At 45.2% G+C, this 71,494-nt stretch overlaps 1 protein-coding gene and 1 long non-coding RNA gene across 4 annotated transcripts; both read left to right on the top strand.

Annotated features, from left to right (window-relative positions):
• Positions 1-13,828: 13,828 nt before the first annotated feature.
• On the top strand, positions 13,829-14,862 carry LOC143664532 (uncharacterized). The gene is made up of 3 exons (XR_013166464.1): positions 13,829-13,858; positions 14,610-14,700; positions 14,799-14,862. It is a non-coding gene; the product is annotated as an uncharacterized LOC143664532 (long non-coding RNA).
• A 16,789-nt stretch (positions 14,863-31,651) lies between these two features.
• On the top strand, positions 31,652-54,518 carry SPARC (secreted protein acidic and cysteine rich). 3 transcript variants are annotated; one of them, XM_077137452.1, is made up of 10 exons: positions 31,652-31,784; positions 41,585-41,654; positions 43,722-43,784; positions 44,424-44,511; positions 45,999-46,120; positions 47,963-48,083; positions 49,806-49,939; positions 50,636-50,784; positions 52,744-52,892; positions 53,362-54,518. In XM_077137452.1, exons 2-10 carry the CDS (start codon positions 41,598-41,600, stop codon positions 53,388-53,390), a joined length of 912 nt encoding a protein of 303 aa, XP_076993567.1. In that variant the 5' UTR covers positions 31,652-31,784; positions 41,585-41,597; the 3' UTR covers positions 53,391-54,518. The 3 variants fall into 3 exon arrangements, with proteins under 3 accessions (XP_076993567.1, XP_076993565.1, XP_076993566.1); XM_077137450.1 differs by having other exon boundaries at positions 43,719-43,784; XM_077137451.1 differs by having other exon boundaries at positions 31,670-31,784; positions 41,513-41,654; positions 43,719-43,784.
• The last annotated feature ends 16,976 nt before the right edge of the window (positions 54,519-71,494 follow it).

Raw genomic sequence — 71,494 nt, 5'->3', positions numbered from 1 at the left:
TCACAATGAGATAATCCAATCAGTTGAGGGCTTTTAAGGGAGAAAATAGACTCTTTCACTGCTTCTTTAGCCAGTGAGCCTCTCCTGTGAAGTTCGCCCAGACCCTTCATCAAAGCCACCACCTTCACAGCCTACCCTACAGATTTTGGGCTCTTCCACTCCCATGTTTGCATGAGATTCTTTTATAAGTCTCATATTTACAGATTTCTCCTATTGGCTCTGCTTTTCTAGAGAACACTGACTTTATACAGTTTAGTGCCAGGAGTGTTTTGTTTGTTTGTTTTTGCATTTTTGTTTGTTTGTTGATTTTTCTTTCAGGAGTGGTTCTTGAGAAACAGACTCTTAAAAATGGGTTTTGAAAATTGGTTTACTACTTTGACTAGACTCAGAGGCACTAATGTCTCTGTTTCCAATAATCAACATGGCACTGACAGTCCAAGGTGTAAATTGGCAAAAGAGATACTCAAAATACCACCATTAGAATCTGCTAATTGTATGCTTATATGAGGCAAGACTCTGGGTGATAATGTTTTTGATACCTTTATGGAGTTTTGCAGAATTAAGAGGCACAATGATGTTGGCTGGTTGTTACACACGCTGGATACAGTGATAAGGGGAAAGGATGAGCTGAAGGCTTCAAATTTGCAACTTAAATGCCGTATGAACAATGTAAAATTTCCATGTTTGCCCTGAAATAAAACCCTATTTCTTGTGATCACAGACTTGAGATCTCTGAAAACCAGACACAAATTCTCATTGTATGAGATTTACAAGATAAACTAAAATCTCAACCTTGCAGGGTGTCTGCTGTTAAAGTAAGGGCTTTGATTGGAAAAGAATGGGATCATGAGACATGGCATGGTGATATATGGCTCGATAATGGTGGCAATGGGGAGAGCCCTGGAATCAGCTGAGCCTTTGCTAGCTAGATCTGTAATGGACTGCCCTGAAGAAAGAGCTTCCCAAGCTCCAGCCTGCCTTGAGGAAACAAGGTAGCAGCCTCAGGCTCCTCAGAGGAGTCTCATCCAACCTCTACCTAACTAGATTAACCCTTCACTGCCTGCTAACCTGTTACCACCTCCCCTGGAGAAACAGCCCTTACTCCTCTGTCTGGAGCGATTAATCCTGTTCACCAGATGAAACTACAACAGAATGCCCTGAGGTGATTGGCTTGAAAGGCACTTCTATTTCTTTCCATGACCCACCCCCAACACCGCTCTTTCCTTCAAGACCTGGAACTAGACTAAGGTCCCAACAGGCCCCAAAAGGTGAGGTACAAAGTGTGGCCCATAGGAGGACTACAAAAGAACTGCATGAGTTTTCCAATCTACATAAACAGAAATCAGGGGGACATGTGTGGGAATAGATATGAAGGGTGTGGGATAATGGTGAAGGAAGATAAAGTTGAATCAAGCTGAATTTATTGATATGGGCCCACTAAGCAAAGATTGTGCACTCAGTCTTGTAGCTTGAGAGGTTAGAAAGGGCATTAATAGTTTGTGTGGATGTTTGACTGAAACAAGGATCCAAAGGTGGCCGACATTAACTGAGGTCGAAATGCCAGAACTGCCCTGGTATAATGTAGATGAAGGGATCCAGGAACATTAGAGTAGATTTTTCATGAAAGACTTACTCATACATCCCAGGAATGTCCAGAGGACATATCTTTCACCAGAAACTTGAGAAATTAATTTGTGAGACTAGCTCTATCATCCCTGAAGAGCTCTGTAGTTGCCCTTCTCTTTAGGTAAGATATTACTGTGGGAACTACTGTCATCGAGCTGGAATCCTTAAACACAATGGGGATGATCAGATCCCGAGTTGGCAGAAACCATGTGGCAACAGTTAATCACCATAGATAAACTGGGCATGGTCACCAATGGACAGCAGGCTCAAAGCAGCAGTCAAAATAATCTGATTTGCAGAGACTTGTGGCATTGGCTAGTAGGTCATGGGGTACTTAGAAGTAAAATAGATAGGCAACCTACTAAATTCTTGTTTGAACTGGATAAGCAGAAGAATTCTAGATCAAGTGAACAGAAGTCTAACTTGAATTACAAGTTACTATTATAGCCCCTTAATCAGTTCCCAGATTTGAGACAGTTTACAGACCTAGAGCCCCTCTAGGTGTCCTTAGGGAAGGACCATTTCGCACTGCCCAAAATTTACACTGCTAACCTTCCTCCAGCCTTCCCCAAGGAGATCTGTGGCCTTTTACCAGGGTGACTGTGCACTGGGGAAAAGGACATGATCAGATATTTCCAGGGATTATTAGACACTGGGTCAGAAGTGACACTAGTTCCAGGAGACCCAAAACGTCATTAGTCAGTGTAGGGTTTTATGGAGGCCAGAGGAAAATCCAACCAGGTGAAGGCTTTTAAGGAAGAAGAGAGACTCTTTCAGCACTTCTTCAGCCAGCGAGCCTCTCCTGTGGAGTTTGTCCAGACCCTTCATTGGAGCTGCCAGCTTCAAAGTCTGCTGAAAGGATTTTGTTCTCTTCCATTCCCGTGGTTGTGTGAGACACCTTTATAAATCTCATATTTACAGATCTCTCCTTTCTGTTTCTCTAGAGAACCCTGGCTAATACAGAAGGCAAATGGGAATGTACTCTCCAGACTGGTTTAGGGCTCAGACCAATGTCCCAGGACCAGCTTCTCTCTCTCTCTCTGGCTCTCTACTTTGCTCTCTTCCATGTTGGCACCATGTTCATGCATGCTTCCCCTAGTTATCTCACAAGGCTGCTGCTACTCTGGATCTTCCAATCTATCCTAGTCAAGCCCAGCAGGAAACAAGATTCCTTTGGAAGTTTTACATTCCCTCTCATGTCCATCCCTGAAAGAATGCCTGTGGCCATTGGAAACAGGAGGGCTTAGACCTAGTCACATGCAGTGTCTAAACTGGGGATGGAGCCCCATCTGAAGCATGGGGGCTAAAAGAGGAAAGAAATCAAGGCATGGTTCCCAAAGAAGGAGAAATGGATGCTGGGACCCCAAACAAAACCCAAGACAGCATACACAAACATCTACCACAGAATCTTAGGCATCATCATGTCCAGAGAATTCTTAAATCCCTGAAGGTGCCTCAGAGCATCCCTAAATACTAGATTAAAATGTCATATTTTAGTTCTCAAAGTGTGGTCTGGGGATCCTGGGAGTCCCTTACAGAGTCTGCAAATTCAAAGCAAATCTTATAATACACATTAAGATGTTCTTTGCCTTTTTTACTCTCATTCTCTCATAAACGTACGATGGAGTTTTCCAGAGGCTGTGTGCTTATGTACTCTTGAGTTTTAAAATCTTAGTTGATTTTCTAATACAGTGAATATTTGATAGATGTAACCCAACTAAATAAAAGTTCTTTGGGGTTCACAATAATTTTTAAGAATATAAAGGGCTCTTGTGACCAAACATGCGAGAATCACTATTTTAGATACTAGGTTTGCTTGAAAATCTTAAAGCAGGACCAACAGACACATTTGTCAATATTACACCCCCCAATCTTTTTTTTTTTTTTTTTTACATGGCCAGGCACTGGGAATCTCCGGCATGGCAGGCGAGAACTCTCCTGTGGCCTGCCCACCCCAAATTTTAACTCATTCAAGGCCATCACCAGTTTAGATTTTTCTATCAGTTGGGATTAGGTTTCAACAGTAAATTTCAGAAAACCAAAAGCAACAGTGTCTTGAACATATAGACCTTTGTTTTGAATTCATATAAGTAAAACTTGGAGGTAAGCTATTGAGGGCTAGGATTGTAGATTCTGATCATAACAGACCTGATTCATTCTGTTCTTCTGCCATACTCATGTTCCAAAAAGGCTACTCAAACTCCAACCATCCCAACTGCATTCTAGTTTAGCTGAACATTCCCCAGAAGTTTCATACAACATTCTGCTTATATTCTTTTGGGCAGACTTAGTTGCATGGCTACCTAATTGCAAAGTACACTAGGAAATGCATTAAAAAAAATTCTCTTGTTAAGTGGCCAGTTAACAATCAGGGTTTCTTTCTATTCCTGAAAAAGAAAAGTGTGTAAAATATTTGAGGTCATCTGCAGCGTCTGCCACTTTTGTGCTATCAGTTTAACTTATTTTGTGCACACTTTGAAATAAAACTTCTCCTTTATTCTTTATTTAATTGTAACTTTCCTATTGTCAAGGTGAGCTATATAAAAACCTCTTTCAATTTACAACTATCTATATCTGTAAGTTGGTATTTTTCTTTCATACTATAAAAAAAAATTATTGTGCAGTAAATTGGCTGCTGAGGCTGATTTAAGACAGCAATTGTCACCTAAACCCTTATTTCAAGTGTTTGTGATCACTGATGCTTATTTTTCCCATTGACTGGTTTTATGACATATTAGATAATATATTTAAAATCACAAAATAAATTTATATCCAATAAAACTACTTTTGTCTATTTTTATAAGGGGATTCTCTGAATGAGTCCGTCTGGAATTGGGGTTGCACTAGAGAGTGAAAGCAATAAGCTAAGGAAGGTCCCAGCTCAGCAGATAAGTGATATCAGGCTATCACTTTGTTTTTAAACATTTTAAATTTAAACGTCTTTAGACAGAGCACGTTCTTTCTCATTTCAGGTTCTGCTCCACCCTCCTGCTGGGCTGTTTCACCATATTTTGTTACCTGTCTGACCCCTGAAGGCATATGAAATTTCTTTCCATTTATACAGAGGGGAAAGGACTTACCTAAAAGCCAAAAAATATTTGTTGAATTTGGGAAAAAGCGAGAAGATAAGTGTCCTTACAGTGAACAATCACCAGTTAAAGTACGAATCAAGCATAGGTTGCGTTGGAAGATGAGATTAGAAATTGGGGGTGTCCTGGAAGCTGAGCTAGAGGTTCTGGACTTGACTATGAGAAAGATGGGAAACCATTGAATGTTGAATTTCAAAGGGTTTAGGATTGTTAGGGAGGTTCTAGAGATGCCCCATTAAAACCAGGGGTAAAATCATCTGTTCTGGAGATGAAGCTAGAAAAATTAGAGCAGACTGAAACAAGGCAGATGAGGATGTCTGCGGTTGGTATTATGGGAGAGAAGGGCTGGGTGTGTCTCTCAAGGGAACTTGGGAAAGTCTTGAGGAAAATTCCGTCCCCGTATCTGGGCTATTTTTTTATGGTCATTAGTATTCCAAAGAACACTCATGAAAAAGACTCTGATCGGTTTCTTGGGAGTTTGAAAAAAGCTGCTTGGGTCATTCAGCCCAAAGAATGATTCCTAGGCCAGATGCTGAAAGACCAGGGCGAAGAGTAGGTTTGTTGGGTCCTATGAAGAGGATGGAAGCAGGTGCCTCCGATAATCAAGAAGGAGAAGACCCTGGAAAAAGGGGTCACCCTCAGGGATGCCCAGTTGTATTTGCTTTCTTCCTAGAACTGGATTGAATGGACAAGAGGTGGTGAAACCATCCCACTTATGGAGTATTTTTGTTTGTTTCTTTGTTTGTTTGTTTTTGCATGGGCAGTCTCTGGGAATTGAACCTGGCCGGGCCTCCGGGGTGGCGGGTGAGAACTCTGCCACTGAGCCACCATTGCACTGCCCTGTGGAGCCTTTTTTTTTTTTTTCAAAAGTTATATCATTATTTAATCATCATCAAGAAACATGGCTACTGGAACACAGCTCTACATTTGCAGGCAGTTCCTTCCAGCCTCTCCACTACATCTTGAATAACAAGGTGATATCTACTTAATGCATAAGAATAACCTCCAGGATAACCTGTGGACTCTGTTTGGAATCTCTCAGCCTTTGACACTTTGTCTCATTTCACCCTTCCCCCTTTTGGTCAAGAAGGTTTTCTCAATCCCTTGATGCTAAGTCTTAGCTCATTCTAGGGTTTTTCTCAATCCCTTGATGCTGAGTCTCAGCTCATTCCAGGATTTCTGTCCCACATTACCAGGAAGGTCCACACCCCTGGGAGTCATGTCCCACGTAGACAGGGGGAGGGTGGTGAGTTTGCTTGTTGTGTTGGCTGGAGAGAGAGGCCACATCTGAGCAACAAAAGAGGCTCTCTTGGGGGTGACTCTTAGGCCTAAATTTTAAGTAGACTTGACCTATCCTTTGTGGGGTTGAGTTTCAAGGCTCGTTTTACAATACCAGAGTTCCTCCAGGTGGTGTGCATATTGTTTCTTGATCTGAAAATTATTTCAGCTTGAAATAACACCGAATCCACATAGTGAGTAAGTTATTTCCTTTTAAATTATTTTCCAAGCCTTTTGATCACATGAAGGAGAAAGTCTTAATTTGGTGCTAGCTAACACCTTTATAGTACTTGCTAATCTTTCCTTTTTTAAAAACAAGGGAGTAAACTTCAGGGTCAGAGGCTTTACAAGTTACAAAATTCATTTAATATTGTTAATTTCATTTAATATTATTATTTTAATGTTTTATGGAAATTTTAAAGTATACTCCTAAGCAAAGAGAACAATGTAATTATACCACCATTTACCTATCATCCAGCCTTAATTGCTATCAACATTTTATTAACCTTGTTTTATATACCCAACCCATCACACAACTTTTTTCCGGGAGCATTTCAAAACAAATGTCGTACATTAAATCATTATTCCCATAAATATTTCAGTATGTATATCTAACAGATAAAGACTATTTTTTAGTCTAGCAATAATTCCATTGCCTCACCAAATGAAATTAAACAGTAAGTCCCTAATATTTAATCTGTGTTCAAATTTTCCAGATTGTCTCAGAAATTTCAATTTATATATGATTGGCTTGAATCAGGACCCAAAGAAGCCCATGTCCTACCTTTTACTCTCATGTCTCTTTTTTTTTTGTATGCTGTATGGCAGGGTCACATTCCATTATTTTCTCCACGTGAGTATCCCGTTATTGTAACACCATTTGTTGAATTTTTAAATTTTTTGTTTAGTCTTTGTTTTGTTTTGCTTTTTTTTGTTTGTTTTTTTTTTTGGGGGGGGTGCGGGGGGTGCATGGACCGGGAATTGAACCCGGGTCTCCCACATTGCAGGTGAGTATTCTACCGCTGAGCTACCCTTGCATCCCCTCATGTCTCTTTTAATCTTCTGGAATTCTCCTCTCCACCTCATCTCCACCTTTTTAAATGCCATTTAGTTATTTATTGAAAAAAAAACCAGGTCATTTTACTGCAGAATTTTGCACATTCTGGATTTGACTGATTGGATTCTGTTTTTAGACATGTTCTTTTATTCGTTGCATTTTCTGTAAACTGGTAACTACATCTAGATTCAGGTTATTTTTATTTTTTTCCCACAATACTTCTTAGGTCACAATGTAAATGTCCTATGGCTTCACATCATGAAGCACATTTATCTATTTGTTCCACCCTTAATGATGCTAAGATCGTCAGATGGGTTCAGGTGCTGTTGAATCCATTCATTATATGGATTCAGTGTCCATCCATTATATAGTTCTCTACCAACCTTTCAATCATTGATGGTCATTGCCTGGATGCATTACTAAAGGCTGCAAAATAGTGATCTTCGATTTCTGACAGTGCTTCCTCATTTATTTAGGAGAAACTTTCGGGTGCACAGGAGGTTTAGTGGTAAAATGCTTGCCTGCCCCGGAGACCTGGGCTTAATTCCCTGTTCCTGCACCCAAGGTGAAAAAATAAGAAAGAAAAAGAGCGAGATTTCTCTCATTAACTATTTGGTAACCCTGAAATACAGATCTAACTGAAAAGGTAGGATAAATGGTTGATTCTTTTCCTTTGTATCAATTTTCATAAGGTAATTTTGATGGCCTTATAATGCAGCGCCCTGGCTAGGCTGAGCTACACTTCCCAGAATTCCCTTCGCCATAACTTTCCAGTTAGGGTGGGACCTGCAGACTCTGTAGATTATGCACATTGACTGTCACTTATCTGCTGGTTCACCTCCGTGGTATGAGAGAATAGCTGAGTCAGCTCTACGACTTCTAGGCCAGATGGTTGCTTAGCTCTGTGATGAAGGCCACCAGCTTCTCCTGCAGGCATCTTCCCCACCAAGGTCAGATCAGCGAGAACTCCCATGATTTTAGTACTACATTGCAGGTGCTTGTGGGTTGCTGTTTGTCCTTGCTCTCCTTCAGCTTCCTTATATCCATCTTCCCTTGAAGACTACCTACCCTGTGAACTTCAAGCTCCAGCATCAGGTGTGAAGACAATAGCCCTCCAGTGTCTGCTTAGAGTAAGCTCATTTTCCTAAAACAAATCCTTGAAACAAATACATGGACACCTCCTGGTGGTTCTCTTTGATTGAACTGTGACATAGAATTTGGTACTGAAAGTGGTTCCAGCAGAACAGAATCTTAAAGATGAGTTTTCTGAACTGGTTCTGGGTTTTCTGGAAATGGTTCTCTGGTCTGATCAGATTTCAAGGCATTAATGACCTTGCTTGGAGTAGTAAAGTGGATGCTGCTGGTCTTTGACCTGGAGTGTCCAAGCCAGTTACTCAAATTATTAGCCTTAGAGTCACATAACCAAGTACCTATAGAAGACAAGGCTCTCAGTGACTAAGTGTATGCTGCTATAGAACACAGTAGCAAAAATAATATGGATTTGGTTGGTCACGTCTAAGTGTGCTGGAAAAGGCGGAGAAAGAAAATTCTGAGCTGAGGACTTTAAATTTCTAGCTCAGGGCACACTGAGAGCATCTGGAGGCTACTATGACTGTCTTAAGAGAAACTCTCACCGTCTACAGCCCCAGGGCTGAGATTTCTAGACTCAGGGCCCATCAGGTCCCTAAGGGTGTGACACAAGTTGTGACTCACATGGAGGTGAGATACACCCCAAGGGAATTGTGTGATTTTGCCAATTTATATCAACAGAAATCTGGGGAATGGGTTGTAGGAGTTGGTTTTAAGGGTTTGGAAGCAGGGTGAAAGGAATATAAAGTTGAATCAGGTTGAATTTATTCATATGTGCTCATTAAGCCCATATGAATTATGGATTCAATGTGTTAGTTCAAGAGGCTGCAAATGGCTTTAACAGTTTGCTTGGTTGGTTGGCTGAAATATGGACCCAGAGGTGGCCCACACTAAGTGAAGTTGAAATGACAGAATGTCCTTGGTATACTGTACAGGAAGGTATCCAAAGACTTAGGGAGATTGGAGTGCTAGAGTGGATATACCAGGTAAGATCCTGGGAGAGTCCAGATAGCACATCTTTTACCACAACCATAAGAAATAAATTTGTGAGGGCAACCCCAGCATCCTTGAAGAGCTCTGTGGTTGTGCTTCTCTGTAGGCCAGGACTCACAGTGGGAGCTGCTGTCACTGAACTGGGGTCTCTGAATTCAGTGGGCACTTAATCACCCTTAAAGACAAGGCGGACATGGTTACCGTAATGGGCAGCTGAGCCAAAGCTGTGATCAGCATAGTCTGACTCAAGGAGAGCTATGCCTTTAGCTAGCTGATCATGATGTCTCTGGAACTGGAGTAGACAGGCAGTCTACTGGATTTGTATAAGCAGAAGTGCTTTAGGCCTCATGAGCTTCTAATTTGTATAACCAAAACCATCACAGCCCCTCAACCAGTTCCCAGACTTGGGCAATTTACAGATGCAGAGCCCCTTGAATGAAGTGGTGGCTAAATTCCCTTGATGAAGGGCCCTAAAAACTGCCAAAAACCTTGTTACTCTTCCTTGAATGGAACAATGGCTATTTACCACAGTGACTGCCTTGGGAAAATGAATAAAATCAGACTTTGGGGTAGGAGTGGGGGGTGAGGGGTGGTTTCTAGACACTAGCTCTGAACTGATCCTAACTCCTGGAGACCCAAAATGTCACTGTGATCCACCAGTCAACAGGGGCTTAAAAAGGTCAGGTGATCAATGGAGTTTTAGCTCAGGCCCATCTTATGGGTCTCAAAACCCATCCTGTGGTTAATTCCCCAGTTCTGGAATTATATAATTGGAATAGACATCCTCAGCAACTGGCAAAATCCCCGTGTTGGTTCCCTGGTTCATGCAGTAAGAACTTTTCGGAAAGGCCAAGTGGAAGCCACTAGGACTGCCTCTACCCACAAAAATGGTAAACCAAAAGCAATACCTCATTTCTGGAGGTAATACCTCATTTCTTGGTAATATCTCATTCCTTGGTAATACCAAGGTTGTTGTCACAATAAAAGACTTGAGATATGCTGCAGTGATGATTTCTACCACATCTGCATTCAACTATCTTTCTTGACCTGGGCAGAAGCCAAATGGATCTTGGACAATGACAATAGATTATCCTAAACTTAATTAGGTGGTGAGTCCAGATACAGTTTCGTTATTGAACAAATCAGCACATTTCCTGGCACCCGATAGGCACCTATTGATCTGGCAAATGTTTCTTTCCCTATATCTGTTGATAAAAGCCATCAGAAGCAGTTTGCTTTCAGCTGTTAGGATTGGCAACAAACCTTCATTGTTCTACCGTTCTGTGGACATCAGTCAGCCTCTTTCCCCAGCCACTTCTGTGATTGCCCAGTGGACTCATGCTTGGTAGCAGGAATAGAGCTTATGTTCTGGCTTAGTAACGTGGACTTCCACTCCCCAAGGCCAATCTGACTGCAGCCACTGCCGAGTGCTCAATCTGCCAATAGCAGAGACCAACAATATGAGGCCCCCAATATGATACCTTTCCCCGGGGAGATCAGCAATGGGCATATGTTCATGGACTTCACTGGTTTTACCGTGTTCCCTGAAAGCAGCTGGCTTCATAGAAAGGTGAAAAGACCTTTAAAAAATTTTTATTATTGTATGATTTTGTTTATATGAAATATTTATAATATGCAATATTTATGCAGATAGATAGATTACAGGTTACTAGTGACTGTGGCAGCAGGGAGGGGGATAGTGGATGTAGTGAAGGGGGAATTATTGTTTAATGGGTGCAGACGTTCTGTTTGAGGTGATGAAAATGTTGAGGTATGGATGCAAGTGATGGTAGCACAATGTTGTGAATAGAATTAACGCCACTGAATTGTATACTTAAAAGTAATTAAAAGGGGAAATTTTGAGTTGTATGTTTGTATTCTAATAAAAAGTATTTAAAAAATTAAAGTGAAAAAACAGTTCTATCTTCAGTTTTCCATCTCTCTTTCTAATGTGTGAGGGGGGAGGTCTAACTGAGAAATTAGGATTTAACAAATGACTGTGTCCACTGACTCATTGTATGGATATTTTTTTTCAGTGTCTGGTATTTTAGAATAGCTAGAAGGAAATACCTGAAGTTGGTTAATTGTAATCTAATAACCTTGATCTTTGATAATGATTGTATAACTATACTGCAAAACAAAAAATTCAGTTGCCTGTGTTTCTATGGATCTACTTCTAGATGTTTTGTTCTGTTCTACTGAATATAGATTTATATTCATATTTATATTTATATAGATATTGTCATATATATAATATTGACATATATATTTGACAATATTATACTATATTCGTTAACCTACCTCTATGGTAAGTCTTAAAATTGGGTAAAGTGCAATACTGGTGAGAAGGAAGGGTAAGGGGGATGTGATGTTGGGGTTTTCTTTTTATTTTTTTTCTGCAGTAATGCAAATGTTCTAAAAATGATCATGGTGTGGAGCACAGAATGGGGATGAGGGCTCGTAATTCTGTATGGCTTAAAGTAATACCCTGATACATCCCAGAATATGCTGAGCAGTCAATTAAAAAGTATTGGCAAAGTCCCTTGAGGGACAGGAGAAAAAATATGAAACTATTAAGCTTTACCACCAGGGAAAACCCTGATACTGTCTCAAATATTAGGGACTCCCAACTCAATAGGCCAAGCATTGATTTTTTAAAAATTACTTTAAAAATAAATTTTTATTGATAAATCTTCATACATACATTCCATACATGGTGTATAATCAGTGGCTTACAATATCATCACATAGTTGTATATTCATCACCATGATCATTTTTTTTAGAACATTAGCATTACTCCAGAAAAAGAAATAAAAAGAAGGAAAAAAAAACTCATACATGCCATACCACTTACCCCTCCCTTTCCATCAACCCAATTTATTTTACCTTTTGTCCCTCCTATTATTTATTTAATTTTTATCCATATTTTTTACTCCTCTGTCCATACCCTGGATAAAAGGAGCAACAGACACAAGGTTTTCACAATCCCACAGTCACATTGTAAAAACTGTATCTTTGAACAATCGTTTTCAAGAATCAAGACTACTGAAACACAGCTCAACACTTTCAGGTACCTCCCTCCAGCCACTCCAATACACCATAAACTAAAAAGAGATATCTGTATAATGCATAAGAATAACCTCCAGGATAACCGCTTGCCTCTGATATCTCTCAGCTACTGAAACTTTATTTTGTCTCATTTCTCTCTTCCCCCTTTTGTTCAAGAAGACTTTCTCAATCCCTTGGTGCTAGGTCTTGGCTCATCTCAGGAGTTCTGTCCCATGTTGCCAGGGAGAGTTACGCCCCTGGGAGCCATGAACCTCATGGGGGGGAGCAAGACTTGATCTTGAGGCTTGCTTTTGTGAAGTTTATTTCTGTAGCAGAGAACCTAAGTCTACCTATAGTTATGCTTAAGAGTTACTTCCAGAAGAGCTCTTTTTTAACTCAGATGTGGCCTCTCTCTCTTTAAGCCCAACTCTGCAGAGAAAAATCATTACCCTCTCCTCTACATGACATCCAGGGGTGAAAGTCTCTCTGGTAACGTGGGACATGACTCCCAGGCTCGAGCCTGGCCCTGGCACCATAGGATTGACAACATCTTCCTTACCAAAAGGGGGAAAAGAATCATAACAAAATAAGGTATCAGTGGTTGAGTAGTTCAAAGAGAGTCCAGAGGCTATTCTGGAGGTTACTCTTATGCGAGCTTTAACTAGATACTGCCAATTACCACAATTTGCCAACACCCCTAATCATCCTTGTTCGTGCTAAAGAACACTTAGAGCTGTGTATGAGATTCTACAAAAGTTTCATACTAAGATTACTTTCCAGAGCTGTGTATGAGATTCTACAAAAGTTTCATACTAAGATTACTTTCCAGAAACCCACAACCTCCAGATGGGTTCCTAGGCCAGATAAATCCTGAAACCCAGAGGAGCCAGCCTCTCCAGAACATCAGCTTATTCCATCCCCCATCCTATATTGTCAACACTCCTTTTCAACATGGAAAATTTAGAAAGGGCAGAGCCCAATTACCCCTAAAGATTGGGAGAAAAATAAAAGGAAGAGGAGTTATAACAGGAATGATAGGATTTACAAATTAGCATGACTGCTGAATCATAATATTGGTATATCTTTTAGTCTCCAGTGCCTTGAAACAGCTGGAAGGAAAACCCTAAAATTGTGGAATAGTAACCCATATAAACTCTGAAATCTGTTCTATAACTACTTGTTGCAATGTGCTTTGAAACATGCTTTTTTTTGTATATATGTTATTTTTCACAAAAGAAAAAGAGAAAAAAGTTTATTGTCATAACTGCACATTATATGGTTATGTTGTGAACCATTGATGGTACACTTTGGATGATTACATGGTATGTGAATATATAATATCAATCAATCAATCAATCAATATTATCTTGATGAATACACAACTATGTGATGTAATGTGAACCACTGATTATATACTTTGGATGGATTGTATGGTGTGTGAATATACCTCAATAAAATTACATTTATTTTAAAAAAGAGATAACTAATATTACCAGTTTCTTGAGCATCTTTGGAGAGAAACTGTAGGCTAAACAGGTCTCTGAATTTGTGTCCATTCCCCACAAAAATGGTAGCACATGCTACTGATAGAAGATAAGTCTTCGGAAGACTTCTTGAGTTAATATACTTTCTCTTCATCTTTATTGCAGTTATTGAATCCATCGTTGAAGAGTACAGGTCTGTTACTTTGTAGAATGTCACTCAATTTGTCTAGTGTTTCCTTATAATTAAATTAAGTATGCACACTTTTGGCAGTGATACCACATAAGGGATACTGTATCTCTTAGATGTTTCTGTATCAGGAGGCACCCAAAGTCAGTCTATATTAACTGTTGTTAAAGTTGAGCACTTGGTTAAGGTGGAGTCCATTAGATTTCTCCACTGAAAATTTTCCAATTTTCATTTTGTAATTAATAAGTAATCCGTGAATAGATTCTTTAAGACAATACATATTTTGTTCTTCATTAACCTTCACTTTGAGATTTTTTTCATACACAAATTATTTTTGCCTGAATCCATTATTACTGTGATCATTGTAAAGTAATATATATTAGTTTTATTTTCATTGTCGTCAAGCTCTGCTGAACTCTAGATCCAGGCTGGGTGATCTAGAGTTGAACCTGTCTCTTGGACCTGTCTCTGCCTCCTGACGTTTTGCTTAGCATTTTTAGAATGCTCACCTTGCAGTCTCAGAGGAAGAGTGCTTTCCCAGGAAAAATGAGAAAGATTTGGGGCCCGGGATATCAGATCCACTGAGCTTGTTTCTGTGTCCCCTCATTCTGACTCCAGAAAAATAGAACAATTGCTAGTGAGATTGGGGATATTTTGTGTAGTTTCTATGCCGTGAACTCTCTTATCTCAGAGTTCTTGTTCCGTGTCTTGCATTTGTTTTAAAATCTTACTAGGTTCTCTTTTTCTCTGGACACAGAATCAGGAACTTTGGTTTTAAAACAGAATTTGAACTCTTGACTCTGGAACACCAATTTCTTCAGGAGGTCCTTCTTTGTAATCAATCCCAGGTAAGGGGTGTTCTTAAATGCCTTGATGAGAGTGCATAATTGGGAAGAGGTATAGGAGGTATGGCACCATCTGACTTTTCTAACTGGAATCTCTGCAGGGGAATCTCGTCTGTGGGCTCAGTTTCTGTTCTCTGGAACGAGTGTCTAGCTCTTCAATTCTGAAACCAAATCTGGAGTCTAGACCCGTCAGTGCTAATTTCTAAAGCAAGTTTGTGTTGGTAGCATAATCTGATGTCATGGTCATGTTCATGTGTCACTTGGCCAGGTGGTGGTGCCCAGTTGCCTGTTGCTATGAGAACATTTCACGGACTTAAATTATGAGCACATTGGCAGCATCCACAGCAATCAGCTAAGGGGAGTGTCTTCTGCAATGATTGAAGCTTAATCTAATCACCAGAAGGCTTTTAAGGAAGATTCAGAAGAGACAATCATTCTACCTGCTTCAGCCAGCCAACCTCTCCTGAGAGTTCTTTGAGGACCTTCATTGGAGCTGCCAGCTCATGGCCTGCCCCACAGACCTTGTACTCTGTGTGGGACACTTCTATAAATTTATAAATTTTAAGTTTACAGATGTCTCCTACTGATTCTGTTTTCTAGAGAACCCTAGCTAATACACCTGGGTAAAGTTTTGTTGAAAATGTCAATGAGGATTTTCAACGGATCCACTGTAAATCTGGTACAACTGCACTTTTGATGTGTAACAACAATCTTGTTTGCCAAATTGTTCTGGGCCATATTGAAATAAATTCCTGGTGTTTCAAACATATGACTAGGAATCCGGAATGGCCTTTTAATAACTCTGTTACAGTGCCAGTTTTGTGACGACATCTTGACATGGATTTCCGTCCCTCCTTGTGAGTTCCAGCTTACATTTGAGGATCCCAGCTTGTCCTCACTCTCCTGCACTTTACAAAACTTTTCAAATGCCTGGCTGTCTTCAAGCTGTGGCATCAGTTGTGAAAGCCTTTAAAGTCTGCTGAACCAGCTCCACGAAGGTCAAATCTCTCCTGACACAGTGATCAATACATTTTTCTCCGTCTCTCCCCGCCACCACCACTTTTTTTTTTTTTTTGGCCTTTCTTGAGTATTTCTATAAACTCCTGGACTTTTATTTATTGTGAGTCAGTCCATAGCAGCCATTATTGGATTTTGATGTTCAAATTATTTCATCTTTGGCCAGTGGGAGTCCCTTCAGGTTGACTCCTGTATTCATTTTTTTTTTAACTTTTTTTATTGTGAAAAATAACATATATACAAGAAAGCAATAAATTTCCAAGTACCTTTTAACAAGTAGTATCCATCCTGTATTCTTTTGATGGGACCTCAGTAATATTTGATTTCCTTGTTCAATAAAGTTGTTCCAGGATCATCTCACAAATTTCCTGCCCCAGATCTGGAGTCAGTCATTTCTGATTGGAAATGGTATTTGGAAGCCACAGAATGCTAGGGGTTTCCTTTGCTATTGCCTTGTCTTTGCTTTTATGCCTCTCCGGTGGTCATTTTTAAAAATATATATTTTTAATCAAGAAGATACTGAATTTTTAAGCAATTCTTGCTAAGGAGGTACAAAATACATACAGTGAAGTACAAAAATCCTAAGTATTCCCTTAGTGATCTTTCACCTATGTGATTGCCACTCAGGTCTTATTTACCACATTGTCCGCATCCCGGAAGCCCCCACCCCCACCCCCACAGACCTCCCCTTGTCACAGCTTCCCTTCCCCTCCTTCCCAGAGGTAGGTCACTCTCTCAACTTCACCATAGATTAGCTAGTTAATTTTTCTGATGACTAATGATTTGATTGATAAAAATTCATTTTCTTTCCACATTTATATCTAATTCACCTGGCACATTTTATTGAACAGGAGATCCCTTCAAGATTAGACATTTTTAAATTTAACTTTTTCACTTAGAATTTTCTCTTTTCCTAGGCAATAATTCTTGACCATTAACTATTAATATAATTTGCTTTCTCATGTATAATAGTTTATTTGCTCTAACTTATTGTTTCAAAATACCAATAACAATAAGTAATTACATTAGTAACGTACTTTTTTCCTTGGGATATATCCCACTAATGGAGAGTGGTCAAAATCCTCTTAAATCCACTTGGAATAATGCATCTCATGATGGTTATACCACCAATCTGATATAAAATTAAGGTCATTTATTTCTTTTTTTTAATTTATAGAATTAAAAAATATATATTTAGCTGTATTTTTTCCTTCTTTTCTTGTACTCTAAACATTATTCTGTTTGTTGGTTTGCTTTTCACTTAATGATATATCCTGGAGAGCTTTCTATAGTATTTTAGAGAAATTCCTCTTCATTCCTTTTTTTACACTGATTTAGAATTTAATAACATAATTTTATTATCATTGTTATAATGACTTTCTATTTTGACAAGTGTATCAGTCAGGTTCTTGGCAGGAAACAGTCTCAAAATGGGGAGTCTGAGGATTTAGTGATGGTTCTAGATTTACAGAGGTGTAGGCTGTGTGCAGTGAGCTCACAAGGGATAGTGCAGTCCCCAGGGCCAGCCCTGCAGGGTGTCTGAGCTGTCAGGGCAGAACCTGAGAGGGGCAACCAGACAGGGGCTGGGGCCTCCGGCTGGGGAACAGCCCAGCTTCGGGGAATTCTCCACAGAGGGAGTGGACGAACTAACACCCCCCACTCTCCTTCCCAATCTCCTCCTAATGCTCCCCCCTGGCCTGGCCATAGGAGCCCATGGATGCAGGCCATCATGTCCCTTCCCTGAACCTGGAGAAGATGGGTGGGGAGGAGAGTGAATATGAGTGGCAAACAGGAGACATTGGGCACAGTGAGTGATCCTGTTTTTTCACTAAAGATCTAAGCTTTCCTCTAAATTAAATTTATTTAGGTTTTTAAAAAATAATCCAAAAGAAAGCAAGTTACACCCTTAGGTGTTATGAGGCTATGCCAAAAGTGGTGAAGGTGGCCCGGGAATGGCCAAAGTCTGGGATGACCTGCTCAGGATGTTCTGCTTCCTTGTGTTTTGGGTAACAGCCTGCTCTCCTGCTCTGGCTGCTTTTTCCCTGAGCCTCTGAGAAACACAGGAAATGATCTTTCCAAGTGGAAAGAGCAGGGGGTCCCTGAGTGAAGGGGTTTGAGAGCCCCTGAGATGGATATAGTGACCCAACGCACTCCCTCAGCACTCTTTCTCTCTCTCATTGATGATGAAAACCTTTATTCTGTGTAAAGGTCTCTGGAAGCAATGTTGAAGCATGTTATAGAGGAGAAATGATCCATACGTAGTTCAAACTCAGTTACAGAATTATTGCCTAGCTGTTATAAAATACTCCAAGTTATCAAGGCTTATTTGAAAGTAAGTTAATTTTCCATACTAAAAGGTTAGAGGTGAAATATGACAGATTTTAAATCAACAGATATAAATGCAGCACCTAAGTGTATTTTTTAAAAAATTAGTTATTGGAAAAATCAAATATAGAGGAAGAGCTCTGCCCTTAAATATATCTCACCTGAAATCCAACCATAGTAAGTCTTGTCCGTGATTTTTTTAGCAATTTTAATTCATTGTACGAAAACATATTATGCATGCAGATGCGTTCAGTGACAAAAAAGGGCACCTTGGGGCTAAAACTCCAAAATAAGCTGGTTTTCTGAAAACATATAGGAAAGCATTTCAAACCACTTTCAAAATGTCTAATCAGTGCACTGATCTTCAGAAAAAGTTACTTGGTCTGTAGAAACTTATCTTGAAATACAAATGAGACAAAATTAATTTTTATAAAAGTGTTACTACAACTGGGTTCAGGTCAGTATAACTTGGTGACTATGATTATCTCAGGAACCACAGCGACACAGAAACAATTCGGAGAGCACGGAGCCATGGAGGCCACCCCTACCCACGCAACCGCCCATGCCAGGTTTTGCCATTAGACAAGGGCCTCGGCAGACAAGGTTCAGTGTCAGAGGTTCAATGTTTTATCACTGTCTTTCAAATATCTTAGAAAAGTTGTTTCACCTTTCTCTACCTTATGATTTATTTTCAAACTGTTGCAGAGTATACAGAAACACTGCTTCATTGAATGTAGAATACTTAGGTCGTCTTTTACAGTTGTTGATTTTTTTTTATCATTGTTTAAAAATCTTCACAATAGCTTAGAAAGACCCATGACAGCGCCTGTCAAACAGAGATATAATCTGTTTTTGCCTCTGAAAACACTGCCACATCTTCTTTGGCTGCCCCCATGTGCTCTTCATAAAAATGAGCATTTATTTGGGGGCTTACTAGAAGAACAACTGGCTGAAGTGTATGGAAAACTAAGCATCCTGTCAAGACAAGCTGCAGCTTGCTTTATTTTGCCAGTTTGAAGTCCACAGGGGCTGCACCTCTAACTGTTTCACCGTCTTCAGATAGTGATGGTTGAAAAGAGGGCTCTTTCTTATTCAGCTGAGTAGATGAGCAGAGCTGGATGCTGCCTGCCCTTGGGACTGAAACCCTGGGTTAGCAATTGGAGAAGGACCTTAACGGGTGGAAGGGTCCCCTGCCTGAATGCAGCCCACACCTCACCAGCCCCTGGCTCACAAGCCAACTGCAGACGGAGGGGCTGCAGATGGCTTCAGGGAAGCTGACATTTCTCTCTGAGGACTGGGGAGGCAGAGAAGTCTGCAACTCGGGGTGGGGAGGGATGAAAGAGAGTTCTAAGAGGAGGCATTGGCCCTGCTTTTTCCTCGCCTTCCATCTCCAAATAAAGTCTCATTCACTCAAATGAATGATTAGATTTCTCCTCTGGGCTGGGCAACTGAGCAAGGTGCTAGGGACACAACGGAGGACAAGGGATTGTCTCTGCTCTTGTGAAACTCACAGTAGAGTGAGGAAATCAGATGAGCTAACAGACAGTTAGGGAGTATAGAATGGTGGTACCTAACCCAGACTCTGAGAGTCAGACAAGCTCTCCAAAGGAAGTGATTTTAGGCCGAGAATTGAAGGACGGTAGGAGTGAGCAGTGTAAGACCACAGGGAAACTTTTCCCAGGCAGAGAGAACAGTATATACACAAAAGCAGCAGGAGGTTCAAGAGACCCTGATCTGATAGAACAGTTACAAATGGAGCACTTTATTACAATGTGTTGGGGTGAGGTAAGAGATGAGAGATGAGGCTGGAGGGCTAGGCAGGGGCCAGGCTATGCAGAGACTTGTAAGGACGCCTTAAGGAGCTTGAACAGTATCCTGCAGGTAATGAAGTGTCTTGGCAGGGAAGTGAGATAATCAGTTTGCATTTAAGAGACTGTTCATGCTACACTAGAGGTAGATCTCAAAATTGTACCCACGTTTCTATCCTTACTGTCATTCACTGGACTCCTGCAATCTCAAGTTCTCCCTCCTGAATCCCCCAGCATGTTGTACATCTGCTCTTGGCTGCTCTGCTCTGGGCGAACTTTCCTTCCTTTTTTCTTTCTTTCTTTCCTTCCTTCCGTCCTTCTCTCTCTCCCTCCCTCCTCACCCCACCCCACCCCCCGCCCACTTCTCAACAGCTTTACTGCGATACAGTGCACATACCATACAAATCACCCATTTTAAGTGCACAGTTCAATGGTTTTTAGTATATTCATTGAGTTGTGCAGCCACCACCACAATCGATTTTAGAACTTTTCATCAACCCCTCCGAAAGCACTGGTGCCCATCAGCAGTCCTTTCTCATCCCCACCCCCAAGCCTCTCAGCCCTTGGCAACCACTTCTGTCTCCATGGGTTTGCCTGCTCTGGATACTTAATACAAATGGAGTCATACAATATGTGGCTTCTTTCACATTGTTTATTATTTTCAAGGTTCGGGTGAACACCTTTCTGTAGCGTCTTTTAGTGAATAATGCATGAGGCTTTCTCACCCACAGGCCATAACACAAGTTGCCCATGAACACAATCATGTGTGACTCATGCCTTATAGCCCATAGTACGTCCCCGGCATGTAGTGCATTCTTGATAAATGACTATTTATTCATTTAATAATATTTATTAATTTTTTTATTAGAGAACCTGTAGATTTACAGAAAAAACATGCAGAAAATACAGAGTACAGTGTTCCTATATTCTTCCCCCTATCCAATTATTAACACTTTGCATTAGTATGGTAACTTTACTATAATTGATGAAGGATTATTATTATAATTATAATATTAGTCATAGTCCATAGTTTATACTAGGGTTCACAGTTTGTGTTGTGCAGTCTTAAGGTGTTTTTTTTTTCAAAATTGTTATTCTCGTAACATATATACAACCTAAAATGTTCCCTTTTATTCATATTCTTGATAAATATTTTGACATATTGAAAACTTAGCACTGTCAAACGTATACCAGACACTGCACAAGACACAACCCTACTCTTGTAGCATTTATATTCCAAGGAGAGAGTGATAGAAAATGATCATTTTATTTAGTGATCAGCACTACAAAGACAATATCCCAGGAATGTATAGTAGAATGACTAGAGATGGGGTTTGGATGGTGACACTTTTTGAGATTGGGTGGTTAGCGAAAGCTCAGCTGAGGGGTGAGGGGAGCCACGTCTGGATGGCTGGGAAGTAGTTTATCTCTGAAGCCCCAGCGTGAGGGCATTCCACGGAAAGGGACAGCATGCACTAGGCCCGGGGGTAGGACGCAAGGGCCACGGTTGACAGACAGGAAGTCAGTGGGTAGAGCCCTGAGCAAGGAAGAGGGTTTAAGCTGAGCCTGAGAGGTGGGCCGAGGCCAGACCACACAGGGCTCTGAGGGCCGACAGAGGGAATTTGGATTTTATCCTAATGGGATAGGAAGCATTAGAGGGGGAATCAATTTGAACTAAGTCTGGCTTAATGATAATAGTGGTTTAAACTAAAGAGAAGTTATTTCTTCCTCAGGTGAAAGTCCAGGGCTGGTATGGCAGCTTCCTGGCCATCAGGTACTAGGCTCTTTCTATCCTCCTGCTCCATTGTTTTAACTAATCTTTCTTTCCCTAAGGTGACCCAGAAAGATGATCTGTTGGCGTTCTGACCATTACGTCTGAGTCTAGGCAGCAGAAAGAAGGAAAAGGGGGACGGGCAAAAAAGGTGGATTTCCCAGCTGAGCCAGTTTCCAGGAGCCTTCTCAGAAGCTTTGCACTAGAATTCTGCCGGTGGATTTTAAGTGGGGCAGGGCCTTAGTATGGTTTACATTTTAAAGAATCATTCTAGCTGCTATGTTAAAAATAGACTGTCCAGAGTGGGACTAATGTTAAAGTAGGAATCAGAGACTTGTTTTCTTGTCCTGATATTACAAAAATTAACCATATGACCTTGAACAAGTCTCTATCTCTCCCTGGGCCCGTATTACCTCATTCCTTAAATTTGGTTGAATTTAACAAGGGCTCAGCATCTTTCCAGCTCTGAGGCTGCACATATCAAGCAGAAGTGGTTGCCTGTGGGCCTGGTGGTTCTCAGGTGGGTTTAGAAGAGCTCGCTCTGGCTCCTAGAGCAGCCCTTTCCCCTATCCAAGGCACCTACTTGTCTTCTTAGTGCACAGAATATAAGGAAGATTTCAGGCATTGACATGCCTGGAAGGGAACCAACATCTCCAGTTTCCAAATTTCTTCTGAGTGGTTCTCCTTTTCTCTATCTCCTTGACTCTACATCTCTGAAAGGTACTAACCTACAGACCTGGGTGCCCAGATTCCAGAGGGAGAGAGAAGTCCCAGCCCAGACTCCTGCGTGCCCCTCCCCCTGCCTCTGACTGTGTTCACTCCTGCTTCTGTGTGTGCCTGCCTGCCTCTATCAGTCTCTGTTTGCCTCTTCTCTGTTTGCTTCCTCCGGCTTCCTTCTGTTTCCCAGGCAAACATCTGATAAGCACCACAGGCTCCAGGCTTGGCGAGTGCAAGGAGTTCAGACATGAACTATTCTCAGTCCCTGTTTCCAAAGGCCTTCCAGTGCAGTGGGAGAGACTAATAATGAAAATAATCAGTGCTAGCTTAACCTCCAGCCTGCTTTGTTCCTTCCATCAGAATCTTGCTTTCTCTGCTCTTACCATGTCTCTGGAAGTTTCTGCTTTTCTCACAGCTTCTCTTTGCCTTCCCCTCTTTGTATTATTCTCTAGTTTAAAAGAATAAATCAATACACAATCATATGCTCACAAACAAAATTCCATACAGAAGTACAAAGAAGTAAATGTTAGCTGCAGGAGCTGTCGGGAAAGGACCTAGCTGAATCAGACATGGCCTTGCTTCTCCGTCTGCATTTCTTTTCCGAATTGGAAGGAAATCAAGTGGAAACTCTGAGTGCTTGGAGGAGAGGAGCTGAAGGTGTGGAGACGTGGCAGGGGAAGGGCAGGCCAGAGAGCTGTAGTGGGCTGTAGAGAGCTCCTGCCTGCTGCTGGCTGGGGCGGGGATGATTTCATACCGCAAAAATGTCCGAATCAGGAGAATAATCCATTTTGGGACGGAGCTGGGAAACACGCGGTTTAGTGGTGGAGGGGGAGGCGTTGGAGATCTCGCTGTTGGGACCTGGGAGCCAAGACAGGGGAGCTGGCTATGGGCATCCCAGAGTGGGAGGGAATCACTGTTCTGGAATTTCAAGGAGGAATCACTTTGTTCTCCCATGTTGCGAATGAAAGGGCAGAATTTAGCCTCGGAGAGATAACAGGATAAACTTAGGGTTGCAGGCTGTGAAGAACTCTGAGGTTTTGCCAGCAAAACCCAAGTATCTGAGTGAGGAATCCAGGGGAGAGAGAGAGAGAAGCAGGAGATGGAAGAATCAGAGAGGAGAGAAACACTGAATTTAAAGGCTAAAAGGCCTTTAAGTTACATGGTCTAGTGATTTTCAAGTTTTAATAGCTACAAAACCATTTGTTTATATGCGCCACCACTATTAAAATAGGCAGAATGACAGCGGCTTCTGGTGGGATTAAGGGGGAGGGGGCGGCCCTGGGCACCCCATCTTGACCCTTGTCACCAGCTGTTTGGAAACTCTGACCTGACCCAACGAGGAAACCCAGAGAGCAGAAGCGACTTACTCAGGTCATTGGACTAAGTGGATAAGGAACCCAGTTCTCTGTCTCTTCTTTTTTTTAATTGCTTTTTAGAACATTTGTAGGTTTATAGAAAAATTATACAGAAGGTACAAAGTTCCCCATATACTCTCCGACACACTTTCTCATATTATTAACATTTTGCATTAGTGTGTTACATTTTGTTACAGTTGATGAACTGTCTATTGTTTATAGCAGGGTTCAGTCTTTGTGTTGTACAGCAGTCTGTTTTTATTTTTAATTTTGATAATATATGTACAATATAACATTTCCCATTTTAACTGCTTTCGGGTACACGGTCCAGTGGTCTGAATTACGTTCACAATGTTGTGTGACCATCAGTACAATCCGGGTCTCCTCACTCCTTGTCTAGTGCTCTTTCCAAAAGTTCTGATGGGACAGAAAGAGGAAGGGTCTGAGCAAAAGCGAAGGAGAGACGAGAGAAGAGAAGATGGAGGAGAAGAAGAGAGGAGGAATGAGAAGGAAGGAAGAGACTGAGTCACTATAAGATTTTCAAAACCAGGAATTTGGATTTTGGCCCTTCTCCCAAAAGAAAACAAAAAAGGGATGCTCAGTTCCCTTAAACAAAGGTGTATTCAGGCTCTATTAGTAAGGGTAACAAAACCAAGGCTTGAGGGGGAAATTTCTCCAGCAGCTGATTTTGTTTGGAGGAAACAACTTTTAAAAAGGATGGGAAAGGCAGTGAAAGGCTCCAGGTTGGCACAGGCCCCTCTCCTGGTATGTTGTCTTAGAGGGGCTGCTCACATCGGTACAGCTGCCTGCCCTGAAGAGGTTTGAGCTCGCCTCCCTGGTTTCCCTGAGTTTTCTTCTGGGGAGGTGCCAGCTGGTAGCTGGAATCCCTTCTGTCCTTTTCTGGGTCCCAACTCCTCACTGTCTGCCCAGAGTGACCAGCCTGTGAGCTTCTGGGGAGTGTGTGAATCACCCTTGGCCTTTCCCAGGAGTGCCTGGTCCAGTTTGTGATGCTCTGTGTCCTTAGACATATCCCTCCTTCTCTTCAGAGCTTCTTTTCTTCACCTGTAAAGCCACTGAGTGCATTTCGAACTCTTTTTTTTTTAGTAATAAAACTTTTTAGAAATGAAATACTAGGCAAAAGCCCAAAATGTCAGGTAGATAAAAGCAGAGCTGCTCTGGTTAAAGTAAGGATGGGATAGAGACCTGCCCCTCGGCCTTCATTTTACGCTTCAAGCCTCCTGCATTGAACTCCTGGAGCTCCACAGGATTCAATTTGACAGCCCCTGACATGGAGAATTTCTAAGACTCATTACGAGAAGCTTCTGTATGGGAAAGGTATAGGAACCAGGAGCAGGGAGATGGAAAGTTAAGGGGCCATACTGGATGGGCCTCTGAAGGGGGCAATGAGGCTCATCTTATCTCATGAAATAGAAGAGAAAGAGCCTTGGGTTTTAGAAGGGAGAAAGGCTGAGCTGCTTAATCCAGATCTCCTGCCTACCCCACCCCCTTCCTCCCCAGCCCTCAGACAGGGTGGAGCCTCCCAGCCCACCCTCAGCCCAGCCAAGTTCCAGAGCAGGCTGCCACGAGGCTGAGCTGGACCGGCTATCATTACTGCCCGCCCCACAGCTGCTAGCTGAAGAGAGATTTGGTTTGCCGGCCACGTCACGGAATATGTAACAGCTGCCACGTTGTCAGGGTTGGGTTTTTGGGCTTCCCACCCCGCCTCCTTCAAAAAAGATTTCCAGGCTCATGGGGTTTCAGGAGAAAATTGGTGCCTGCGTGTGCGTGTTCCCTGGCCCAGGATCAGCAGCTGCAGTATTACAGACCTGGGGGTTGGAAAGAGACAGAACCAATCCACCGCCGAGCGACTCCAACGCAGGCTGGGAGTGCCGGCTCAGGCCAAAGGGAGCCCCTGCATCATCAAAATCCTAGAGACAGGCAGGACTCAGGAGACAAGTCAAAGGGTTAGGAAACCAATAATGTAGGTCTTTAACATTGAAAGAGTGCTTGCTCGCACAACAGCTTGAAGGCATTTTTCTCAGTATGGTTCACTGGAAAGAAAAATAGGTCAAAGATTTAATTAACAGGGGTCAAGACCCAGCTCCACCATTTACTGATTGGGTGACCCAGGGCAAGGCACTTCTCACTGCATCTCAGTTTCTTCTTAAAACAAAGGCATTGGACCAGAAAAGCATTTCCCAAAGAGTTTTTCATGGGATATAAATTCTGTGTGATGCATCCAGAAGTTCACATAAAACAAGAGCTCTGTGGTAGGCTAAACAGTTAAATAGGTTTCTTTTCTGAAGAACTTTTCAGAGCCTTCAATGTACTATGCTTCAGGAATCTCCTGAAGAAGTTAGTGAATGTAGCATTTCTCAAATGTATTTGACCAAAAGACACCCCATTTTTTTCTGGAATACGTTATAGGACTAATATTTTTTGGAAATCACTTTGGAAATGTTAAGTTAAATTACCTAATCACAAGATAACTAGCATTTATTGAGTGCTTATGGCATGCAACTGTGAACCAAGTGCATTACATTATATAATTTAATTTAATCTTCACAGGAGCCACCTAAAGTGGGGGGTGGGAGGGGGGTGGGCTCATGGTTTATATTTAACATATGAGGAAACTGAGGCTGGAGGCTAAAGTTTCCTGGAGTGAAACGATTTGCCCTAGGACTCAAGTCTAGAAGCCTGACTCCAAATCTGGGTCCCTTAACCTCTCCCTTATTTATGGTGATTGTCTAAAACCCATGTTCACCTGAATCTTACCCTGACTCTGTACCCTGTAGGGTCAAGTATTAAAATCATGACCATTTTACAGATAAAGTAACCAAGGCTTGGAGAGTAAAGGTGAGCTGCTTAAGGACAGACAAGGGGCAGGTCTTAGAGCGCATGTCCTACTAAGGGCAGAAGCCCAATCAGAACTCAGATGAATTGTCTCCTTAGTCAGTTTGTGTCATAGTGACAAAGCGCAGCCAACACAATGTCAACCAGTAGAGAGGGGAGCTCTGAGTAAAGGTGATGTCTTGGCAGACTTTCACTGGAAAGTGAGGTGGAGGTAGCTGGTACAGTGGAAAGGGTCTTGGACCAAGTACCAAGAGTCTGGGATGTTGGTTTCAGCTCCACTATGGGCCAGTTGTGTGACCTTGGGCAAGTCACCGAGCCCCTTCAAGGAAGCCTCTGTCTCCTCAAGCCAAATGTGCTTTGCAAACCCTGACTTTTCTACCTTATGGACTGAATGTGCTATACAAATAAGATTGTGGGGATAAAAGTTATTTGTGAACTTTAAAAAGCTGAGGGGAAAAATCTTGAACTGCTCAGTGGGAGTGTTGTAAGTGGGGAGGAGGTGCTGAAGTCAAATTTCATCCTCCTCTCTGTTTGGCCTTGCCCTGGTCAGCGATCACTCTGCCCAGGGGACCCAGAGCCTGACGACAATAAGGTCTTTGTGCCCCCAGCCAATGGGAAGGCCTGCATGGGGACTGATACAGTAGCAAGGCAATGGACCGTCTCCAATGCGCCTGGCCTTCTCAGCTTGGCAGCCTTGACTTTGAGCCAGTCATAGACTGGCTACATTTGAAAGTGTTGATACATTATCCTCAGCCCAAAGGGCTCAGCCCACCAGCCTCTGCCTCCAGAGACTCGGAACAGGCCAGAATTGGGCTCAGTCTGGACCTGGAGTTGGGAGACCAGTACCCCAGGCCTAGCCGTCTACGCTGTGACCTTGGGCTTCAAGAGCCTGGGTGTTCCCAGCTATGCAAGAAGTGTGTGGAGTTGGATAAAACCTAAGGATCCTATCAGTTATTATCTTTAAAAGAACAGGAGGGATTCTGTCTGAGCTTTTAGGATGAGTGGGTTTGGGGCAGCTTGGGGGAGGGAGCAGCCAAGTCCAAGAATGCTGCATAGACAGTGTCAGGGAGTCAGGGCTCAGACTTGAGCTACCTGTGTGGATTCCTGGCTTCACCACTGTGTAGCCTGAAGTGAGTTGTGGCCCTCTCTGTGCCTTTGTTTCTTCATCTGTAATACAGTATTGTAACTGTGACCCCTCATAGCATTGTTATGAAGATGAAATGTGATAATGGATGAAAAACGCTTTGCCCAATGTCTGTTCAGGAAATACTGATATTGTCTCTCCTCCGGGTTTAGAGTCATAATTGTTCCAATGGGTCCTGATGCCCAACTTGGGTGAGTTCCCACATGTAAAGTTCACCTAGTTATCCATCCCCAAGGCCCACCTTAGGCTTTACGCTGCCTGGAGAGGTAAACCACTGACGTCCTAACACCACATTTCTAATGCAGAGCCGAAGGGGATGTTTCTAGGCCCTGCTTTTATTTATTTAAATTTCTTCTTGGTTGCTTTCCCCTTGCCAGAAGTTCTCAATCCATTTCCAGAGTTCAGGCCTCTCACCCCTCTCCGGGAATTCCTGTCTGTAGGTTGGAACATCAGGTGCCCACCTGGCTCCAGTCCAGCTCCCTGAGGTTCCATCAGGTGGTCCAGGTGCAGAGGCGCTGGAGTTACTGAGCAAAAGGACAAGCAAGTTCTTTTTTGGGGTGAGTGTCGGGCACTGAGCCCTGGTTTTCAGCTCCTGTCCCACCGGGTGATCGGTGCCTCAGTTTCCCCATATCTGGCTCCCTCACAGGACTGCTCTGTTGTCCATTGAGAGCAGAGGAGGAACTACTTTGGGACAGGTATATGGTTGTAAAAATAGTGGGAATGAAAAAGAAGAAAAGGAAGAAGAAAAGAAAGAAGAAGGAGAACAGAGAAGGAAGAAAATCTGCTGTAGTCGGTAGTCTAGACGCACATTCAGTCACTGGAGAAAGCTAAGCTCTCCCTACCTCTGGGTCTTGGTGCTTGTTCTCCGCCAGGAATAATCTTCCTCCAGCTCTTCACTAACTCTTTCCCATCAGTCAACTTTTTTCTCAGTTCCGTCTTCTCTAAGAAGCCTACCCTGACCACCTTATCTAAAGTAGTCCCCATTACTCTTTTATATCATTCTGTTTATTTCATTCATGGAGTTTATTCCCACCTGAAACTGATTTATTACCTGCCTCCAACAATTAGAATTTAAATTGCATGAAGGCAGTCTTTCATAGCCTACATATGGCCGTGTCCCCAGTGCCTTATGCAAGGTACAATCAAGGTTGGCTGAATGAATGAATGAGGTAGCTGATGTTCTAGAAGGTTTAGCGGTCCTGACTGTCTTGCACATTCCCAAGGCAGGGGCCAGTAGAGCATCCTTGAATCTGAGGCTGTGGCTGGGCTGCTAGGTCAGAAAGAACAGGGTGAAGGTAAAGTGGGTGGTGCCTAGAAAAGCACAGCTGGAGAGTGGTTGGAGTGGGTGGAGGCAAGCAGCAGGCACCCCCAGTGTACTGACTCCTCATTCTGCTAGATGGAATGCTGATCCAACCTGATGCTGGATTAGCAATCTGGTTAAGGAGAAGGCTTCCAAATGGCTGTGTAATCTGGGGTCCTCAAATGTCAGAGCTGGAGGGGAACTTAGGAGGGGGTACAGTGTAGTGGTTAAACACTTGGGCTCTCTTGTCCTTAAACCTGGATTTGAATCCCTGTTCTTCCATGTACTTGGTGACCATGCTTGGGTAAATTATGTATCTGAGCTTCACCTTCCACATCTATCAAATGGGGATAATAATAGTTCCTACGTCATAAGGATGAAATCAGAAAATATAGGCAAAGGGACTAGCTCAGTGCTTGGCATGTAGCAGGTGCTTAATAAAAGCTGGCCCTTAGTGCTGCTATTATGCTGTCCAACCCATTTTGCAAGTGGAGAAGGTGGAGCTCAGATGGTCCAGGGATGAATCCAAAGTCACCCAGTAACAGAGCGGAGATTCACACCACAACTGGCCCGGTGTGTGCTTCTCCCCTTCCTATGAAGACTTTGCTGGTGTCAGGAGGACCAGCCTTAGTTCTAGTGGTCTCCCTTCCTAGGTCAGAGTCAGCCTTGCTTTAGAGGCTTCTGCTCCCCAAGGGTGTCAGCTTGTAAAACCTACCAAGTTTTCCTTCTCTGAGGGTTTCTGTCTCAGGGTCTCCCCCTAAGGGTCCAGGAGTGAGCCTCAAATGGGATCTCTTTCCTAGAGCTTCAGTTTAACATCAACCAGCTTATCAATTCCTGAGTCAACGGCCACAAGAGAACTCCAGCTAAAGACTATGAATGGTTCCCTTCCCTTGACTCACTCTTATCAGAGTCGTCATCTTTGTTTATGCAAAAAAGGCACAAAGTTTTAGTTAATTTTAGTCTCCATGATGCCTGGGAGCTATAGCAACCAAATCCCATAAAAATATGCATGTATCCAGATGGCAAAACAGATATGTGGGAAGTCAGCCAGCACCCTATATTGAACAGCCGAGCAGAGCATCAGCTCTTGGCTTTGGGATGAGGGAGAATCTTTGGGATCAACAGGAGCAGAGGTCCTTTCCTGGATTACTGACCCCTTGGGAATCTGCTGGAAACCATGGACCTTCTCTGTAGAGAGACACACAGGCACCTAAATGTTTACATTATAAGTTTTGTAGGTTCAAGGACTTTTTGAAGGCCAGAGCTGGGTGCTGTTCTGGGGTAGAACCCTATTAAACGCAGGCGCCTCATTTTTCAGATGGGCAAACAATGGGCCGCTTCGAGGAGGTGACACTAGAACAGATGCCTGAAGAATGAGAAAGATCCAGGCACTGGAAAATCAAATGGGAGAGTGTTCCTGGCAGAGGCAGGAGCAAATGCAAAGGACCTGGGTGGGAACAAGCTGGGGGTAGCTGAAGAACTGAAAGGAGGCCAGTGTGTCTGGAGTAGAAGAGGCCAGCGAGAGAGGTGGGGGCCATAGGCTGCAGCAGTTTGTCATAGAATATTTTCTGCTCTCCATGTCACTCAAATCCAATACATCATCCTTCAAGGTCCATCTCTTCCAGGAGGCCTCTCCCCCTGCTCCAGCCCAAAGGGCACTCCCGGTCCTCCGAACCCCCTGGATAAGCCTAGTGCTGAGTGTGCCCCTGCGTAAGGCACATCCTCTTAACAAGACCCAAAGCCTCTCTAGGACAGGGACCAGGTAATTAACTCTTGTCTCTCCCAGAGTGCAGGGCACACAGCCCATATTCAACCAAGGCCCACTGCACTGGGCCATTCATGTAGTGTAAGAGTGAACCAGGTAGAACGTAGAATCTGACTCTGCATCCAAGTCTTACCTGCACTGTTTTTAGCCAACTGACCTTGGGCAAGTTTCTTAGCCCTTATGAGCCTCTGTTTCCTTATTGGGAAAACGGTCATAATAATAATGCCTACTTCAAGGAGTCACTGCGCGGATGATTAAGTCCTCGATAAAAACTTTGGCTATTGTTACTTGTATAATTACTATCACTATCACCAGTGATCTTATCTGCTCCATACGAATGACGCACGTCCCCCAACCAAAAATCTAATCCCTTGTGTGTCTACTAGTGGAGCAAGTGGAGCGTTTCAACAAAAAATATCACGCCCAAGTCATCAGCAGTGATGCCACCACTGGCAACTTCTCTTGCCTGTACAGAAGGCGAAGCCTGGCCTTGGCCTTTGCCACAGATACTTTCCTACAACCCCTTCCAATCTCTTTGCCCTCCTCAGCATTGCCTAATATTAGGGAGGGCTCTTGTAAAGATCCACGGTCACAATGTCAGGACACTTGGGGCTGGCTCAGCCCCTGGCAGCCCCTGGGTGATTGCCTGTCCTCCTGGGGCCTCAGTTCCCTTCTGAGCAAGGAGGTTGTTCTAGATGATTCTGTCAAGCCTTCCCCATCCTGGCATCAAGTCTGTTTAGGCAGAAGCCCCAGAACAGATGAGGCAGGCGGGACCGGGGTCATCTGCTCTGGACAGCCCACCGCAGGGAGAGGAAGAAAGAATGAAAGACAGAGACAACTTTGGCTGTGGGGAGAAGGGGGAGGCCGGGGGAAGGAGGAGACAGAGGAGGAGGAGGGACGGTGGGGGTGGAGGGGAGATAGACCCAGCCCAGAGCTCTGAGTGGTTTCCTGTTGCTTCTAACCCCCTCCACATTCCTGCAGACCTTCAGACTGCCTGGAGAGCGCTCCGCCTGCCGCCTGCCAGCCACCGAGGTATGCACCACCCTGCCTGCCTTTCCCTGCTGTAGGAGCACCAACCCGTACACCCTAGCTCACTCCTCCAGTTTGCGTGCCAGGGAGGGGAAACGGTCAGTCGGGGAGACGGGGATGGGAAGATGCGCATCTCTTCTGGGTTCCATTACCATCTCCCATTTAGGCAGGGTCCCCCCCACCGGCTGCCTGTTGCCTTTCGGAAGCCTGACTCACAGTATCACTTGGTCTCCCTTTTAGGTTTGCAGAAAAATAATCTCACTAAGTCTTTGGGGAGTTCTCTTCTCTGTCTGTCTGGCTTCACAGGCTGCCTGCCAGTCGTCTTTGCTCCCTTTGCTAAGGCGGCAGCCTCCTTCTTTCCTGGGAATCGGATCCTCTCACAGCTGCACCAGGGGCCCGGCTGGCAGCCAGAGTCTCTCCTCTCTCTGCTGCAGGAGAAGAGACTTCCTAGGCTTGCCTCCTGTTCAGGGACTCTGTTTTCCAAGACAGACTTTGCACAGATGATAAGTTGGTCTCCAAAAGGCGGAGGGGAAAACTTCACCTTTGATCAGCACCTCTGGAAGACTTCTGTTTCCCCCTCACTCTACCCCCTCCGAGACCCTCCTCCCCCAATCATACAGCACACCAGCAGACCGTCGGGCTTGGGCGAAGCGTCGTCCCCTGGGCTCCCTGGGATGGAAAACACAGGCTCTCACCAGCAGTAACAATTCGTTTATTTAGATCTGCAGGTTCTAGGTATCAGATATCATCCAACTGGGGCACTGGATCCCATGGGAGACAGGATGCGGGGGAGGAAGGGGAAAGGGGGAAGGCAAGGTGGAGAGAGTTTCAGGGCCACCTTCTCACACGTCTCTTTTAAGAAGTGTAAACTTTGCACAGGACAGGTGTCCAGCCCGTTAGAGTGGTAGTCTTCTTCAGACAACCCTCTTTCCTTTCTTCACCCTCAAAGCTCCCTTGACCAGTTAGTTGATGGGGTGGGGGTGGGGGACCTCCCGCATGTCTTGATGAGCACCAAGGGAAAAGGGAGCACTGGGATGGGACATGGCTTCCATTAATGCCAGTCTACCCAGAAGGAAACAGACACACACACATTTTCGTCAGGAAAGGACAGCATCCTTGCATTAGAGAAAGTTTTCACCAGCCACTCCCTGGACATAGATTTCCATACACCCCATTGCTGGTGGCATAGTGAGAAGGACTCAGGCTGGTGCCCAGGCTCCCAGGTTCAAGGCACACATGCCATGTGTGATCTTAGGTAGGTGGCTCCTCTGGACTTGATGCCTCCATCTTAAAGTGAGAGGGCTGGGCCGGAGGGTCTCTGCAGCGCCTACCGTCCCCTGGAACCCCAAAGGAAGATCTCTAAGCTTAATCTACCAGCTGGCCTTGAATGGGCCTAGAAGGGGCAAGTTCTCTAAAACTGCTGTGTGTGAGTGTGCATGTGTGTGTGAGAGAGAGAGAGAGAGAGAGAGAGAGAGAGAGAGAGAGAGAGAGAGAGAGAGAGAGAGTTTTCATAGCCTTCAGCTAAGATCTTCGATGGGACCCAGACCCCCCAAATGGCCAGAGCATGGTGTGGGTGTGTGATACGGCAGAGAGCAGAGTGGAAGCAGATGTATCTGTGTAGGAGGATGAAACATTTTGAAGTGGGAATGGTTGGGGGAAAGAGTTAACTCATAGCCCTCAGCTGCCACATCGACAAAGCCCAGGGCAAAAGGGGCAGGGGGGAGGGGTGTTGGGAGGAGGAGAAAAGACAGGCCCGGGAGAAGGAATCAACTTTTCAAACTTTCTCCAAGTCCCACCCACTAAAAGGCGCTTCTCTGCTATGACTCACGCTCAGAGGAATGCGAGTTGCCACAGTAACCTTTTTTTCAGGGTCTCTGCCTGCTGGCTGGGAGGGGATGCTGGGAACACTCAGAGAAAATCAGCCTCAGTTTGAATGTCCTCCACTCCGGCCCCCAAATACTAAGGATACCCGCCCACTCTAGGCCTTGTCCTTCTAATCTCTGAGGACCCCAGGCTGCTGTGGGCTGGGACAAGCTCCTCACACCAGAAAGGGTGTTTGAAGACCTGGATTTTAGTTCCAACTCTGCCCAAAGTTGCCACTTGACTTTGAACTAATCGCTTCTCTCCTCTGTGCCTCGGTTCCATCATTAGTTATACAGCAATAAAAGCAGCCACCTCAAAGGGATATTGTGTGGCTGGGATGGAATAATGCACGGGGAAGCACTTTATAAACTGGAGCATCAACCTAATGCGATAGGTTTTTAGAGCTGATGGCTTTATGGAATCCAGAGTTGGTGAAATCATTCCCAGCTTTTTTTTCCTGGCAGCTTTATCATCTTGGGGCTTGTGTAGAACTTGCCTTTACTAGAAGTGCTGACAGGAATATCAAAATATACATATATTGGTTAAATTCATTTTGGTTTGGGGACCATCTTGTGTATTTCCCAAGAGTGTCATACCCTCTAGTGTGAAAACAGCATTGGCTAAAGGCACGAAAAGAGTGGATTCTAAATCATGATGCATAACCTTGGAAAAGACCCCTTCCCTCTCTAGGCCTCAGTTTCCCAATATGTTAAATGAGAGATCTAAACAAAATGGTCTAGCTTTGGGCACCCTTTTAGCTCTGAAGCTCTGAACCTAAATTCCAGATGCTGCCTTCATTAGAAGGCAGAATTGGCCTGCATTTTTAACACCCACCCATCCTATCCCCTAGATAAAAAGGAAGCAAGCAAGGAAGGGCTAGAGGATCTCGGGTTGCATAAATCTTTATCCATCTATAGAGATTCATCAAACAAATGCTGTGGCCGAGATTTAGTATTCACAAGATCAGCTTCCCTTGCTGAAAATAAGCTACAAATAGTTAGGGGTGGTGGAGGAAAGGGAAGACCTGCGGATATGAGGAAAATGGTGGAATATTGGCTTTTGAATTTAGTTAGATAGATAAATAAGTGTGCAGAGATAAACAGAGACAGACCCAGGGATACAAAGAATAAACATTAAGTTCACCAACAGGTAACCGCTGGCTCAGCTAAAAATAAATGCATCAACACATGGGCAGACAAGAAAAGTCCTCCACTCACATACCTCTCCCTGAATGATACCTAAACTTAAAGACTCAGACAAGTTCCAGGGACATATCTTGATGCATATGCAAAGCCTGCCCCTCACATGCATGGGCCCAAACAAACAGCTGCTGCACCAGGCATACCCACAGAGACACACATACAGGTTCTCAAGACTGTATCTAACTTATACAGACACATAGTCGGGTGTGCAAGCACATAGACAGGCACAGTCAGACATTACAGATCATTTCAAGACAAAGGGCACTTAGATACATACACCACCAGACCACAGTTATAGCTTACAGAAAGAGAAATTGGGGCTCAGAAAGGGAAAATAATTCACTTGCAGTCACACAGCAAGAGGGGGTCTGAGCCAAAACTTCCAGATGTTTGGAATATATCCAGATGTTCACCTCCTCCCCCTCCCTTCTTTTTCATCCACTCACTCTGGAATTTCATGCACATACCTCCCTCTACAGGCAACAAGCACTGTGGATAATAACTGTTGAGCTGTACTTTCTTTCTCTGTTGGTAGCCATAACCTATCTCAGCCCACATGGCTTTGCCAATAGGCCCAGAGGCTCAGTACAGCCTAGCTGATAAGTGGCTGCTCGTTTGCTCCCTGTTGGCTCCTTCCCTACCCTCTGTCTTAAAAGCAGGGAAGGAAAGGCTGGAGCTGAGCTTTCGGGTGACCTTGTGCACCAATGAAGCTGCCTTTTCTCTAGAACACAGAGCCTGGGTCTTCTCCTCAACTCCATTTCTGAACCCAGGGATGGCTGGGTTGAGCAGAGCCAGGGATAGCAAGTAGCCATTTTGCAGAAATATTTAGAGAAACAGCCTCTTCCTCATCTAGGAGGAGAGATCTTAGAATTAACTCTGTTCGCACTCACCAAGCCATAGAGCTTAATGTCTGCTAAGAAAATATCGATGGATATTTTCTCACCCACTCTTTCTGGAGCTGGGTTCTTTCAGGAAATTGGTATTAATCCCTCTCATTTGGAGATCTTTGCGGGTCATCTTGTATAGTCATGGCATTAGCAATCCAGATAGATCAGAGGAAAAACAAAAAAAACAAGGCGAACATATAGATGTTTCCAAACATCTGGAAGTTTGGCTTATATACCAGCTTGCTGTATGACCTCAGTGTGTTATTTTTCCCTCTCTGAGCTTCAGTTTCTCTATCTGTAAAATAAGAGGCATGACAGAGAGTTCTCACATGGCTTGCCAACACCAATCCATTGATATTGGCTGCCAGAGGAACTGCGTTCAGGATTTTGAAGTTACCCTGGGTTCTGGAGGAAAAATTCTATGATTGATTAGTAATGTCTGCCGCATGCACAAGAGGGACAGGAGGAGACATATGTGCCACATATTTGCTATCTTCAGTATCTCTTGGGCCTCTTGCGATGTGGCAGCAGCTTGAATGCTTTGATCTTATTTCTCATCCCCTCCATTTATGGTCACCTCTGTTTGCAGTTGTGGCCCCTAGGGGGAGCCAAGAAAGAGAGCCTGATGCTCCACACTGAGCGTCTTCTAAACAGGGTGAAACGTGGCATTTTAGCTGCCTTTATGGAGTCTCAGTCACGCTAATTTCAGCTTCAAATTCTGGAGCTGCTTTTGATGAACCTCATCAATGCTAGGCTTGAGCACCCGTAACAAACATCTCTAAAAGTTTCTTGTAGCTTCTTCCCTTCCAGCAAGGAATATTAAAAGTGGAAGCAGAGAGTCAGTGGGTAAGTTGGGAGAAATACACCTAAAAGGCCTCTGCCTGAGTTGAGTCAGAAAGTCAGCACTAGATGGCCTTAGACACCATCTTCCCCAAGGGTCTTCGAATTGTATTCCTAGGAAAACGTAGGGATCCTCAGAGGTCTTCTCAGGGGTGCCAGACTGTATAGCACTCCATGCCCCCATCTCAGCTCCACTTTCACCAGCTTTTTTAAAAAAATTTTAAGATTATTTATTGAGTATATAATATTTTCATTAGTTTCAACAAATGCAAAAGGGTTTTAGTTGTTTCAAATATTGGATGTCTGCAGAAGACTTGTTGAAAGTAAAGATTCCCTGGTTTACATAATTTTGGACATTACTGATCTAAAACAATCTTTTGATTGTATAGAAGGGTGAAGGGTAGATTAGGCCAGGGAGCAGAAAAAATTTTCCCAAGTTTGTGCAGTGACCTGGAAGCAATGCTGCCAAGACTCGGCTTCAGAACTCTTGACTTTCATATCAGGAGCTGTGGCTGCTCCCTGGGGGATGAGCAGGAGTGCCAGGATGGCCCCAGTGGCCAGGCAGTGCCACCTCTCTGGCCTGGCTCAGTACCCCCTCAGGGAGCCCGCCTACCCTCCTTCCAAGGCCCAGTTCCCTGGCAGGCCTGGCACATGGCTCCTTTATTAGCCTCTAAACTTGTTTTTCTCACTTTGGGTTTGTTTACCAGGAATATGTTTTTGGAACCCTTTGTTTCCAAGCTAAACAGTGGGAGCAAGAAGCCTGGCTTGTGACAGCGGCCCAACTAAAGGCCAGCCCAGGGAACCGCCTTCACCACTGTGTCCTCTGGAGGCGGAGCCAGGTCTCCATTGTTCCACCCCAACACCTCTTCCCCCAGGGCCCACAGACAACAAGCTGAAATTCTTGCACTGGTAGGAGGAGCAAGGATTTTCTGAGATCCTTAGATTTTTAAGGTGCTCTTCCAAAATACGCCATTACTTACTTCTTACTTGTATTCTCTTGTGATATTCTCCTATGAACCCTTCAAGGTAGATGAGTCATTATAAAGTCACTTTATAAAGTTTAAGAATTATTAAGCAGCAGAGCCAAGGCTTAAACCTGTATACTCTGACTCCAGAGGCCAGGACTTACTTTTATGCTAATCTGCCTCTACAACAGCTCTAAGTGCTCTGCCTGATATGGTAGCCACTAGCCACATATGGCTATTTAAATTCAACTTAATTGAAATTAGATAAAATCAAACATTCAATTTCTCGTTGACATTAAGAACATTTTAAGGGTCCAATCACTTCGTGCGGCCAGTAGATACCACATTGGACAGTGCAAATAGAATACTCCCACCGTCTCAGAGCATTCTATTAAGTTGTCCTGCTCTGTATACTCTTTCTACTCAAATAGATTTGATGGTTGCAGCTCAGATTGTGTGCTTCACATTCTAAGAGTATGATTCCAAGACAAAGTTCTCCGACTGAGATTTCGTCCTGATTCTGACATCCTGCAACTTTTCAGAGAGCTCTAAGGAGGCCCTTCATGTTTTTAAGGGAGACGAACTGGGGGGCTGGCTGTACTTTTCCATTCCCAGAGTCTTTCCAAAGAGAGAGAAGTGACCTCAGCTTCAGGTCCTGCTGGCAGCCAAGGATGGGTTTTCAGCTTTCTCCAGAGCAAATAAAGGCAAAAGGAAGGGACTCCATGTACGGAATGGAGGAGGAGGCAGCGGGGTGGGGATGGGGGTGGGGGGGTGTTTGCATCTGATGGCCACCAAACCAAGGGAAACACACCTCCTGCTCCTCTGCTGGCCCAGGGTTCTTCCCCTCCCGGCACCTCGGGTCAGTTCATAGCCCAGCTGGGCCTCCCTCATTCAGGTGACTACCTGGGAAGGAACAGCCACCGAGGGAGATTGTGTGCTGTGGTGAGAGCATGCCAATGGTGGAGTTGTCCTGCCTGGGTCCTCCCAGCCCTGCCACTCACCCCCTGGGGCTTTGGGCAGCTTTCTTCCTTCTCTGAGCTCCAGTCTCCTCACCTGCACCATAGGGCAGAAAGTCATGCCTAGAGCCCCAAATGGGACTCTGGACTGTGAAAACACTGAAAAGAAGAAATACATGCATCATTACTAATAGCTAACTAAAGATATACAGAAGGGGGTAGGTTTCACTTTATCTTTTGCCATTTGGTTAGGGAGGATCTGGTCATTTGTATGAAATGTGTTCATTTATTTTTTTTACCAGGTGTGCTTGGCCTAGGCTTGATTGGTATAAGATGTGTGCACAGCCAAGTTTTGAGGATTAGAGTTTGACCCCATGTTCTGATTTTGCTGGGTTACCGTTACACCCAATCTCTTTGTAGGATGGCCTCCTAGCTTCTTTGGCTAATTATGTTTGGAGAGATATCATGACTATGCAGGGATTGTGGGTGTGCACCCGGGAAGAGCCTAGCTGCTCTCCTTCCCTCCCATCCCATCATCCGGAGAGAAGAGGTTCTGGGACTGCAGATGAAGCACTGGGCATGGGAAGAACCTAAACTGTGGAAAATAACTCCAAGATTTTGAATTCTTTGCTTAACACTCTGCCTGCATCTCTCCCCAAACCTCAGCCTGACTCTGAACATACCCCCAGTAGACCGAGCCCAGCTCCATGAGCAGCGGGCTTGCCACCTAGAGATAAGCCTGAATGTTGCATGACTTTGGGCAAGTATTTCTTTCATCTTGACCTCAGATCCCTCACTGAAAAAGTGGGACTAAGAACCCTTCCATGCTTGTCTGCCTGCCTTCCAGTGTCAGGAAGTTTCCAAAGGGACAGTATATATGTGAGAGTATTTTAGAAACTGTAAAGCACTACAAGACTTAAATAATTATTTTTCTCTTCTGGCTGCGACACTAGGAATGGAGGTCGTAGGGTAGTTGTACAAGAAGATGGTGAGTGGGATAGAGAGAAGAGCCAGCAAATCCGCTCCCTGGTGGAAGCAGGGGATCTGTTACCTCTGCTTAGAAGAGAAGCATCTGTCTTCCAGTTCTCTGAACCAAAACTTATTAAATTTCCAGGCCCAGCCAGCGTATTTGTCCAATGACTGGTCTTCTCTGAAAGCCCAGACAGGTGACTTTTTTCATTCTAACTGCCAGTCTTGCTTTGATCCTTCATGTCCAACAATCTCAGACAAGTCCTTCATTGATACTTTCTCCCCTGTTCCATTTGCCCAAAGCCATATGCCGGGGTTGTTTTGTTTTGTCTTCCAAATGAGAAAGCAGGAAGGGAGGTATTTCCACCAAGCCTGGAGAAACAAACTTTACAGCTATTTAAAGTGTTATAGTGAGGGACAGGAATATTCCAGAAACTGCCTGGAAAGGAAAGGTTGGACTCCTTTGGGTGTTGGGGCCAAAACAAAGCAATGCCAAGCTGCCAGGTCAATTCCTTTGACTCCTGTTAGTTTTACTTCACTCAGACTACCTGAAATAGGGAGTGAGGTTATAGCCCAGTAAAGGACAGTTATGAAGTCTGTTCTTCCTTTCCCTGTTGCCACTACCCAAATGCTATGATACAAGTGAAGGTGGGTGATACCAGAGGTGATAATGTGCCAAGACCAGCACACACCTGTGGCATTATGGGGGCCTTTTAAGGGCATAGTCTACTGCTCAGGAAGAAACCCCAAAGTTCACCTACTCTAACCTCTTAATGGATGGATGGGATAACCAAGATCTAGAGAGGGCAAAGGACTTACCCTAGACCCACAGCAGGATAGCACTGAGGTATGACAAGAATGCCCAGCATTTAATACCAAGCCTCATATTTTTCTCATGATGCCAGGGTACCTTAGCAATGATAAGACCAATATGGAAGTTTGGGGGGACAAAAGAAGGAGGACATGGCCGCTGCTCCCTTTGGCTGACAGGCTGTCTTGGGGCAGAGGGAGCAGTTGGTTCAACATGGTTGAGAAGAAGAGCCAAGGTCACCTAGGAGATGGACAAGGGAGGTGTCTTTAGGCCTTCCTAAATCCATTTCTTTGACAATGAAATCCATTTAGTTAGAACAAGAAATCAAATGTTCCCACCACATATCCTCTGTTAGGGATGGCATGGTATTGAATCATCAGATGAAATTCTGCTCTAAGATCCCTTACAGACATGAGATTATTTTATTAGAGTCTACAGCTTCTCATCCAGAGAGGGAGGTCTTAGCAGGGACCTGGCAGGAGAATTTTTGAGATCTCAGCCAACATCCTTTAGCTGTGAAGGGGAAAGAGAAGATAACACATAACCTAGGCGAGCATTTGGGTAGAGTTTCACTAGAGGATCCAAAGGGCTGTCCTTTCTGGGTAGAAAGGAGAAAAATGTAGCCATCCTGGTTTGCAAGACTATTGTTCTTTGTTTTAGAATGTAGGTCTCATTGTCTCAAGTTGGCAAGGAGGTGTGGTCTATTAACTTTTTCCCATTGTGGGGGCAACGGGGAGGGGATGGAGGAAGTTGGGGGGGTGGTGAGGAGGAAGAGAAGAGCTTGGGGCATAGGAAAAAAGAATCCTAGAACATCAGGGTCTGACAGCCTTTAAGATGACCTGGTTCAGCATCGCCCAAACTCATTACATCTCTTTTAAAAGCACAAATAAATTTATTAAGAAAGGAGTCTTTAGATCATTACCATAAATGGAAAAGTCTGTGTATATTTGCCATAAACAGGAGGATACCGTAAAAATAAGCACATAGGAAACCAAACCATTTTTATTGGATTCCAGCTGGATATAGTTTCCTGCGGAGACTGAGTCAGAGGCCTGCTCTTTCTTATGTAAAAAGGAAGCTACATGGACGTTATGGAGGAGTTGGAGACATCTTAAGCACCACACTGAGACTTTCTCTGATGTAGTCAGATTGAAAGAGAATTGAGTGGAAGCAGCTTTTCCCCATGTGGTTCATTGTCATTAATACTGTTCCATGTGCCATCTAAAATTATCTCGCAGGAATTCAGCCTCAGAAGGAACTCTCCATCAAGAAACCTCCCACTCACGGAAGTCTCAATCTTCTTCCCGCAGTGTTCCCAGCACCATGAGGACCTGGGTCTTCTTCCTCCTTTGCCTGGTGGGGAGCGCCTTGGCAGCCCCTGTAAGTACTCAAGGATCACCCTTCTTGGGCTCGTCTTCTACCACCAGCTCCAGGGCTGCTGAAACTGCCAGCCTAACGGGTGCTTAGAAGGAACCGGCACTTCTCCATCTTGAGTTGGTTGTCTTGTTTTTAAAAATATTTTCTCTTAAACTAATAAGCTCATAAGAAATTGGAATGAGGACCATTGGGTGGAGGTTTGAGAGAAGAGATTTTCATGTCATGTGAAGATGAACATTCTATCAGTCAGAACTCTCCATAAATGGAGAGGATTGGTTGAGCAGGAAGGGAGAGCTCTCTGTGATAATGAGGCATTCAAGCAGAGGTAGAGGACTTCACAGGGGATGATGTTAGCAGGGAGTAAACCCACAGAAAAAGGGATGGCTTGGTTTCTAAACCAGTGAGGGTTATTTGGTTGCAAGCAACAGACTTCAATCTGACTAAATTAGGGGGGAAATGATGTAGGGGTTGATCACAGAGGCGAAGGCATGGCAGAGGACAGCCCCAGGGTCTAGGAAGCAGGGACTAGAAGGACAGTCTCTGAGATATTGTCATCTGAATGAATCCATTCCAACAGTTTTTAATGTGTGAACATTTAAAAATCCAGGGAGAGCCCATCTGGCTGAGTTTGGATCTCAGGCCAGCTTCTTGGCCAGGTGGACTAAGCCCCTTCATTAACAGACAGTCCCTCCGAGAATTGTATGTGGAGGGCAAGGAGTGGTTGTCCAAAGTGAAAATGGAAGACGTCACCAGAAGAAAGAAAAAATGTGGGGCAGGGAAAAAGAGCAGTTTCTTTCACTGGTGACTTCCTCATCCTCTCTTCACTGCAAGGATATGAGTGATGGGAGACTCTGGCATTCTTGATCAGGCTGATAGATTTTGGCAAAAGATTTGGCAAGGTTGGCATAAATTTAGAAGCAATCCCAGCAGGCCAGGGGCTTCAAGGAATTACAAAAAAAAAATAATAATTAAAAATAATATGATCATAACTTAGAGGAAGATAATGACATTTGCTGACATTCACTGTGTTCATTTCCCTGAGGGTCTCAGTTTTCCCGGCTGCAACATGAGGGCAATTGGCCTGGATCAATGGATTTTAGACTTTATAAGCATTCAGAAGTGGAAATGCTTTCTTTATTTTTCCTATTTCTCTGCCCAAATTACTCTGGAATGTATCGGGGCATCACACTAACCTGTACAAACCAATAGGATCTCACGCTTTATTCAAGATTCCATGTAATTATGGTGTTTGAACAAACTGACCATACAGGTTAGATTAGGTAATGCACTACCCAAAATTTAATTTTGCACGAAATAAAATCTTTCCCTTTGATCTCACACTGGAGTTGAAGTTTTAAAATATAGACCATATCATCCTTTACCCTGAATTGATTGACCTTAGTCCTATCCAGATTTAATTCATTCACATCTCTACTTGAAGACATCACCAGAATTCCAATCACTTTTTCAAGTTTTTAAACAGTTGCTGTATGGGGTAATGCTGACTGTCATAGCTTCAGAGCTCTAGCTCTGAGTCTCAGATGTCACACAAATACCCAAAGTTCCAGGGAATGACCAGGTTATATACACACAGCTCAGCATCTCAGAATGTAGAATAAAAGTTACAACTCCAGAATAGATGTGACTGCTGTAAGAGCTTACAATGTAGAATCCTTTACAATGGGCCCCAACCTCCCAATTTCAATTTTCCAAGTTTGTATATTTTAGTTAGTCCATATGAGTGAGGCATGATCATTTTTCTTTTCGTTTCTGACATTTCATTTAACATCCTGTGTTCAAGGTTCATTCACTTACTTACATGCCTCACAATGGAAATACTTTTTGAAGCTAAATATTAGATAGAAACCTCAGATATAAAGCATATTAAAGGAGAGCTGCTCCGTTGTTCCCTGGGCCCACATTTGCCTTCTCCTTTGTCCTCTTCCCCCCACCCATCCCAGGGAGCTGCTTTCTAAGCCTCCCTGCTTTAGTGTCCAGGCCTGAGGCACTTCAGAGGTGAACCTGAACTTGGCCCTGCCCTCTCTAAACCTGCCTTTCTCTTTCCAGCAGCAACAGGAAGCCCTGCCTGATGAGGCAGAGGTGGTGGAGGAAACCGTAGCTGAGGTGTCCGAGGTAGGTGGGTGGAGACCCCAGAACCCTGGCCTCTTTCTGCCCACATCCATTCCCTGGGGACTCCAGACAGGTCCTGTGGTCTCACTGCTGGAACCGGGCATTTGTCCTCTTCCCATTTGCACACACAGCACACATCTAAGTCCTGTGCATCCCCCTAGTCCCCCCCACCCCAAATGCTTCCCAAACCTTCTGTAGGACCCCACAGTTTGCAGCCATGAGCTGAAATTTTCTATTTTTTTTAAGCTGTGGTACAATTTTTCTTCCATGATTACCCATCTTCTTCCCATCCATAAAACAATGAAAAGGGAACTGCTCTGGTGTGGCTGGCTGGGGTGGAAGGCCCTGCACCCACTCTTGCCCTAATACCCTTGTGCCTCCGAGCCATCCCAGTGGAATTCCAGGGCAATGCTAAACAGAGCAGATATATCAGATTAAATCTAAGTTCCAGACCCCGCATCTCTGCTCCCTGAGTCCTGGGCCTGACCCACCTTTCCAGCTTCATGGTGTCACCCTAACCCCCTTGTACATTTGAAGCTTCAGGCAAGTAATTTCCAATCTGTCCTGGTGCAGTCTCCACCCCTTTCCTCCAGGTTCAAGATGGAGGTGGGGATTTGACTCGTTCTTCTCCCTCCACTCCAGGTCCCTGTGGGAGCCAACCCAGTCCAGGTGGAAGTAGGAGAATTTGATGACGGTACTGAGGAAACTGAGGAAGAGGTGGTGGCTGAAAGTAGGTCCCTTCCCTCTGACTTGGCACATCCAATCTTTGTCCTCTGCTGCCTGGGTCTGCAAGGAGGGGACAGGCCTACATGAGATTCCTTCCCAAGGAAATGCAGGGTGGGGGCACGGGGGGTTCTTCAGTGGCTGGGAGGAGAAACAGCTTTGATCTAAAGGTTGGAGATATTCTCTGGTGCTCAGTCCCCTGGAATCTGGGAGAGATCTATTTATAGCCAGGCCAGCCATTCCGTGAGTGGCAGGAAGGGAAATTTCCCAGCTGGGTGTGACCTTCTCCCCTCACAGCTCTTACCCTCATTCCAAAGGTGGGTTTCACATTCCCACTGAGGTCACTGGTCACATTTGGTCACTGAGCTCCCTGAGAGCCTCTGTTCAACTGTTCAACCCAATCCCCAGATGGAAGTAGACCCGAGAATACATCAAGTGCTTTAACACTTACTAACTTATTTGATTTTCACACAGCTCTGAGGAAATGAGTCCCACAAGTAATAAATCCTTATCCCTGACGTTAGTGCCAGAAGGAGAAAGGTGACCAGGCACTCTGGCCCCAGCCCACCATTCCTCAGAGTAGACCGGCATTGCACACAAGTGGTTAAATGGACTTTGGAGGCAAACCAAGCAAGATTTGAATATAGACTTGTCCCCTCCCTACACAAGTGACCTTGGCAGCTTGCTCAGCCTAACCAAGCCTCAGCTTCCTCATTTCTAATACGGGAAATGAAGATTATAGACCCTAGGACTGCCGGGAGGGTTGTGAGATGAAACATAGGAGCAGTTGGTCCCATACCTGGCAGACTGGACATCCAACAAAGGATGAATAATATACCCCAAAGAAGGCATCAACAGGGCAAAACTAGATTAAGCTCTCATTTTGAGGAGAATAGCAGGAGTTTGGACAGAGCTGACTAGTTTTTGTTGGAGCATAGGGGTTTCTACTGAGTCATGTTCCTTCCCTCCTCCACACCCACCTCATCCTGTGTTTACTAGACACAGCTGGGCTCTATTGTTCCGTGTAGACCTTGGGACTCTTCTCCCTTTTCCTCCACAGCCACTTAAGTCTGTTTTGTTGGACCTCACAACTCCCTGGCTCTGTGACAATAGCTGGCTTTCCAAGTCATTCTAGAAAGCCTGTGCTAGAATCCAGAAATGTCCAGCTATGATTGATCAACTAAGAGCTGGGACCACGATGGTTGCTTCAGTCATGGTGGGGACTGTATGGCCTCCAGGATTTCCAGGTCCCAGATGGAGCCTCCAGCTCCCAGACTGACCTGACCACAGTCTGAAACTCTAACTCCCACACTGAGCCATTTACTCTCCATATGCTGATTTTTAGGCTCAGTGAAAGCACAGAGGACTCAGGGCTGCCTAGAGCCAGATTTGAAGCTACAACTCAGAACTGTCTGCCCAAGGATCAGTCTTGGCTGGGTTGCCGTGGACATGCTAGCCCAGGGGTGCTGACTGCATGCCCTTACTCCCTTCCAGACCCCTGTCAGAACCACCACTGCAAACACGGCAAGGTATGTGAGCTGGATGAGAACAACACCCCCATGTGCGTGTGCCAGGACCCCACCAGCTGCCCTGCCCCCATTGGCGAGTTTGAGAAGGTAAGGCAGAGGGGTGGGACACTGGCTCTTCTGAGCACAGAGGTTCTGCCCCCAAAACTGTTGGCTTGGTGGTTCTATGAGGCAGCTCCAATATCAGAAATCTCTCGCAAGATCCAGACATAAGAAAGAAGTGGTGTCAGTAAGTCTGCCTGGCTCTTGATTTCTCCAGCAACTTGTAGCATTTATTCAGCACCCTCAGGTTCAATGTTCTGTGCCAGACTCAGAAGAGACTGTATCAGCTCCATCAGGTACTAAGGCAGGAGCTTCCTGAACTTGGAAACAGCTTAGCATTAGGTCCAAAAATGTGGGTTCTGGAGTCAGGCTGCTTAACTTAAAATCCCATCCCCACCACCATTTAGTTATGTGATTTTACTTAAGTTGCTCATCTGAATTTCTGTTCCCTCATCTCCAAAAAGGGGGTTTAAATAGTCCCTATCTCATAGGACTGTTGTGGGGACTTGTCAGATAATGCCTGGTGCATAGTAAGTACCAAGTAAGTGAGATTTTAAAAAATTATTTCTCAAAACTATTCATTCTTCCTCCAAGAAGACTCATTCATTCATCTATTAGTCAGTCCATCCATCCATCCATCCACATGGCCATCCATCCGCTCAGCCATCCATCCGCTCAGCCATCCATCCACCCATCCATCTACCCATCCATCCCAGTAAATATATATTGAGCACCAACTCACAGTAACCATTTAGCTAATGGCAATCTAGCTCAGAGAAGCAAATCTGGCATTAGCATCATTCCCACAACCACCCTTGGTGCTTCTCCATTTCTTCTCTCCCCACCATAACATATCCTCTGGGATCCAAATTTTAGCATCATCACAAACTCTTCCTCCTCCTTATCCATATATCCTATTGGTTACTAATGCCTTTGATCCTCCCTCTGTTGTATATAAGCACTAAATATTAAGTAGTTGTGGGATACTCAACACAGGTCCCCCTCCTCCTAATACAGCTACTACTGCCATTGCCCTCATTCAGCCCACAACATCTCTGCTTAGCCACCCCCATGTTTATACATTAACTAAGAGGACTTACATGGCTCAGCACGTAGTTACACTCACAGCTAAGATTTATTACAGTGATGCATTGAGGATATGCAGTGACTTCTAAGGGGAAATTACACAGGCAGAATCTAGAGGAATCCATGTGCAGGCTTTCTCATGCTTTCTCCCTCCCATGAGGAGTCACAACAAGGCAATTTCTCCCCAGCAACAGAAATGCAGCAACATGTGTGTATTTCTGCCCATTAGAGACTTAGCACCCAAGGTTTTAAGTGGGGGCTGGCCACATAGGTACCTTCTGTCTAGGATATACCAAGATTCCTGACTCCCAGAAGGAAAGCAGACATTCAGCATAAACCACAGTGCATGTACAAGCAGATTAAACTGAATTAATCATCTTTATCATTTAGGGGCATTTCTATAATGGGGTGGGGAACTGATTACCAGCCAAGTTCCCAGAAGCCAGCCAAGGGCCAACTTTGCCAACAGACCCTTCTGAGTTTCACCATCTTGGGCCTCCTCTTGACCTCTTTTGCACACTGCCTTTTCCCATCCCCATCTGTAATTCAGCTTTCACATGTCTTCCAGGTTTGTTTCCCCATATCTCAGCCATGACTGAGTCATGCCTGTGCTCAGAGATAGCAGCTTTCAGCAGGGGCTAAACATTGGTCTGGGAGCCCAAAGAGTGGGTTCTTGGCCCAGCCGCACCACTGAGTCCCTGCCTGATCTGAGGCTAGCGGTGTTCCTTGCTTGGCCCTCAGTGTCTCCATCTCTGAAATGGGTGAGGATGGTGAAGGAGGGGGTGCTCTGTGCTTTGCCGACAGGTGTGCAGCAATGACAACAAGACCTTCGACTCTTCCTGCCACTTCTTTGCCACAAAGTGCACCCTGGAGGGCACCAAGAAGGGCCACAAACTCCACCTGGACTACATCGGGCCTTGCAAATGTGAGTCTCTCCCTGGACCCTTTCAGCCTCCCATCTTGGGGAGAGTCCACTCACCTGGCCCTGAGGCTGACAATGCCGCCTCCATGCCGCTGCTTGGGAAAACCTCTTCCCCCTTCTGAACTTGAGACGTTCCCTTTCATGTGAGGTGATGAGCATTCTCTCAACTGTGAGTTTGTGACATCTCCTGGGGAAGATCTGAGCTACCGTGGGAGCAAAAGATCAGGGAGGATCCTCATTACCATTCAAGACAACTGCATTTCTTTTCTCTAATCACAAGAAAGTTCTTATATGGGGCCAACCCAAATCTCTCCTGCATCCACACTGCAAAGCAAAACTGAGGTTCTCTCTGGGCCTTCAAAGTTTTTAAAAATATTTAAATTTGAATGCTTTCAAACAGAGGCGTGCCTGTCCAGCTCCTCTTATGCCCTGCTACTCAGCATTATTTTACTCTGGGCCCTTTTATTACTGCCTGCCACTCTTAAGACAGGATTAACCACCCTCTTCGAGAAACCTGGATGTCAGGTATTTGAGGGAAAAGATGCCAGGATGTTGTCTCGTCTTTTATTAGTGATCCTAGCTGCAGATTTAGCTGACCCAGGTATGGGCAGCCTCCCTATCCTCCGAAACACTCAAGGCCACACCTGCCCTCCTCTCCAAGACATCATCCATATGTGCTCCGTTATATTCTTGCACAGATAGCAATGGATAGAGCCATTCACCTTCCCTAGGCGTACAGCGTGCAGAAAGGTAGAGGGAAAAACAAGGTTATCCTTGTGGTCAACCATACTCTTCCAAATACGGGCTGCGGAGGGTGAAATGAGAAAGACACAAACTTGGAAGAGGGTAGGGGGAGGATCTGTTGTTGGAAATTCTTGCGCACAGGGACTAAGGGGTGCTCCAAGGAGGCTTTCACCAAGAGGCATGTGCATCCTCTGCCCTCCCACCCCAACTGCTAGTGCTCCCATCACAGCTGTCCTTCCACTCCACCTGTAGCCTAACCCATAGAGAGGCTTTCCATTCAGCCACAGAGGAGGGATGAGCGAAGCCCTGAGTTCCTAGATGACCACATTGCCCCAATGCCACATGAGGCTCTGATTATATGGCCTTGAGAAAACCCCTTCTCTCCATGCTGACCTCAGTGCGCACATCTGTCCACTAAGAAAGATGCACTTGGATGAAACTTCCAATGCTGTCACGCTGGGATTCTAGGTTCCAAAGACCAGATGGGATCATGATCTCTAAGAAGGTTCTGGTGGTTAAGCATGACTTCCCCTCCCTCTCCCCTGCTAAACTGGGCCTGTGGATAGATATGATTCCTCAGCCTCCGAGCCTCAAACACCTCTCAGAAGTTGACATCACCAGTGTGAGTCCTGGCCTGTGCTATGGTCACACTCAGGGCCATCACCCAGAGAGGTGCAGGACCCAGCAGTTATAAGGGTAGCTGACCTGGGTGAACCATTTTCCCCAGGAGACAAGGCTTTGCATTTTCCCATTTTCAGAGTATTCTTTCTCTCTGCACCATCTTCTTTGGTCCTTGTCACGTAAAGTAACTGTGGCCAGGGCAGGAGAAAGTTTGGGCCACTCTGCCAAGATCAAGGAAAGAAGTGGTTGTAGGAAGAAGCCATGGGGTGGGTGAGGAGAGTGGCCCAGGGGGCCAGGACAGCTGGACGGCCCCGGAGGGAGCGTCAGGGTCTGCGCTGACCACGTTTGTTCTGGACCCAGACATTCCTCCCTGCCTGGACTCTGAGCTGACCGAATTCCCCCTGCGCATGCGGGACTGGCTCAAGAACGTCCTGGTCACCCTGTATGAGAGGGATGAGGACAACAACCTTCTGACCGAGAAGCAGAAGTTGCGCGTAAGTAGCCTCTTCCCAGCCCGCCCCAGGATGCCTGCCTGGCCCTGAGCTGCTCTGCCCCGGGCCCTGGGCTGACTGAGGGCCACAGCCCCTAGAACTAGACCGTGACGGAAGCCTATATCCTTACCCAGAAGGGGGCATCCGTCCTTGGTGCTGGGACACACGGGGGACACATACTTCTCCTCGCTGCCCTTGGAGGCTCCTTGGGCACTTTTACGTCTTAAAGGCTCTAAGATGTCCTAGAGTAACCTGCTCACTTGGCTCAACTCTGTGTTAAACTAAAGGCACACAAAGCACCCCACCCCTTTTTTATTTTCCCTTCTGAACCAGTGGTCCTTACACTTTAGTGGACATATCAAGCACTTGGGGGGGTGCTGAATGCAGATTCCTGGGCCCTGCCTCCGACCTACGGAATCAGACTTTGTAGGAAACAAGGCCCAGAGCTGCATCTTAAAACAACGGTGGGGAGCTCCCTGGAGCTTCCCTTGAGAAATACCAGTGTACACTCCGACAGCACCTTCCACTTCTGTGGACGGGAAGCTGATAGCCGCCTGCGTCACTTCCTTTCCCCACATTTTGAGCCTTGGTCTTGACCAGGCTCGGCCTGCTCTGGCCTTCGGCAGAGGAGGGAGGGGTCCCGACTGGCTCGCATGTCCTCCCCGGGACCTCCCGTGACGGTCACCTCGGCTCCCACAGGTGAAGAAGATCCACGAGAACGAGAAGCGCCTGGAGGCTGGAGACCACCCCGTGGAGCTGCTGGCCCGGGACTTCGAGAAGAACTACAACATGTACATCTTCCCCGTGCACTGGCAGTTCGGCCAGCTGGACCAGCACCCCATCGATGGGTAAGACCCCAGGCTCCCAGGGGCCCCAGGAAGCTGCTCTGGTCTGTCCCCGGAGTGGACAGAGTCACGGACCAGGAAGGCACACTAGATTTGGGCTAGAAAGCCTCGGAGCAACTGGAGCTCCTGACCCTGGAGCCCACAGTCTGCCCAGGGCTGGGGGCAGGAAGGAACAGAAATCTGGAGAAAGGATGCAGAACTTTGAGGAAGAAAGTCATGAGATATTCACTCAATATGCTAAAGAGATAGAGGTCAGAGTGCCCTGAAATACCTCCTTAACCCTGAGAGTGCTGGAGCTTGGGGACCCGCTAGTTAAGGGAGAGTGGGTTAGGAAGGGGTGCCAGGCTCCAAGGTGGCAGGGCTGAGGTGCAGTAGCAGGTCCTCCCAGGGACAGCTGTAGCCAGCACACCTAAGGTCCTTCAGCTGAACAGTTGGCCAGTTAACAAATGTTTATTGTGTGTCTATTATGTGCACAGCATTATTCCAGGCAGGGTGATTTAACAGTGACCAGAATAGACTGTCCCTGCCCTCATGGAGCTCACACTTTCTGAGATGATTTGGCCATGGGGATCTGTATCTCACAATCAAAGGAAAAAATAAAAGCCCCCGGGAAGATGCAGGTGGGGCTTGCTCCATGAGCAGCTGGGCCGGGGGTCTAAATCTGTCACCACCTTCTGGCTTTCTCTAGCTGTGTGCCCGTTAGGAGCCTGGGGAAAGGAGCGCCCTGCTCTCCTGCCTGGAGGCGCAGTGCTGTGTCCAGGGAAGCTCGGCTCTGGAACGCTCACCCTTTGCTCTTTGCACAGCCCACGTGCCGGGAGCCTGCCCACCGGATGGCCATCCTGTGTGGCAGGGTCTTCTCAGCTCTGGGAAGCTCCCAGCTGCTTCTCTCCCAGGCTGTTACTATGGCTGGGATTCAGCTGAATCACTCACTGGGGAGGGGAGAGATGTCGTGGGGGACATGTGGGACTCCGGCTGAGCAACTGGAATAACTGCAACAAAGGGGCGCGGGAGGGAAGTTGCCAGATGGAACTGCAAGGACTGTGTGCATCTGGGAAGATGCTCCAGATCTGGGCTAGGGAACCCATTCTCCTCCTCTTCTCATCCCGGAGCTGCAGTGGGGCCTTGACGGAGGCCCTGGGACCCCCTGGGCCTCAGTGTTCCCAGCAGTACAAAGAAGGGGGTGGGAGGTGTCCTTTTAGTTCAAACAGCACGTGATTCTTTCCATGAGTTGGGCGGGGCTGGGTATCTGGAGGTTAGAGAGAAAATTGGGATCATGTTGTTCCCTGGAGCCCCTTGGGGGAGAATGTTTTGGGGACAGCTAATTGGGGGCTCTGGAGAACAGAGAAAAAAGTCATACATCTGCTCTGGAGTCCAAGGCCAGCAGGGAGATGAGGGGAGAAAATACAGAAGAGAGAAAAAACAGAAAGGCCTCCCTCTCTGCCATTAAATAACATCCAAAAAAAAAAAAAGGTGAAAGCTCTATGGCTAAGGGAAAAGTTCCCTTTGACTCTTCCCTGCCAATATCAGTTCTTTCCCATACCCCTCCCCAGAAGTTGGCACTGTTACAGTTTGTTTCTCTTTAGACCCTTTTCTGTCCGTTTGCACCTGCATACATTTGTTCATAGAAAAGGTACAGATTTGATCTGCCGGGATCAGAAGTGCTCAATATTTTAACTTGAAGCATCTCTGCCTCTAATGCTCTAACGCAATTTAGGAAACAATTCAGTGCCCACAGAACCACATTACTGGAAGGGCCTTTAGAAATTATGGCCAACCCCTCCCCCTATTTGACAGATGGGGAAACTGAGGCTCAGAGTAGAGCAGGTCAGTGGCAGGATCCTGGCTTCTCATCGTGCATTGAACACCCTTTTCTGTGCCACAGGAGCTCAGAAACCCTGTCTCCTGGAGCTGGGGTGTGGGGCCGCCCCGCCTTCAGGCACCCCCTTGCCTCGTCCCTCACAGGTACCTGTCCCACACCGAGCTGGCCCCGCTGCGTGCCCCCCTCATCCCCATGGAGCACTGCACCACCCGCTTCTTTGAGACCTGTGACCTGGACAATGACAAGTACATCGCCCTGGATGAGTGGGCCGGCTGCTTCGGCATCAAGGAGCGTGAGTGTCTGAGCAAAGGGGCTGCGGGCCGCCCCCGACCACGGTCAGAAGCTCTGCTCCCCGGGTGGGCTGTCCTGTCGCTCCCTCTCTCTCTGTGTGTCTGTCCTCTCTCTGCCCGTTTGACTCCAGTCTGTGCTGCCTATCTGGGTTGGTCCAGCTTTCTCAGGCCATCTTCCCGGCCCTCCTCTGTCCATCTGACTGTCTCTCTCTCCAGCATTAATGCTCACTTTGTGCCAAGCACTATTTTGGGAACTGGCAGGCTCAGAGAGAGGAAACAGGAAGTGCAACTTGGCAGTGTGTGTAAAAGACCGGGAGCCCAGGGTCCCCAGTCACCGACTTCCTGTGACTCTGGGCAGGCTGCCCAGCCCCTGGTCCTGGGATGAGTCGGGGTCCCTGGACTCCTCGGGAAGCGCGTCTTCTTTGCCTCGGGGCCCCATTGGTAACTTTGCTCTCTTTTCTTGCTTTGCAGAGGACATCGATAAGGATCTTGTGATTTAAATGCACGCCTCCTCCTGCAGTACCCGGACTCTCTCTCTCTCTGACCTTCCCTTCCCCGTTTCCCCCAACGTTTAAAATGTTTGGATGGTTTGTTGTTCTGCCTGGGGACAAGGTGCTAATATAGATTTAAATGAATATAGATTAACGGTGCTAAAAATGGAAACTGTAACCCAAGTCCTGACAATTCTTAGTGGTAACTATTCTTAAGGTCTCTTACTCACCCACTAACGGTCCCGTTTTCCTCTCACCATTTGCAGCATTGCCCGTTGCCTTGCTGGCTTCTGGGTAGAAACCTTGATCTGCTCCTGTCTGCCTTAAACAGACTCTGATTTTCTCCTTATTTCTCTGTTTGAAATGAATACCGGCCAAATCAGACTTGGTGTTCATTTTATTTCAGGGTGTTGGCTGCCAGGGGTGAACCTCCCCTGGTGGCCAGGAGGTGGGCAAAGGATGTTGGCAAGAATGTTTCTGGGACTAGAGGACAGGAGATGGGGGAAATCCTTGCAGGACCAGAAACGCAGACAGCAAGTCTCATCTGCCTGAGGCAGCCACTGAGAGAATCTGGGGCCAGCTTATAAAAACATATAAACTCGCACATGAGCCCAGCCCCTCACCATATCGCCCCTTGCCTTCCAGGGCAGTTCTTTTCACATTAGGCTGTTTCTTCAGATTTTGAGGCCTGAGGACCACCACGTCTCTAAAATCCCACAGAGCTTTCAGGGGTTGAAGCACCACTTTGCTACAGGGCGTCTCCCCTCCTAGCTTCTTTGGGAGATTCTCGGGGCCCTGGGAACTGGGCAGCTGTTGCAGGCAGGAAAGCCAAAATCAAGAGCGAGACAGAAAGTTGTAAAATAGAAAAAGTGGTTTGTGAATTTTTTTTTTCCTCACGTTTGGATAGCTGTCATGAGGTTTCTAGCATGTTCCTCCTTTTTTCCTCTTTCCTTTTTTTCTTCTTTAATCAAGAGAAATCTTCAAAGTCAATGGGATGTTCGGATCTCACAGGCTGAGAACTCGTTCACCTCCAAGCATTTCATGAAAAAGCTGCTTCTTATTAATCGTACAAACTCTACCCATGGTGAGAAGAGTTTGGCAAATCTTTCAAAATAAAAAGTAATGACTTAAACTGCTTTCCTGAGTGGAGCCGCCTCATTACCCTGATGCACAGATACGTGCACAAACATGTCCCACCAGGGCTGCAAAAATGCAAACCTTAGCCAATACTCTATTATGCATTTGTACACACACTGTACACACACAGTGGCTTACATACACACAGAGAATGTAAGGTGTATATAACCTCTTTACATAAGCACTATTTACTAACTGCTTTAATTGTATGACCAGGTCTGAACCTTTTGTATTATTGTACTTCATTATCACAAGCTCCAGGCTAAGTAACTATCCTTTCACTCATCATTCATTCATTCAACAAATATTTATGATGCCGGATGCTGGGCCAGGGACATAATTGTTGCAGAGCAGACAAAGTGTTTGTTCCTTTGGAGCTTATAGTCTGTTGATGGAGATATTAAATAATTGCACAACTAAATATAAACAACTAGTTGTGATAAGTGCAAAGAAAGAAGAGATTAGGAAACCAGGAGTGTGTGCAACAGAACGACGTGGCATTATTCTAGGGTTGCGCCGCCCACGCTGGAAGCCACTACCCATGTGTGACTACTTATATTTTAGTTACAAGTAATTGAAATTGAAAATTCATTTCCTCAGCCACACTAGCTACATGTCAAGTGCTCCACATCCATGTGTGGCCAGTGGCTACGCCCTTGAACAAAGCAGATCTAGAATATTCCCAACAGTGCAGAAAATTCTATTGGACAGGGCTGTTCTAGGGCATCCTGGAAGTTTCTTTTAGGAAATCGGAGCTCAGTCCTAAAGGAAAAGAAGGAGTTAAGTGAGGGAGGGAGCCAGGGAAGGGGCCTTCCAGGCAGCGGGAATAGCACCTGCAAAGGGGAGCAGGGGGAGATGCAGGCCAGTGAGGAGACGGTGCAAAAGGAAGGAGGTCAGATGGGATGAAGCCTGGTGGGTCAGGGCAAGGAGAGTGCATTTTCTTCTCTGTGCAATGGGAAGAATGTAGGAGGATTTTATGACAGAGAGAGAAAGGATTAGATTTGCTTTACAAAGAGCATTTTCTCTGTATAGGTTTTGTATTATTTTTGCAATTGTCCTGTAAGTTTGACATTATTTCAAAATAGAAACATCCAAAAAAATTTCATTACAAGAACAATAACAACAAAAGAGCATTCTGGCTCTGGAATGCTAATGGTGTCATAAGTCCATGGAGCATTTTTTCAAAACTCATGCACATCATGCTGGTATGACATTTCAGGCTGGTGTTCTGAGACTCCCTTTAGAGATGGGGAAACAGGCCCCGAGAAATTTGTCCTGGGCCACACAGCTGCGTCTTCTGGAGCCAAGTTCAGTGGGTTTTTTTGTTTGTTTGTTTTTAAATATTTTCAAAATTCTAAAAGAACACAAGTTAGTTCTTCTTCTTTTAATCAACTGTAGTCTGGTGTACTCTATCCTACAGAGTGGGAGGGAGAGGAATAGGGAGAGACTGATCAGGGTAGTCCTGTCCACTTGAGATATGCAAACCCAGTACTAGTCTTATGATCTCTAGAAATCCAAGCAGAGAAATGGATTAAAGTAAATTTCAGTATCAGTTCATTCATTCATTCATGCCTTCATTTATTCAACAACCTTTATCAGGTCTCTACAATGTGGTAGGCACTACCCTAGAGTCTCAAGAATAAGACAGGCATTGTCATTCTAGGGAAGAGGCAGACAATGCACAAGGAAGCAAGTAACACTATTTCGAATAGAGATGTTTACTGGAAAAAAAATTTAGGAGGGAGCTATGGAGGAGAATGATTTAGACGGGTTGTTCTTTAAGGTAGGGTGGGGGATGTGATGTTTCCCTCTAGGTTGAAAGACGCAATCCTTGTTCCTTGGTCCTTGGGGACAGATTATTCGTGTCATGCACAGCACTGGCTATTACAACAGCTCTGCCACCAATGCACAGATGAAGAAACTGAGGTTCAGGGAGGTTGTGTAACTTGTTTAGGCAATGAGTCAGGGATGAAGGTGGGGAATTGGATCTTTCTCCTCCATGTCTGCAGTGTCTCCAGATAGGGCAGGTAACTCTCACAGAGTTTTCAAGGAAAAGTTAGTGCTAAAGAGAGACGAAGGATGAACATTCCAGGGCTCTGGGACACAGCAGAGTAGGGCTGCATGCTCTGTGACTGTAACAAAATCTTCAGATCCAGAATCTTTAATTAAAGGCAGTCATCCCTAACGGCAGGCATTCCTGATTTTTGCCATACCTTCCTTATAGCTGTATCCTCCCCCTTTATATCAAATTACTTAAAAACAGAACAACTTAACATTTGATGGGAATTCTATCATTACTTTAGCTGGAAAACCAATATCATTTACCACAAATGGAGATTAACCTTAAAGATAAATACACTAAAAATGCAAATATAATGCAAAACCAAACCAAACCAACAAACCTAAAGAATTTATCCCTGCTTGAAGAAGGCTGTTTCTTATTAAAAGAAGAAATTTTAGAGACTTTCTCTTGAATAATCAGCCAGCCCAAAAGAGAAATGGATTACAGTTAACTTGTTAACGAATGCCAAATCTGTAACTCTCCTAAAATCTTTTCCTGGGCTGCAAGGATCAGCATCTTTCCCTTCTGGGAATTCCTCTTCCCGTGAGGGGGTGTGGGTCTTTTGGGGTCATCTGAGCCCCTGTACCATTTATGCAGGGCTCTTCACCCGCCTTTGGAAATGTGAGGCCCTCAGCTCAAGGGAGGCAGAGAAGGGGGGTCCCCTGCTTCCCACCTCCCGGTGCAGAGCTGGATCGACCCTCACTTAGCCCAGAGCCCTAACACCTCTGAGCTTGTTTCCCTTTCTGTAAACCCCTGAGACAATGGTTCCTGACTCCTACATTGGTATGTCTGGCATAGAGGCAGCCGCCGCCGCCGCCGCCGCTGCTGCCTGTTCAGCTGCTACATGTAACTTAAATGTCAGGGCCGGCTCTTTTCCCACTGCCTCCACGGATCCCCCACCCCCACCCCCCACCCCCCACCCCCGCCCCGGTTCTCTTTCAGTCGTCAGCTCTCCTCCTTCGAGGCCACGTGCCCTTTGGGAAGGGGCTCGGGGCGGGGGTCCCTGTTCTGTCAGGCTGGTGTGGGCTGGCTTTGACGTCAGGCCTGTAAGGGTTAAGCATACCCAGCAGGAAACAGAAATTAGGGCGCCCCGAGGAGGCGGAGGGGCCCTGGACGCGGAGTCAGGAGTCTGATCTCCAGGACGGCTGCGTGAGCCAGGGCAAGCCCCTTCCCCTCTAGGGGTGCAGTCTAATTAACGGTGGAGGGGGAGCTGGATGAGATGGTCCCGGCCTTCGGGGCTCCCACAGCGCTCCCCTTCTCTTCTTCTGAGTAGGCTGTCCCAGGGATGGGCCAGGTCCTGGGACCCTTGAGGCTCGGAACCTGGTTCCCAGACGCTCCCCCAGAGCCTGCGGGACCCGGCCGCCTCCTGGCAGTCACCGGCGCGCGGGCTGCTGCGGAGGGTCAGGGCTCCCCCTGGCGGGGCTTCGGGGAACAGCTCCCAGTACCGCCCGGCGCGTCTGAACCGACCGCCGCAGCTTCCCAGCCGGAAGCGCCAGAGACGTCTCGCCCAGACCCCTCATTTTCCATATGGGGAATCTGAAGTTCAGGGAAGGGGAAGACACCTCCCCAAGTACGATTGCTAGATAAAGTACAGGACTCCCAGTTTATTTGAATTTCGGATGAGCAATGAAAGAAAAGAAAAACCCACTTAAGTATCATATGTCCCATGCAATATTTAGGACATACTTCTACGAAAACAATTATTCATTGTTTATTTGAAATTCAAATTTAATTGTGTTTCTTCACTCATTTTCTTCTTGAATCAGTTTGGGTGCTTGACTCTTTCTAGGAATTTGTTCATCTCGTATTATCTCATTTATTGAGATACAATTATTCATAATATTCCTTCATATATTTTTGTTTATTTCTGTAGGGTGTTGTTTAGTTTTAGATGTTTCTTAAATTTATGAAAAATGGTCTGTTTTTTCACATTTTAAAAATGGTTACAAGTAAAGTCTTGAATTTTGCCTTTTTCAACATTGCATTATGAATTCTGGCTTTTCCGTATTGTTACATGTAGCTGCAGTTCATTCTCTTTCTCTTCTGTGTAAGATTTTGTCTGTGCATATACCACAACTAAATTATCTAATCACCTATTAATGAGCAATTTTTTTTTTACCAGTTTTTTATATTATGGACAGGGCTTCTCTGAATATTCTTGTACGTGTCTCCTGATGAACCTCTCAGGAGTTTCTCTTGGGTATACGACTAGATAGATATATACTTAAGAATGGAATTGCTGGGTTGTAGGAGTATCCGTTAGGATCCCACTAGAAAAACAAACGGCCCTATGGATTAAAAAAAAGTTTTAATTTTGAAATGATAACATCCTCACAAAGTTGCAAAAATAGTATAAAGAGTTATCATGTACCTTTCTGCCTGTTTCCCCAATGGCAACATCTTATATGACTAGAGTACAGTATCAAAACCATGAAATTGACATTGGGACAACCCAAAGACCTTATTCTGATTTCACCAGTTTTACCTGCACTCATTTGTATTTGTTCCTTTCTATAGCTATGCAGTAATGCCATATGTGGATTCCTGTAACCATCACCAAATCAAGATACAGAATTGCTCAGTCACCCCAAGGACCCCTCATGCTATCCATTCCTACTCACACCCGTGCCTCCTCTCCATCCTTTCTTTAATCCTTGGCAACCACTAGTCTGTTCTCCATCTCAATTATTTTTTCATTTCTAGAATGTTATATAAATGAAATTGTATAATACGTAAACTTTTCAGATTGGCTTTTTTTTCCCACTCAGCATAGCTCCCTTGACATCCATCTAAGTTGTTGTATGTATCAGTAGTGTGTTCCTTTTTATGGCTGAGAAGTATGGCAACCAATAGCCGAAAAGCAGAATGGGAGATGGTGAGGTGGCCCACGTACTCACAATGGCAGAAAGCTGGTACCACCCCCAGATCTGGAGAAACAAAGTGAGGTGTTAGTGTCACTCGCCCAGGGGGCAGAGCTGCCAAGTAGAATCTGGACTCGGGGCCAGCCTTTCCTGCGGGAGCTGGAGCCAAGGAACACTACAGCCACCAGGGGCACTACCAGTGCGGAGGGGAGAGTCCTGGTGAGAGCAATGCCGAGCTTCTCCCTTCCTCCCCTCATTCCTTTCCAGTGGATGAACCCACCTGGAAACTAGCTGATGTGGCTGCCTGATACATGCAGCCTGCAGGGTTCACCACACTACAAAACTGAGCACATCAGGGGAGGGCCAGGAGGGGCTGTAAGGCACACAGGTGAGGACGCGCACAGCAGTGTATGGGAGAGTTCAATTTCCCCAGATAGACCCAAACTAAGGGATTGAATCATTGTGTATCCCCATAAGCAGCATATCCCAGATTCTGTGGGTCCATATGTTCTTCCATACATGGAACCATCCGACTTTAAAATTTGCCAATTTAATGATTATAAAACAGAATCTCACTGGGCCTTGATTTTCATTTCTCATAAGGTCAAACATCTTCACACGCTTTTTGCCACATGTATTTCTTTTCCTGTGAAATGTCTTTTCTTTTGTCCATTTCTTTCTGTCTCTTTTTTCTTTTCTCATGAATTAGTAAGACTTCTTTATATATTTTTTTATCCTAATCCTTTGCCCATTAGAAATGTTGCAACATGTCCTTTAGATACGTATCTTATCTTTTCACTTTCTTTAAGCGAATGCAGAATATTCTGAACTACTCTGAAATGAAATTCATAGACAGTATAACTTAAATTTGGCAAATTAATATTATTTCTTAACTGTAAAATAAAGGTGGAAATTAAAGAAGAGTAATTATAATAAAACTTCCCAGCATGTAAATGCTGGGGCATGATTACTAAAGACAGTACAATAAATTTGACACATAGATAAGCAAGATATATGCATGCTTATATGAATAAGTTTAGATTTAAGTAAATACGTAGATCAGAAGTCATTCTGATGTACGAAGTACAGGAAATGAAAGAGCAGAGGTACGAGTTGGGGTAGATAACCAACACAACTTCTTTGTACGTAACAGAAAAAGGTGATATATTTAATTGAAGAGGGGAATGACGTGCCAAAATAAATTAGAGCGTCTGGAAGAAGGGGAATTTAGGAGATAAGATAGTCTCGCAAATGATGACCTTGCTTATAAGTGCAAGGTCAAAATCATGTGATTTTATGAGATATGAACCACTTTTGCTAAAATTCTGGAAACAATTAACTTCCCGTATCCCATGATTTACTATGTCATTGAAGTGGCTCCTGCAGGAAAGGCTGGCCACGAGTCCAGCTTCTACTAGGGCACCCTGGCCGCGGGGCGCACGGCACTAACTCCTCCTGAAAGTACGTAAAAGGGAGTAAGATTATAGGCTCAGAGAACAAGTTGTAGGCTCAGATTATAGGATAGACAGACAGCAGCCAGAGCCAGCCACGACCCAGGCCTGGCTGCTGGGATTAGAGAGGACACAGTGTGCTCAAGTAGAAAGAGAAGGCCTTCTTGCTCATTCAAAAGTCATGCGATGCGAGACAGTTCTTCACTGCGCAGGACGGTCTCCTCATTGCGGACGCCAGCATCTGCAGCTCTGGCCCACCGAGTGCTAGGAGTGCCCCCACAGCCCAAACCCCTCCCCCCAGGAGGCGGCACAGCCTCCCTCGAGAACCTCTTCACTGGAAGCTTTCTGACACTACCTGCAGAGACCAGCAGGGGGAGGCCTGGCCCAGGCCATGGGAACGGTTAGGCGTGCCTGCCAACTCCAGATGCCTTCCGAGGCGCAGCCTAGCCTGGCTGGGAGTGGCATGCCAGTTCTCAGAAGGACACTGAAGGATCAGCGCCTACGATTCCCTTTCACCATTACGCAGGTGGGGAAACTGAGTCTCAGAAACGAGAAACTTTGTGATTGGTTTATTATTTTATTCCTATACAGGGATCCCAGAAGCAGAAGCCCAATACTTAGGGTGTCATCATCCCTGTGCTCTGAGAAACATTATCTCAGCATCTGCAGGTCCCAGCTGTAGGACGGACAGACAGCAGCCAGAGCCACCCACGACCCAGGCCTGGCTGCTGGGCTTAGAGAGGAAACTGTGCTTAAGTAGAAAGAGGAGGCAAGAGGACCGGTCCTGCTCCTACCCTGGCAATGACTTGTCCTAGCCAAGACACTTTCCCATTCGGAAGCCCAATTATTTTATTTTTCGTTTTGTTAACAAAAGCAGTTTTACATTGTAAAAACCAACCAAGCAAAAAGCTTCAAACTGTAAAAGAAGGGTATATAACATGAAGTTAAAATGTCACCTCCTCTGCCCCATCCAATCTCCTAGAGTAAAATACTGCTAATTCTCGTTGTATATCTTTCTGGAGATAAAATATAAATTAATGTAATTTAATAATCATTTATGTCACACAAATGATATTATACTATTCATTATGTGCTTCGTTTTTTAATTTAAAATACCACTCCTAATCATTGCATAGCAATAACACACATTCGCCTCCTTCCTTCCAATGGCTGCATAGTTTAACACCTCACCTACTGATAACCCTTCCCTGTGCTTTCTCTGCAGGTTTCTTGCACTGACAAGGCATGCTACAAAGAATAACCTTGTACGTATATCTCTGTGCACCTATGCAACTAATTCTGTAGGACGAATTCCTAGAAATTCAATTGCTGGGTCAAAGAATATGTAGGTGTTTAAAACGTTGACTGATGTCAAAATATCCTCCAAGGGCATCAGTTTCACCCTCCTCCTCTGACATATGAGAAGGGCATCCTACCCCTGATCGCTGTCTTTGGGGTCTTGGTCTTTTCACTTTGAAATAGAAGGATTGGATGGATTGATCTCCAGTCCTAACTTCCAGATCTGTGGACTTTTTACTTCCAGATGTCCAGCTTGGAGAGAGAGGGACTGGACCTCAAACTTAAGTGGATCTCTCCCCTCCCCTCTGACCTAAGAGGGTTAGAAGACCCTCTTCCAGGGGCAGCCCTCGCCTGGCTACCACAGAGCCTGCACAAGTCCTCCTGTGCAGCCCATCCACTTTCCCACTTAGTTTAGGAACTTCTGCCTTCCCTCCTAGGGATCCCTTGTGGGTCTCTTGAGATAAAGTCTCATGAAGTCCTTTGCCAAAAGCATACATTTTTCCTGCCCCCTGGAAGGGATCGTTTTCACTGGCTCTGAAGAAGAGTCTTTGCATGTACTTGTTACTCCTGCCAAGAAACCTGAGAGGCCCCAAATTCCTCAGTGCCTGGATCCCACAATCAAGCTGCCTGCAGCTCCCCTCCAAGGGGCACTGAGATGATGGAGTTACTAGCTGCTTAAAGGCTTAAAGAGTGTCAGCGTGAAGTGGGGAGAGGGTGAAGTTACGTCTGCCACCACTTGATGAAAGGAGCTGGGGAGAAGGGAGGGTTTACAGGGATCAGCACAGACACCCTGGAGGGGCCAGCGTTCCCCTCAGGCTTTCAAAGAAGACATAGGATTGATATCATCAAAGCTCAGGAGGAAGGCTCCAACCTTCTTCACCCCAAAGACACTTAGCACAGGGATTCTCAGAGCCTGAAGGCACACGGGGGCGTGAGAGGACAGTCCAACTTGCACAACTCTAGGGGGCTCCACTATATCAACTACAAAGCAAATGGAGGTACAAAGTGGTTCTGAGGAAAATGAAATTGCCACCAGCATGATCTTCTTTTGTAAAAAGACTCCAATGATTTCTCATCACATTAAAATAAAATCCCTAAGGCTCTGCATAATCCAGCCTCATTTTCCTCATCACACTGACTCACTAAGTTTCAAACACATTGGCCCTCTTTCTGACCCCAAAACATGACCAATGGCCAAGATGGGTCCTGCCTCAGGACCTTTGTACATACTGCCTCCAGATTTTCCAAAGGCTGGCTGCTTCTTGTTATTAAACTCTCACCTCAAGTACCATCTCCTCCGAGAGGCCATCACTAATCATTCAGTCTAGAATGGCCACGTGCCCTCCTCCAGGCACTTGAATCCTGACCTCATAATAAACTCTGGGACTCTGAGCAAGTCACTGTCTCCAGGGCTCCTCTGTAAAATGTACTGATGATCCTCATCTTGCCTTTCTCATTGAGCTCCTTCTATTTGCTGCCTACCATGAGTGCTAAGTTCCATCTATAAGGAAACATGCTGTCTTTGAATACACTGTTCTTTTTTCCTAAATTACTACTTCCAAAATATGTGTCTCATTCATGTTCATAGTCACAGAGCCGATGCAACATCTGGCACCTTATGGGTGCTCAGAATTATTTGCTAAACAAACATTGAATTGCATAAGGGCACCGACGCCACCTTGCAAACTGTAAAGTGCTGGCCTCCATGAAAGCCACCTGATGGCAGAGAGACAAACAGTTGATTTAGGCAGAATCTTAGAGTCTCCTAGTTTCGTATTCTTCAAACACAGAAAACTTTTCCTTCAATGCCAGCTATACATTTTCTCTCTCTCTCTCTGCCTCCACGGGCTTATGAATGGAGGAAAATTTGGCAAAAATTCAGTCTAACTCCTTCACTGTAAAGATGGGAAAACTAAGTCCCCCCCAAAAGGGAAATTACATGGCACATTAGTAATTGAGTTGAGACTAAGACCTCGGGTCTCCTTCTTCCATGGTACAGCACTATCTGCCATAAGGAAAAAGAAGAGAGGGATTGACATACTTCAAGGGACAGTATGATCTGTCCCTAGAAATGTGCCACAATGCCTACAATTTCCAGACATTCATTATTCGTTCATCTGAGTCAGAGTATTGCATCTCTAGAAGGCTCCTATTAAAACAGAAATGCTTTATTAAAATCTCATACCTTAGAAGAGATTCGTTTCTCAGATAAGCCAGCCTGAAAAAGCAAGAGAACTGGACGCTGAGGGAGGAGGAAATTTAAAGTGGGGAGAGGAGGCTGGCATTCACTGTGAAGAGGGAGAACTGGGGGTCTAGGCTTGGGGGCTGGAGAGTGGAAGAGAGGTGTGGCACCCCAGCCAAACTGTCAATCTCATTTTGCCTCAGGCTGGCCTCAGACTTAAACCACAGAGAACTGTGCAAATGCCAACAAACGAACACCACCGGCAACAAAGAGCTGTTTGTGCTGGGGATAACCAGCCCCACAGGTGGTTCGGGTGTAGTGGAAAGCAACGCTCAGGTTTTGGAGCATATGGCATTTAGAAAGCTGAGGTGGGGGGGGGTGTATCCTCACCCCACCCCCACCCCGTGCCATCCAGCCCACCACCCCTGCAGTGAGGGGCTGGTTAGTCACAGCTGCAGGAGCAGTCTGCATCAGGGGGTCCGGACCACACAATCTTCATTTGTCCTGTCCTGGGGGGTGGGGTGGGGAGCACGCAGGGGGCTGTCTATAATGCTTGGACAGCTGGAACGGGCAGAAAACAAGCAAGTTCAGCAAGAATATGATATTCGAGAAGCTCAGAACTGTCCACACCCCACTCCATGAAATCAACAACTCCAGGCACCTACAAGAAACTCAACAGAACAAATAATGCCACTTGTAGGAATGGATCACTGTGCCTCCTGGAATTGTCAGCAGCTACCTCAAGGAGGAAAGTGAAGCCAGAAACTGCCTCCATAGCATAGTTTGAAGGCTGATGAGAAGGCTGCCAGCATGTATCTGTTCCCTTCCTCTCTTCTTAATCAAAGCCTATCTATGCTTAAAGGCTCAGCTAGTCTTTTCCAGCCACAGCTACTCCCTCTTCTCTAATGCCAATGGCTATTTTATTCACCTGGCACTTGGAGCAGGCAAGGTCATGTCAACACTGCTGATTGGATGTCTGACATCGCTCCCCATTTGGTCCTCAAGCTCCTTGAGAGGAGGGGCCATGGCGCCATTTCTTATACAAGGGCACAGCAGAAGACCCCGATAAAAGCCTGGAGCTGGATGGAAACTGAATTACTGTCATTGTCCACTCCCCTTACGTTATAGATGGGGAAACTGAGGGCTGGGTAGGTCAAGGACTTGCACAAGGGAAAACTGGGTGGGGTTGAGGTATTGGTTGAACTAAGAATGATGGTGGCATTCTCTGTGGTAGGTCCACATTGGCAGACACAGTGGAATTACAGTTGATGAATCTGAGATGTCCTTAAATGTCCAGATGAATTGCATTTTAAGAAATCAAATCCTAATTTAGCTGTTTGAGGATATTGTGGTTAAGAAAATTATACAGCACATCTTTCCATACGGCCAATGACCAGTCAGGTTTCTTTGGTTATGAGCAAGAGAAACTGACTCTAGCTAACTTCGAAGAAGGGAAATTGACTGGAAGGAGGTGGAGGTGCTTCCAGAATAGATGGAAGAGTTGAGGCACCAGGCTTGGAGGGGGCTGGATATGGGGTAGCTTTGGGGATTCATGTAGGAGAAACCCATCAACAGAGTTACCAGCAACCACAGGTTGCATCGGCCTCCACCCTCTTGTCATTGCATCAGTGAGAAAGTCCACAGATAGAAAGGCCCAGCTTGGGTCATGTACTTGCTCCTTGGCCAGGGCTCGGCAAGGCAATTCGATTGACCATTCTACCAGAACCCACCCAATGGGAAGGACAGGTGGTTCTTCAAAAGGAAACCAGGATTCTGTTATAAGAAAGGGCACGAGAGTAGGGGGAAAATGTTATACCTGCTTTAATGTGTTGGTTTAGACCAGCTGTCAGTAAACTATAGCCGCTGCATGTTTTCATAAATCAAGTTTTATTGTAATACAACCATATCCGTGAGGTTATTCAGATCATCTATGGCTGCTTTTGCACTACAATGGCAGAGTTACTGTGACAGAGACCATGTGGCCCCCAAAGCCTAAAATCTTTACTGTCTGTCCCTTTACAGAAAAAGTTTGTTGACACTTGCTTTAGCTTACAGCCCACCTCCATCAGTAACTCACCACTTGACCTTGTGCAAAGATCTTTATTCAGAAGCTGCTCTTTATTCATTTGGAAAGTGATGAATTTGAACTGTGTGTTCTTCAAATGACTTTCCAGCTGACTTCATTTAGCCCAGTTCTTCTATTGTTAAACCGGTATAAATAGTTTCATAAAGTAGTATTTAGAGCCATTATGTGAGTTAGTGAATCACAGAAGCTCCCCAAGGGCAGAGAGTTTTGTCAGCTTCACGCACTGCTGCATCCGGGCCCCTGGAGCCTGGAGTGGAGCAGGTGCTCAGCACATGGTCATGGACAGGGGCATGGCGGCCCCTTGGCAGTGATGTCACACAGCCCCTTCAAGTGCGAAGAGGACGTCTCCACCGCTATTTGAAGGTCCAGCCAATGCCCAGAGGGTCCTTGTGGGACTTGCCCTTTTCCCTATTTCCTGTCACCAGCTGCACTGGCGCAGCACACCCAGGACCCACTGCCACGTGGGCTGTGCAGGTGTGATTAAGTTAAGGCTCTTGAGATAAGGAGACGATCCTGGATTATTCGGATGAGCTGAATGTCATCATCATCATCATCATCTACAAGGGTCCTTATAAGAGGAAGGCAGAACTGTGAGAGGAGACGCAGGAGATGTGATGACAGACACAGAGAGACATTTAAAGATGCTCCCTTGCTGGCCTTGAAGATAAAGGCAGGTCTATGAGCCAAGGAGCGGAGGCAGCCTCTGGAGCTAGAAAAGGTGAGGAGACCAAATCTCCCTAGACTTCCAGAATGAACAGCCTGCTGATGCCTCGAGTTTAAGACTTCCAGCCTTCGGAACTGAAACGTAAGGAATGTATGTTGTTTGAAGCCATTAAGTTTGTGGTGATTTGTTCAACAATAGGAAACTAATAACAACGGATTTGCATTTTCAGGATTACTTCTCATTTATCAATCCAGTGCTGGGGGTGGGGTAAATTTCTTCCTCCCAAAGCCCCTGCGGAACTCCCAGAGGAAGATTCTCTTTCATCCCAATCAGTTCAAGTGACCATCTTTTGAAACAATCGCTGGTGCCACAGCAGGGGAGTATGGAAGCTGCCCAAGTGTCTGTGTAGTGAGTAGGATGGGGACAGACCTTTCAGAATCACTTAGAATGGGGAGAAGAAGTCCTGCTGGACAGATATAAAAAGAACCTACATGTCCTAGAGCAGGGAACATCTAGAGAGCCATGTAAAGAGCTGAAACCAAGGGCTGGACTAGGAGGTGGCAAGGGCAGGGGAAAGATGGGTGACCAGAGGAGGGGTTGGTAGAATTGCCCAGAAGGTTCTGGGTGCTCCAGAATCAGATGGAACTCTACGTTGCAGAGTTGCCAGAGTGGATGTTACTAGAGAACAGAAGACCTGGGTGGGGGGGTGGGACAGGAGGATAGGCGTGGGTGTGAGTGTACGGGAAGCAGCAGACTGCTGTGGTAAAGCCCGAGTTTTGGAACCAGAAAAATCTGGGCTCCTTATCTTAGCTCTGCCACTTACTACCTGAGCAACCTTAGGTAAAATTCTTTCTCTCTCCTAAACCCAGATCCCTCACGGGGAAGGGGAGCATATGAGATTAGGCACGTAATTTGCCTAGCATAGTTTCTAGCACTCAGTAAACACCATATTAATGGTAGCTATTCTTCTTCTTTTTTTTCCTAACTTTGCAAATACTTTTTTTTTATCCGTCCAACATATTCTGGAATGTATCAAGGTATTGCATTAAGCTATACATAATTACAAGATCTCATTCCCTTTTCTAGGCTCCATGTTATTACTCTTTCATGAGCATTAACACGTTCAGGTTATGAAAGATTTTGAAGGGACGACTTGTTTTGCATGGTCCTAAAGGCAGAACCAAGGTCAAAGGGTGAAAACCATGGTTCGTTATAAGGAAGGACCTTTTCTAGAACCATTTGAAGAAAGGCCAAGCTGCCCGTGGAGCTGGGGAGCATTCCGTCACTGAAAGTGCTCAAATGGAGACTGGAAGAAAATTTGGAAGGGAATTCTACATTAATTCCAAGATTGGAGTGGAAGTCTTTTAACATCTCTTCTTGCTCCAAGACCCAGAGGTTCTCAGGCCTGGGTGGGAGCCTTCCCCATGGGAGCTGAGCACCTGTGGTTTTAGGAACTCATTGTGTTTCATCAAATCCACACACATTGGGGTTCTGACATGCCCAGTCTGGGATTTGTTCCAGACTTTCAGCTTCCAGCCACGGAGATGGACTCTTCCACTAAATGTAGGAGAACAGAGAGAAATTGGTTCTCAGGCATCCCACAGGAAAGAGAGCCTGCTTGAGTGGGGTTAAGGTTCCAGTACTCACTGGGTAGCTGACAGTGTCGGCAGTTAACATTCTCTGACCACTTTTTAAGTATGGGGCACTGTGCAAAGCACCCATACCAAGTAGAGTTCAGTTCAGCTGACAACAGAAAAGTCAGATAACCATAGTTCACACATGGAAGGGTTTGTGTTTCTTGTGTGTAAAAGAAGTTCGGACGTAAGAGGTTTGGGGTTGGTGCGACAGCTCCACACATTTATCAGGGATCCAGCCTCCTTCTGCCCTTTCCTCTTTAGGACAGAGTTTCTTTCCCCCAAAGTGTCTTTGGTCAAATAAGTAACACTACATACTATAACTTCTCTTTAGGGATCCACAAATCAGTGCCATCATATTCAGGACCCTGTAATCTCAGGACTCCTGGAGCTTTTATTGGTAATTAAAAAAAAAGAAAGTGTTTTTTCACCCAACCAGTTTATGTTTGTTATGAAAAAAAAATTTTTTAAGTGCAAAGCAGAGAAAAAAATAATTAGAAGAAGAAATTATCTTTATTTTTTCACTCATAGAGAAGCCTTGTAGGAAACGGATATATCCTTCTAGATTAGATACAAAAAGAATACACAAACATAAATATCTACAAAAATGGGATCACTCTCACATACTAGTCCATAAGGTGTTTATTCCACTTAGCAAGATTTCATGGACATCTTTTCGTGTTAAGAAATTGAGTTGAAGCATCAAATTAATTCATTTGTTTATTCGACCGTATTTATTCAGCAACTACAAAGTAATAGGCATGAACTGCTCCAGGCCATTGGACAAAACCAGAAGCTGTCTCTTGCTTTTGGAACCACTGCGTCATGTTCTACTGTGTGGATTCTTGACTACATACATGCACATATACACATCCACACACATATTTGATTTATATAACTACGATTATTGTGATAGAATGAAGGGCAGACATCTGAATGTTTACCTATGTCTGCATCCATGCAACCGCCTCTCAGATACAAAACTTTCCTAGTACCCCCGAAAAGGTAACTTCATGCCCTTTCCCTGTCACATGGGTGTGAGGTTATTCATGGGAGTGAGTCTTGTCTCTGGAACTAGTCTTTAAGCTAGTGTCCTGTGCCCCCCTAACCCCTAGCGGATGGGGCAGACTAGGGGATATTGCTGGGGGCTGGTGAGTGCGCCCTGCGCCCCCCCGACCTGGCCATGCCCGAGGCAAAGGCTTAGGGGTTCCCCTGCGCTCTCAGGTCAGCATGAAAATCGCTCCATCCCTCAGACAGCACCTGCCCCGTTGTGTCTGGTCCGGGCTTGCTGGAGGGGGGAGCAGCAGCGGGCGAGGACACCAAGGGGCGTGGGGGCGGGAGAGAAATGATAAAAACGCCTTATTCATGTTGCCTGAGGCAGAGGCAGGTGGTGTCTGGGCACCAGAGTGATGAATACAAGGAAAAACCAGTTTCGAGGTGGGGGACGAGGGTGGAAAGAGCCAATTATTGGGACAATTGAGGAAATCTGAATATGACCTGTGGATTAAATAATGATACTGCATCAAAGCTAAATTTCCTGATTTTGCTATTTGCACTGTAGTTACATAAGAGAATGTTCTTATTTGAGGAAATACTCATTTTAAGAAGCATTAAGGGATGAAGTCTCCAGCGTACTCTCAAGTGGGTCAGATGAGAATACACACGTGTGTGTGTGTGTGTGCATGCATGTGTGGGTACGCACACATGGAGAGGAGAAAATAATAAGGAAAATGGGGCAAGAGGAAAATGGTTGGAGACTCTGGTAAGGGGTTTATAGGAGTTCCCTGAATGATTCTTACAACTTTTTTGTACCTTTGAAGTTATAACAAAACATAAAGTACTTGTGCCCGAGACCTGGGTTTGAGGGTTGAGGGGGGTGTCACGTGATTTCTCAGGAGCCTGATAGGGTAACTGATGAAATATGGGGATTCCTCCACCCTAACACTACCATTTCTTTCTTCCTTCTTTTTTTTTTTTAAATTTTTTTATTGTAAAAAATAAAATATATACAAAAAAGTAATAAATTTTAAATCACATTGCAACAATTAGTTATAAAACAGATTTCAGAGTTGCTATCACATCACCTGGGGTTTGCTGCTGAGGGTGATTGTGCAGTGGCTTCCCTTTCCCTAAATCTGAAGACTGCTTCTCTCCCTCCCTCCCTTTCTTCCTCCCTCCCTCTTTTCTTCCTTCCTTCCTTCCCATCAACAGAGTTTGTGGCCAAATCACCATCATTCCCTACTTTTACAAGTGAAACATTATAAAAATTATGAAAACTAGGAAAAAGATGAGGAAAATGCAAAGGCGTCTATTATACCACCACCCTAATGAGGGCACAGATTCGACCCCCTTACTGTGCAGCTGGGGAAACTGAGGCCTAGAGTGGAGGTGACTTGCCCAACATCATATAGAGAGTGGGTAGTAGGGTCAGGACTAGTGCTCCTGCATTTCGAGTTTCACAGACCAACCCAACATTGCTTTCCCCCCCCCATATCAGTTTTTAATATATAATATTATTTTTCCTAATATGTAAGAATATATAAAATCTGAAAATACAGGAAAGTCTGGGGAGCCATATCTGGTGGATTTTTTTTTTTTGCTGCCTTTCATACTCTGGGAGCCTTCAGAGTCCAGATGGAGCTCTCCTCTCTGCCCTGGTCCCACCTGTGTTCCTTCTCGGCCCCACGCCAGGAGCTTCCTTCCATCACAGCCGGGCAGGGCTTGCTCCACTCCTCAG

Source organism: Tamandua tetradactyla, chromosome 20, assembly GCF_023851605.1.
Source record: "Tamandua tetradactyla isolate mTamTet1 chromosome 20, mTamTet1.pri, whole genome shotgun sequence".
NCBI classification, from domain to species: domain Eukaryota; kingdom Metazoa; phylum Chordata; class Mammalia; order Pilosa; family Myrmecophagidae; genus Tamandua; species Tamandua tetradactyla.
Note: the sequence above shows the minus strand (reverse complement) of the source record. Positions and strands in the feature narration are given on the sequence as shown.

Coding starts and splice junctions, on each gene's coding strand:
- SPARC (XM_077137450.1), top strand. CDS start 41,598: ATGAGGACCTGGGTCTTCTTCCTCCTTTGCCTGGTGGGGAGCGCCTTG. Junction 46,121..47,962: donor CCATTGGCGAGTTTGAGAAG/GTAAGGCAGAGG, acceptor CTTTGCCGACAG/GTGTGCAGCAATGACAACAA. Junction 50,785..52,743: donor GACCAGCACCCCATCGATGG/GTAAGACCCCAG, acceptor CGTCCCTCACAG/GTACCTGTCCCACACCGAGC.